This window comes from Mytilus trossulus, chromosome 9 (assembly GCF_036588685.1).
Source record: "Mytilus trossulus isolate FHL-02 chromosome 9, PNRI_Mtr1.1.1.hap1, whole genome shotgun sequence".
Classification (NCBI taxonomy): Eukaryota; Metazoa; Mollusca; class Bivalvia; order Mytilida; family Mytilidae; genus Mytilus; species Mytilus trossulus.
In genome coordinates, this window is record NC_086381.1 from 3,626,388 (window position 1) to 3,687,539 (window position 61,152).

The following is a 61,152-nucleotide window of genomic DNA, read 5'->3' on the forward strand; positions in this document are numbered from 1 at the left end:
TTGTTAATGTTAAACAACGCATTGATGATCGTGACGTTACAATCATCCAGTCGGATCAAGCATTTTTTGGCAAATACCATGACAGAGAGGATGAACAATGCACATACATTGTACCACGGCTAAAAATGATTGATATTCATTTGATAACAAAAAATTAATGAAAAAATACACTGGCTATAAACCAATCAAAACCGGGGATTCTTACATAAGGTGTAATTATAACAAAAAAGCAATAGCGTAATATACAATTGAGAATGGAAAGGGTAAATGTCTAATAGAGATAACTTTCCGACCAAAGAGCAGAAAACAATGACACCAATGAGTCTTCAATTTAATGTTTATGTTTGTATTGTGTTTATGTGCTTTAATATTTAATGTAGCTGTGTATACATATATATTCTCTTTAACTATGTACCTTGTAGTTAATGAGAAATAAACTTCATTCATTCATGACAATACAGTGAAAAAATACAGAACCTGGAGGCCGGCTTCTGCTAGACCATATATAGTATGCAATATTTTAGCAAAAACAGATGTCACACTAACCTCCGAAACATAGAAGAGAACCAAGATTTATATACAAAACAGACAAGACTAACAAGGACAAGATGTTCCTTCTTTAGACATGTGCAAAAATGCGGCGGGGCTATACATATTTTGAGAGATCTGATCCTTCCCTTATAACAAATGTAGAATAAACTAACATTGCTCGTTGTTAGAATAAATTTCTGCTGCTTGCATAAGCTGTTCAAGGTACGTAATAATAAAATGATAAAACAAATAATAAAAAAAGCAACATTATTTGTCATATGCATAGAGCCTCGGTAGCAATGAATGAAGACATAGTCCAGTTTGTAGGCATACAAGTATTGAAAAAGCTTTAGACATTTATCGAATTGACATATTTGATTTGAGAAAAAACATTATTGTGTTTGATTGGTCTAACATCACATGTTAGTTTGTAAATTGAAGGTTATTTTCATAACCTGTTTTTTTTTAACGTTTTGCATTTTAAATGTACGAAAAACACTTGGGGAAAAAACCCGACTGATTATACAATAGATGAACAATACGTTACTTTTGAACACCCAATGTTGTAGGTTACTATATATATATATATATATATGACACCGTATTCGCTCAATGGGTCCATAAAAAGTAATAAAGATGACATATGGGCAATTAAGGTGTCATTATCAGTCAAATGTCGTGACGTCACATCTTATTTTCATCTAATATAATCCAATCAACGTAGTATAAGTTTTAATACGGACATTCAATAAGGTATAAAAGAAGAAAAATTTAGCAGATTGGGCATAATTTTCAAACAGTGAACATGCAGTCTCTTCTTTGTATTGTGCTTGTTTTGGTTTCTCTCTATTTAGTGCAAGGTATGATTTTCATTTTAGTTAATATAAATCCAGGCTTTAAAGTTCATTCAGATAATTTGTAGAAAAAAACATAATAGAATTTGAAAAGATAAATATGTATTTTTGTAAAAATTTTAATATACTGGGACCACTATGAATAGTAATTCCAGATATATGTGTCGAGTAACTAAAAAATAAACAATGGAACAAAAGAACAATTGGACAATTTGCCTTGACTAGACAAAACTATAACATTAAAATAATAAAATGTATGCACTGATTATGCATTATACGTTTTTAACTGGAATATTAAATTGAAATGTTTTGTTCCATGAGCGCCCGGCAATTGTATTTAAATTGTATTCGATTAAAAAAAACGTGGGTACAACCATAGATATTTTTCTGCACCCAATTTAATTAAAAGTGTGATCTATTAAATGATTTAATCAATGAATGTGCAAACTCAATTTTATGAATTCAAAATTGATAAATATTTTTCATTTACTATTATTTCTGATATTTGTGTTGAAATTAATGAATCAATAAATATGAATACGTTCGAAAAACGAATAATAATTATAATAAAACAATAAAGTCAATGTATGTATGTCTTATAAAGTACGATCAATAACAAGATGTTTTATTGCGAGGAAAAGAAAAGACAAAACACAAATGGTTTATTGTGTTTAAACAGCATGCCAATTGTTTCAAAATATAACACTATATAAAATACTTTGAAATCTTAAAGACATGTATGCCAAAAAAGACAATTATGTTACATTTATTGAGTTTTTCAAAAATATTCATCTTTTTAACGACTTTGTTGGTTATTGCTCTTCTCTTCGATACGGTGAGACTATCGTTAACGAAGTTTCAAATGTACATTCTTACGTAAAAAGCTTCCCGACGTCGTCGTTGTTCCTAACTTGATGATTAAATCTTTCTTTTAAAATTACAGAAATTAAAGATACATGTAAGACGTGTATTATTTCATGCAAATGTTAATATTTTTTGATTTACATTCTTTTCTAAATTTATCTTTTCAGGTCGAACATATGGCTATCAAAAAAAGATAAAAAAGGCTCACGTGGTTAAGGTAAAGGATCCCATTGGATTCCCGACAGATCAAGTACATATACCTAAAGAACCTGTTCTGTTACCAAGTAAGAGACTACCTGACTGTGATGTAGGATGTACTCTACAGATAATACCACCAGAGTGTATACAAGAAACATTTGGATTTGAACATGGCGTCAGGTGTAGAGGCTGTGATGTTGATATATGCAACAGAGGAAGGGGAGATAATTTAGATAGATTGCAGGGCGGTTCCCAGTGGCAAAACGGAGGCAGAACCCAAAATTTAAATAGCAGAATAGGCGGAGGATTCGTTGATAGTTTAGGTGGAGGCAGAAACCAAAATCTAAACAGCCGAATAGGCGGAGGTTTCCTTGATAGTTTAGGTGGAGGTAGAAACCAGAATTCAAACAGCAGAATAGGCGGACAATTCGTTGATAGTTTAGGTGGAGGAAGAAACCAAAATTTAAACAGCAGAATAGGCGGAGAATTCGTTGATAGCTTAGGTAGTGATTTCTTTAACGAAGTACAAAACTCGAATTTAGGTGGTAGATTTAGAAACAGACAGAATACTAATTTTGAAAGTAGAAACAGATTGGATATAAACTCAAATGACAGAAGAAACCGCTTTGAAACAAACAGACAAGTTGGGAGTGGGTGGTGATGATCACGTGGTTACGATTTGAGTATTTTGTAACAAACATTTAGAAATCCAGAGTATTTTGTTGTACAATTTGTAATGAAATGACATATTTGTAAATAATCAATAAACGGGTAACGATCTATTTCTTACTTATTGGTTTTTGTTATGAAAATAATCAGATTGGTAATATTGCCAAGACATTTTTTTCACTATAGACTGAATGACGTTAATATAGCAATTATAGGTCATTATACAACATTCAACAATGAGCAATAACAAGTTTCAAAGTACGAAGATAGTCTAGATGTTTAAAGTCTTTAATTTGAGTACATGAGTACATTCATTTTGTTATGACAATTAGATTAAGTTTAAGCTCAATAGACTTTAACCTAACGTCACACATATACATCCAAATACAGTTTTCTTAAAAGATTTGTAAGTAGTGTTTGGTAGGCAAACTTGACATAAGATTCATTTGTAGGATTTCAAAATGTCCTTTATGAAATAGTGTAAGCTGGACATTTTCTTTTTTTATCATGGTTAATACTGTTCATGGATAATATTTTCTTTAATGTAAAAATAATATGTTGTTTAATTGATAATGAGACAACTCTCCCCAAGAGACCAAAAGACACAAAAATTAACAACTTTAGGTCACCCTTCAAAAACAAGAAAAACCTAAACCGTAAAATTAGCTATAAAATGACAAATGTAAAACAATTCAAAAGATAAAACTAACGGTCTAATGAATGTCCAAAAAATTTACGTTTTTTTTTTAAATAACACATGAACATAGGACAACCACTGAATTTATACAGAATGTGGCGGGATAAAACATGTTAGAGCCTAACCCTCCCGTAACCTGAGACAGTGGTGTAACTTTAAAAACCAGTTGAAAAAGGCTAAACACATCAGATGAATACAAATAGAAATTCTACACAAAGTGGACGTGGTCGGGTACTTGTATATTCCAACAACAAATAGATATGAAGTACAGATCTGAGAGTACTCGCAGTTACTTACAGCTATTGCAAAGCCACTAACAACTAATAAAAAATTAATGCATCTAAGACTAAAGATGTCCTGCATACAATTTACACCATGAAACGATGTTTGCAATGTTTGGTTGCAAACACCTGTTTAGTTATCACACAATTATGTACACAATTTTTACCAATGCATTTTGTCATTGAACAGTAAATGTGTTAACTTTTCGCAATTAACTCAAACGCAAGCATGATTAATCTTTTGAGGAGTTTGGAAAACTTCCTTTGGAGTATATTATTTAGTTACAAATCCTTTGACATATTGTTTTGTTGACAGATGAATAATCAATAAAACAGACAAACTATGAAATCTGTACGGGCATAGACACGGTGGGTATGGTTGTCCTGCGAGAGAACGTACTGTGCTGGTGATTCGGTCCTGACGGGTGCTGGTGATCAATGAAAAAATGTAAACAAAGACGAAAATGATGATTTTTGACGTTTTCACTAATAAAAAATGGAAGAAAACAGTTGAGATTTTTTAATTTTGTTTCTTATGGGTTCATATATAAACCATTGAAAAGTTTACCCTCTAAACTGTTCCAGTAAGCGTAACACTAAAATGCTCATTTTCAGAAAATCTCGAACTGAAAAAATAAAACAAAAATGCTCATAGAGTCCGCTTTCTATATCGCAATCCACACGACAAAACTATTTTGTAAAAAAACATTGCAATTTATAAAAATTTAGCATTTTCTGAATTTACTCATGTCCTGATACTGTGCTGGTGGGTCCTGTCATTGTGTTGGTGGGTCCTGATACGGTGCTGGTGATTTTGGATTAGAAGTTGGTCATATTTGAAACAAGTGTTACAAAATCAATAAAATTTGGCAGCTAATTGTTGTCAATAGGATCTATTACTCCTATTTAGCTCTTGTGCATCCATTTGGCTGTTTAATATGTGTTTTCAAATGATCGTAACTTGTATAACATAATTACATAAAAGGGCAACATCTTTCGTCCAATATCAGAGAACAATATATAGTATCTAAAATAAGAATAGTTTTATTAAGATATTAAATGCCCCTTACATTGATGCCTCAACAATGATCAAAGCCCATGCCGCATAGACATGTTTGTCAGCGCTCCGCATACCCCTCCCCACTTCCACCCAACCAACCCTCCTCATTTCTTCCTTCATTGTTACAGTGGTGTACCAACACAACAATTTATCACATTAAATAATTACACAAAGACACACATTATTGAACAACGAATGCTCGCAGGTACTGAAAGCTAGTTCAATGCCGCATTTTCAACTAATAGATAAACCATGTTCTCATATACAAAAATCTCAATCGTGTCGATTAAAAGTCTCAAAACTTAAGTTCACATTTTAATGTTTGATGAAGCAGAACTTTAAAAGTGTGCAGTGAATCTTGGGCTCACAACAGTTATTGTCATAATTATGTTTACATGAGACTTATAAAGGAATTAAGAAGGTACCAAGAAATGTTTTACAGTTCAATTTAATTATCATGAATGGAAGGTGAATGGAAACTGTGAGGGTCAAAATCTTAAATTGCTTATAAATGTTGCTGGACCCAGTTTCGTTATCTGATCTGAATGTTCTGAAATGTGCAAGGTGGAAAGACATTTTGATTTTTTTTACTCGGAAAGTTTTGCCCTAATTGCTTGAACTTTTGCAATATTAAAGCCGATTTCAATGAGTGTGAAGACAAAGGGAATAGCTTTGGTTATATTGCTTGATGAACAGAAAAGTCATAGTTAGGTTATGTAAACTACCCTACTTTAAGAGTATACTAGTCCGACAAATGACACATCTTTCTGTCTGTAGGACCAGGCTACTTCGAAAGGAGCAAGCTAACCAAAGATATTATGTTTGCCTATATACTCGATGGAATCGGCTGTAACTAAAACCTCGAATACATTTTAACAGACAGTGGTCATGTTTGTTGATGAATATTGTTTTTCCTAGATTCACTCTTGAAAAATCATTTGGTAACATTTGGTCAGGGACGTATATAATTTAAGTCCTTAAATTTGATCAAGTAATTTCAAAAAAGATCTTATTTGTAATTGCGGACGCCAAGACAATATATGAACCTCACACGACCCCTCGACACAGGTGAGCTTATATATGATCTTATAGCGATTCAGGTTGATAACCATTTGAAATTAAGCCAGTTTGTGTGTGTGTGTAGATTTGTATTGTTTTAAACTGTTATGACCTTTTAAAGTTAAATGTAGGTGTTTAATCTAAGAATTTCTTTTTTAAACTCAATTGGTAGTATGAAGCTATTGATTGATTGATTGTTGGTTGCTTAACGTCCAGTGGCAAATATTTCATGCATATTCAGGAGGAGAACAAGTTCACAATAAATACAATAGGTAGGTCTTGTCATAAAAGAGGCCAATAGTCGTGGAATTTTGGACTGCCACTGGAAAATGAGAATGTATTGGATAGGAACAGAAATTTTGCCTTGCAGCAGGCCAACTACGGACCCCTCAAAGAGTTGCTGCAAGGGTTATTAACGTGCAAAGACGTCCCCATTCTGACCGGACGCGACTGCGAACTTGATACATCCCGCACAGCCAAACGGACGCCCCTCTTCAACAAGCGTTTTACTGCCGGTCAGGAGAAGACCAAGTGACCATATTTCTATTTCCCAGTAACCCTTGGGGAATTTTGAAATGCACAATTAACAAAGCAAACGTTAGTTTCAAATACTTTTAAATAGATTTTAAACATAAAAATGTGATTTAAGCTGCTAAAGACATATGATTCAAACGCTCAGAAAGTTCTTTGTTCTATATTTTTTCTCACCATTTTTATGCAAAACGGTAACCTTTTACATTTTTATTTAATGGGTTATTGTTGAAGGTATTACGATGACGTATGGTAATTAACACATACTTCCTTTGTTTTCTTAAGGAAACTTGTCCATTGACAACAAACATACCACATCATCTACTTTATATATATTTTGGTGATCTTGCAAAATGATCGTAATCCCGAAAATCGTAAACATATTTTCCTATCTTAAAAGGGGACAAGAAGGGTTCCATTAACAGGCCAATAAATAAGATTACAGTTAATTTAAAAAAAAAAATAAAAAAAAATTGGGGGGTATTTTTTCTTGCATAATAACAGTAAACGGATTCAAAACAATGTCAATTTCAAGAAAGCAGGCAACAGTTAATTAGTTAATAACAGTACAGGATCAATATCTTGAATATATGCCACTTTTAACTAAAATATAAAGGCACAGAACCAGGACATCGGAGCACAGAACCAGGACCGTTTTTCTAATCACCAGCACCGCGTCAGGACAATTCCGTTAAAAGAACTTGCACGACTTTTGCAATATAATATTGTTGTAATATACTTTGCATGGTACTTGTGACGCATCAGAGAAAAATTAAGCAACAAAACAGTCGTTTTATTGCCGTTCTGATACAATGTAAACAAACCCACCAGCACAGAATCAGGACCCACCAGCACCTGTCAGGACCGAATCACCAGCACAGTACGTTCTCTCGCAGGACAACCATACCCACCGTGATAGAAAACCTAAAATTGACACATATGTTAAAAATAAGATGAAATTATCATCAAAACAAATTAAGTTCTGTATGTTCTTACCTCTTTTTATATGAATTATCTTTGCATGCTACATATTTTACCTGTAATATTCAACCCGACAGGGTATTTTCTAGTTTTCGACAAAAAATCAAAAAGCTTTTAGCACTTTATGTGAAAATTTGGTGAAGTGTTGAAATAAGCTCCCTTTTGATGTTCCTAACTTTATGGGAGTTATACGATGTTATTCGCAAAAAAGGTATTAGTTTCCATTTTTCTTACTCTTAGATCTGTACTTCGTTACTTTTTGCTGTTGGGATATACAAGTACCCGACCACGTCCACTTTGTGTAGAATTTCTATTTGTATTCATCTGATGTGTTTAGCCTTTTTCAACTGGTTTTTGTTCGTTCTTATATGTTGTAATGTTACACCACTGTCTCAGGTTACGGGAGGGTAAGGCTCTAAAACAAATCAAACGTGCTTTCAGCAGTTCCATCAAACTTTGATGACTGATTTACATCATTTCAGTGTTTAGATAGATTATAGATATGTCTGATATGATATTGAAGGGAACTAGTGTTTTACTCTTTGAAAGGGAGAAAAGCATATCATACACTTGTGACGCTTATCTTTATTGTTTTGGGAAATCTTTATTCTTCACGTTATCAAGAGAGATGGACGAGGGAGACATACATTGGTTCATGTGTTCTTTCATTTATTGGTTATCCATACTTTTGAAATATACCACTCACATTTTGTTAAGTCCCCATCCCCGTTTTGGGAATCCTGGATCCGCATTAGTTTCATTTTTGTTGTGTTGATTGTATTAGGCCATACATGTATACACTTTATACTTAATATAATGTCATAGAATACTTTACATAGAACCCTGTAGGCTTACATTGCCTATGTAAACTTTTAGAACTATAGTATGCACATTGAACGACAAAGTTATGTGACGTATAAAAATTTCTGACGTCAGACACTCAAAGTATTCGTAGATAGTAGATGTGTTTGTGTTCTGTTAAACTGTTCCTTTTAAAATTGTTATACGATGATGACTGATTTACCCATGTTTTGACTATTTTGTTTATTGTGTCTGTCTGTTTAACGCATCAATGTAAATAAACGGAATTTAATGAGACTGTCATTATAAAGTGAGAGGGTTAGCGCTATAGAACCAGGTTTAATCTACCATTTTCTACATTTGAAAATGCCTGTACGAAGTCAGGAGTATGACAGTTCTCGTCCATTCGTTTTTTATGCGTTTTGTTATTTGATTTTGCCATGTGATTATGGACTTTCCGAAATTGATTTTCCTCTAAGTTCAGTATTTCTGTGATTTTACTATATACAATGAATTATTTCTTGAAAATATGTTGATAATTCTGTACGATGAGAATATGTAGAATCGATGTTTTTATTAAAAATTCTAAACAATGACATGTGCAAAATTCCTTTAAAGGGAGATCGACAATTATATATTAATGTATGAATGAATGAACAAATGGTTTATCATAGTGCATCATACTCAATCATATTTGAAGTGGGTTGCTACTGAAACTAATTTTCGGACACTTGAGAACACGGTAACTATTCAACAACCAATACACATAAGCCAGGGTAACATTATAATTCTGCATTAAAGAATATCAAAGAAATATACGACAATAATATTTTGAAGACGTCTGGAACGTGACATTCTATATTGATGCTAAAATTAATTACTTTTGTTTTTTTCTCATTTTCACACAATGTTCACATACAGGCGGCTGGCCTGGTGTGTTTAAACCTCTGTAAATGTACTTTTAAAACTGGATGTAACGAACCTTGTTTTTTCGTTAAAATATATTGAAATTAAAGAAATCATAGTTATTCTTATGGACTAAATATATAGGGGATACTTAATGTTTCTTTATTGAGGAATCCTACATGATATAATTATTATAAATTCAATCAAATGATTGTTTATTATGATTTGTTTTTAAAATAAGAAAATAAATATTGGAATCACCGTTAAATCGCGAAATTTTACACCCGTAAAAATAACACGCTTTGCGGTATCTGCTATAACATTATCCAAATTAATCATGATAATCTTGAATATACTAAATGACACTTTATTTCGTATATTTCAAGTTAAACATTCGTTTGCTGTATACTGAATGCATATGTATTAAAGAAATTGTTTTGCAATATTCAACTGTTGAACTATTTCGTTCTTATGTTGTACTGTTATACCACTGCCCCAGGTTAAGGTAGGTTTGGGATCCCGATAACACGACCTTGCCCATTGTTGAAGGTCGTCCGGTGTCATTTTTTTTCTCATTGCCAAGTATACCAGATCTTCATTTTCATATTTATTTCCCCCTGAGTTATCTACAACCAAGAAGCCAGTACTTCGGCACTAACATATATTAGTAAATAAGGAAACGTTGGGATTTAAATTTGCAGTAAATAATTTATAAAATTATTCAAAGTATTGAGGAATATCGATTTTTGATATAATCAGCTCTTCATCGTGCGCCTCAGATTTAAATTTACAATCATTACACCGCGAGCATCACTGAAGACACATAAATATGACGCAGTGAACTTGATATCGTTTACATTATCACTTTTACTGGGTCGATACAACTGTTGGTGTACTATTTGTTCCCCAAGAGTATAACTTTGTACTTTCTGTTCAGAAATGAAAGAAAATATTTTTCACATTTTTGGGAATGTAATGTATCACAAAACGTCTGGCTATCCGTCATAGATTGGATTAAAAATTATGGCATTCTTCTGCCTTTCAGTGCAAAAGAAGTCATTTTAGGTGTGTCTGAAGATTTTGTCAACAGTAAAACAGTTAACAATATTCTGTTGTTATTCAAATATTATATATGCAAATGTAGATGTAAGAACATATAGAAATGTCATTTGTTAGAAGCAGCTTCAATTTAATTTATTTGATTAATTAACAAAATCTTTTTGTAATATTTATATCTATATCTTATTGTATCCATATGACTTAATTGATTTATCAAGTATTACTTTATTTTTAAAATGTGTATCGAATACTGTAGTATGTAATTTCACATGTTTCAACATCAAAAATAAAATAATTACAAAAAAAAAGAGTATCACCAACGGGTTAGCCAGGTCTTCGACATTGATATGAACATAAGGATATTGTTTTAATTAAAATTCATCATTGAAAATATGGATATTCTTTCAAATTAAGCAACATAACAACCGCATGTAAGCGTTGATTCCTTGTATTTGAACGTTTGTATTTAGTTTTAGGAGTACCAATATTTTGCATCTGGAGACGAGCTTCAGCTTGACCCGAAATAATATGTATTCACTCAGCAAAAATAGATGTCTTTATAAACCTGGAACACAAACAAAAAGTTTAAGGTTCATCATAAGGAATTGAAGAATAAGGCCGGGTTTACACCTCAAAAATTACTATGAGTACAGACAAACTGGTACATCCAGGAAAGTTTTAAGGCATGGCAGGAACTAGATATATAAAAGTAATATGAAGTCTACGTTTCAGAAAATTAAAAACTTACCTGCATTTAGATGTGCATTTTTTTCCAGTCTGCAGAAGATAGCAAAATAAACAAACACCCGAGTTTCATTTGATAGTGTCCACCTAGTTACACAGTTTAAACCTGTTAAATCACCTATTGTTTACAGGTGTCTATTATCCATCTATTGTCCATTTAAATCAATACTACTCACAACATTGATTATACGAGGGGAGCTTCTCAATCGTTTTCACTACTTAGTTATTTTTTGCACCTTCTGCAGGAACGAAAAAAAAATGGATAGCAAAATCTAGAAAAGTTTATAATTTTCTGAAACATAAAATGCATTTAAAATTTATATATCCAGTTCCTGCCATCCCTTAAAACTGTTGCAGGTGTATAGGTTAGTCTGTACTCAGAGTAAAATTTGGGGTGTAAATACGGCCATTTTAGCCAAAAGGTTATGATGAACCTTAATTGAAAAACATGCAAAAATAACAAAGACCAGAGGTTCCTGCTTGGATAAGCGTAAAAATGAGGCAAGGTAATACATATTTTGTGAGATCTGAACCCTTCCCTATTCCTCTAGCCAATGTGGGATAAACTAACATGTATTTAAATAATGGATATTAATAATTTGTTTTTTCTTGCTTTTTAACATTCAATAATTCATGAAGCGGATTGTGTAAAATGTGAATAGTCAAAAACTAATTTTATGGTTCCATAAATTCATTTTTTTTATTGCCACTCATTATAAATAAATTTTTAATAAAAAGTAAGGCTCATAGAACTTTTTATATTATCCATATTAATAATTACAACATACACACATGTTGGCGTAAAGAATACACAACTACAGAGTGGGCATTTAGTCATACAAATTGACAACATTAAAAATAAAAGTAATACTTTTAACCAATCAACAGACAGTAAATACACCTGTATTTATTAGACAATAAACCAATTTTAAACGAGTAATGTTACACAAGCAATTTTTTGGGAAATTTGTGTATGTTACTATATTTATTGCACGTCATTCTACACACATCGTTGATACCTAACTATAACACCAATGTCCATAAAATAGTAATAAAGATGTCACAAAGACTATATAAGTGTCATTATCATTCAAATTTGGTGACGTCGCACCTTATAATTTCCATCTAAAATAATCCAATCAACATAGAATAAATTTGAATAAGGACATTTTATAAGGTATAAAAGAAAGAAAATGTAGCAGACTGCACATCAATTTAAAACAGTGAACATGCAGTCTCTCCTTTGTTTCGTGCTTATTTTGGTTTCTCTCTATTTAATTCAAGGTATGATTTTCTTCATTATGAAAATAAATAAAGGTTGTAATGTTCAAACATATAATGTGAAAAAAATTAATATAATATATTTGGAAATACTAGAATTTGATTATAAAATGCAAATTTGTTTTATTGTGATTTGTTATATATACTAGGACTTCTATAGTAGTCTCAACTATATCTGATGAATACATAAATTAAAAATAAGACGAACTATACAGTTCAATAATAAGTACTACTTATGCTTTATACGTGTCAATCTGCAATATCAAAATAAAATGTTTCGTTCAATGAGCACGTCACAATTGTACTTTAATTGTATAAGATAAAAAAGAATTGTGCTACAACCATTGATGTTTTTCGTCGCCCAGTTCATTTGAAAGTATGATCTATTAGATTTTATTGTTGAATGTACAAACTTAATTTTAATGAAATAAATATTAATATAATTAAATAAATTTCTTTTACTTTCTCTCTGATGTTTGTTTTGAAATAAGTAAATGAAACGAATCATTAGATAATGAACTTATATAATTAGAAAAACGAATAATTATAATGAAGAAAATAAGTCAATATCTTCTCGATAACAAGATGTAGAATAGCAAGGATGGGACAAAAACAAAACACAAATATCATTAATTGTTTTTAAACAACATTCCAATTGTTTCATAATATAACACCAAATAAAATGCTTTGAAAATATTAAAGAAATGTATGCTGAAAACGACAATTATGTTACACAATTTGAGTTTTCTCGATACGGTGAGACTATCGTCGACGAATTTTCATATTTACATGTTTATGTAAGAAAGCTTCGCGACGTCGACAATGTTCCTAACTTGATCATTTAATCTATCAGTCCTTTTAAAATTAAAGAAATTAGAGATAAGACGTGTTATACTACATATCATGCAGATGTAAATTTATTTTGACTTACATTCTTTTCTCTATTTATGGTTTCAGGTCGTACATATGGCTATCAAAAAAAGATAAAAAGGGCTCACATGATTAAGGTAAAGGATCCCATCGGATTCCCGACTGATCAATTACATATAACTAGAGAACCAGTTGTGTTACCAAGTAAGAGACTACCTGACTGTGATGTGGGATGTACTCTCCAGATTATATCACCAGAGTGTATACAAGAAACATTTGGATTTGAACATGGCGTCAGGTGTAGAGGCTGTGATGTTGATATTTGCAATAGAGGAAGGGGAGATAATTTAGAAAGGTTGCACGGTAATTCCCAGTGGCAAAACGGAGGCAGAAACCAAAATTTAAACATCAGAATAGGCAAAGGATTCGTTGATAGTTTAAGTGGAAGTAGAAACCAAAATTTAAACAGCAGAATAGGCGGAGGATTCGTTGATAGTTTAGTTGGAGGTAGAAACCAAAATGTAAACAGCAGAATAGGCGGAGAATTCGTTGATGGTTTAGGTAGTGATTTCTTTAACGAAGGACAAAACTCGAATTTAGGTGGTAGATTTAGAAACAGACAGGATACAAATTTTGAAAGAAGAAACAGATTGGATATAAACTCAAATGACAGAAGAAACCGGTTTGAAACAAACAGACAAGTTGGGAGTGGGTGGTTATGATCACGTGGTTACGATTTGAGTATTTTGTAACAAACATTTAGAAATCCAGAGTATTTTGTTGTACAATTTGTGATGAAATGACATATTTTTATATAATCAATAAACGGGTAAAGATCTATTTCTTATTTAGTGGTTACTTTTATAAATACAATCAGATTGGTAAGATTGCCAAGAAAGAATTTTTCACTATAGACTGAATAAGTCTTTTGTAAACGAAACGCGCGTCTGGCGTATATACTAAGTCCTGGTATATATGATGAGTTTATTGGTAAGATTACCAAGAAATGATTTTTCACTATAGACTGAATGACGTAAATATAGCAATTACAGGTCATCATACAGCCTTCAACAATGAGCAAAACCCCTACGCATAACTAGTTTCAAAGTACCAAGATTGCCTTGATGTTTAAAATCTTCAATTTGAGTACATGGGTACATTTATTTTGTTATGACAATTAGATGTTTAAAAGCAATAGACATTAATCCAACGACACACATATATACATCCACATGCTTTCTTTAAAGATTATTTATGTAGTGATTTGTAGGCAAATAAAGGCAACAGTACTGTAGTATACCGCTAGTCGAAACTCTTAAATCGATAGAAAATAACAATTCCGGGTTAAAAACTAAAACTGAGGGGAAAACAATATTAAAGCGTAACACACAAAAAAACGAACTTAGCATTAGGCAAAATCAGATGAAAATAACAAATATAACATCAAAGCTAAATACATGAAAAGCAAATACTCAAACTTGGCATAAGGTTCATTTGTAGGACTTCTAAATGTTCCCCATGAAATAGTGTTCACCGAACATTTTTTCATGATTAATACTGTTGACGGACAATATTTACTTTGATGTAATAAAAAACACGATGTGATATAATTGCCAATGAGACAACTCTCCACAAGAAACAAAAAGACACAGACATTAACAACTATAGGTCACTGTATGACCTTCAAGAATGAGCAAAGCCCATTACGCATAATTAGCTATGAAATGACAAATGAAAAAAAATTCAAATAAGAAATCTAACGTCCTTTTTTGTCCAAAAACTTTACGAAAAAAATATCTAATACATCAACAAACGACGACTTACTTGATCATGACTTGGGACAGGCAAATACATACAGAATATGGCGGAGTTAACCATTTTAGCGGGACCCCCCCTAAACATGTGACAGTTGTGTAACATAACAAATCAAGAATTGACCATACAAATCAATTGAAAAATGCTTTATTCGTCAGATGGATACAAACAGAAGTACTACACGCAGAGTGGACGTTGCCGGGTACATGTATATTTCAACAGCAAAAAGACACTAAGTACAGATCTGAGAGTACTCACAATTACCGACAGCTAGTTCAAAGCCCGGGCGGCGGCATTAACAACTAAATAAATGAAAAATCATGCATCTAAGACTAAATGTGTACTGCACACAATTTTACATACGAAACAATATGTTTAGCTGTAAAATCACTGGATACATTGTTTACCAGTGAATTTCACGAGGGTATCACCAGCCCAGTAGTCAACACTTCGAATTCGGTGTTGACATGAATATCAATAATGTGGTCATTTTTATAAAATTCCTGTATTCAAAACTTTGAACTTTTTGAAAAAAAATAAGGATTTCCTTATCCCATGCATAGATTACCTAAGCCGTATTTGTCACAACTTTTTAGAATTTGGATCCTCAATGCTCTTCAATTTGTACTTGTTTGGATTTATGAATATTTTTGATTTGAGCGTCACTGATGAGTCTTATGTAGACGAAACGCGCGTCTGGCGTACTAAATTATAATCCTGGTACCTTTGATAACTATTATCATTAAATAGTGAATATGTTCAGGGTTCGTTATTATATTATAGTTCGTTTCTGAACTGAACTTATGTATCCCGTCATACTTTGAACCACACAATTTTTTTATTCATTATTATTACTTCTACTGTTAAGTCTGTTTTTTGTTATATCTACTTTACGTGACTCTGCATTTATGTATGACGTCAATCGAACGACAAAATTATTTTAATGTCTACCTGTGCGAATTTCAAACGCGCAATTTTACACCAGTACTGAAAACTTCTATCCTTAACGGGTAGACTTTACATAGATAAATCAAGTCGTATAAGAATAGCAATATGAGTATGTTAAATCTGATGTATGCCTTTTTGTGCTTCTTAGTTACATTTGTTGTTTTTATAGTGATATTAAGATGATAACACAATAGTGACTGCTGCACCCCTATTTTTGACATTTTTACTCTTTGAGTATGTTTGTCTTGTTCATGCATCGTTGACAATGTAATGGAATTTGATGCGACTGTCATACAAGTGAGAGGTTCAGCTAGCTATAATACCAGGTTCAATCCACCATTTTCTACATTAGAAAATGCCTGTACCAAGTCAGGAATATGACAGTTGTTATCCATTAGTTTGATGTGTTTGGACTCTTGATTTTGCCTTTTGATTTTTGATTTTCCTATTTGAATTTTCCTCGGAGTTCAGTATTTTTGTGTTTTTACTTTTTTCTGCGTGTGTTACATTTTAATGTTGTGTTTCTGTTGTGTCGTAGTCCTTCTCTTATATTTGATGCGTTTCCCTCAGTTTTAGTATGTAACCCGGATTTGTTTTCTTCTCAATCGATTGATGAATTTCGAACAGTTTAAGTGACGTGTATCATTGACTCATTCTCCTTACTTTTCTTTTTATACGCTTATTACCGGTATTATGATATACCCTTGTTCGTCCGTTCCTCGTAAATATGTTGGACGATCTCTAAAAACCGTTTTAACCAATATGCACGTAATATTTGTAAGTTTCCAAGTTATGGGACTTTATTCATTCTACAAGGGATACTTTTCAGTTTTCAGACGATTCTTTAAAAATGCTTTGAGTACTTTTTCTGAAAGTTTGATGAAGCGTTGGTGTCTATTCACATAAGCTACCCTTTGAAGCTAAATTTATGGGAGTTATGGGATGTTATTTGTAAAAAGGGTGGGATTGTTCGGTGTTCTGACAATATCTCAAAAGCGCATTGAGCAGTTTATGACTGGTTTATATCTATTAAATTAAACTCTTTTCTGTTTTTTTTTGTATATATATTATATATATTTCTGATATGACATTAAGAAGTTATGGTTTGTTATTCTTTGAAAGAGCAACAGGCGTATCGTGCGCTCTTGACGCTAATCTTTATTCTTCTGGCCACAAGTTCGTTTAGTTTTCTTCAATAGAAGCGGATTAGGGAGGAGTGGCATCCTATGGAAAGTGGTCTCATTGGCAATCATACCACATTTTCTTTTTATATTTTATCTATACCACTCAAATTTTGTTTAACTTCCGCTCCCCTATTTCGGAATCTTAGATCTGCATTAATTCAATATATTTTGGAGGATATTTTATAAGAACAAACTTGTATACACTTTATATAATGCTATAACATATTTAAAAACTTGACAATGCATTATTTCTTGAAATATGTTGATAATTCTATACGATGTGAATATTTAGAATCAAATTCCTTCAAAGGCAGATCGACAGTTGTATTAATGAATATATAAATAAACGAATGGTTTATCGGAAGGTGCATTATATTTGAATTATATTATAATTGAAGTGATTTACCACTAAAACTAATTTCTCGACACTTGACAAAACGTAACAACTTCAACAACCAATACACATAAGCTAGGGTAACATTATAAATCTACATTATGATATCAAAGCAATATACGACAATAATATCTTAAAGTCGTCTGGAACGTGACATTCCATCGTGTTGCTAAAATTAATGCCTTTCTTTTTTCTTCTCGTTCACAGAATTTTCGCATTAAGGCAGCTGGGATGTCTAAGTGTTCGACAGTAGAATTTTCTTCAACATCTGTAAACTACTTTTGGCCGGTCAATGTTCTTTTAAATTGTCTTATAAAATTTAGGTGTCACAAACCTTGTTTTAATTCAAAATACATTGAAATTAAAGAAATCACAGGTATTACTATTGCCCATATGGCAGAAAATTAATATATTTTCTTTATATTGAGAATATTTATGAGAACTGCTTTTTATAAATACTTAGAAAATACAAAACAAATAATTCGGGAACACGGGCATTATTTTATTGAAAAAAATCGAAACAACAAGTTGCCCTTTCAAAATCTAAACAATTATCTGCCAAAATTTCATCCAGATACTTTGTGATCATTTTGAATACACTTAATATATATACTATATATTTTGCATTACAAGTTTTACTCGTAGATGCTTTTGTTGTTTATTGAACGCATTTGATACTCACAATATTTAAAAAAAAAAAAAAAAAAAAGTAGTTTTGCAAAATGACAATAGTTGCCCAAAGAAAGACACCCGATCTTCCTTAACTATTTTTATTTTTATTTTATAATATCTAGCATTACAATTCGATGACAACTTATAGCAGGTTGTTTCTTTTTATCAGATACAAAACATATGTATGATGACAGTAAACATACAAACAATAAAGCTTTAATTAAAGAAAACAAAGAAGAATTACAACTAGATTCTTATAGCAGAAGAAGAAGTAAAAAAAAATCAATAAAAAAAATCAACCCAAACTAACAAGAGAGAAAAATAAAAACACAATACAAAAAGACAAAACTGCTTACATGAATTATTAAATCTTTATAATAAGGTGATATTATATTGTCGTTTTATCATTTGAGAATATCTTGAATTCTTTCAGACATTGATTAGGATATGGAACAAGTATTAAACTTAAACGCTGTTGTTTTCGGTTGAACATGCTAACGGAAACACATTTGATTGCTGAAGTGATTTCGATGTCTGGATAATTATAACATGAGTTTGCCATATACATAAACCGTAGCTGATGTAGCTAAATTTAAAGAACGTATTAATACAAAGACAGACTGCTCCGTGTTTATAGCTGTGCAAAAAAAAATAAGAATAAAGAAAGAAAAAATGTTTATACTAGGTATATTCCACAAAGAAAACCCCACATGAAAAGTTGTGTACACACAAAAACTGAAGATGTGTTTACAATTCACGCAGAGCCAATCGTACAGAGATGAGTACCAAATGGATATTTCCAAACACACTATTTTACCAAAATGATAACTATAACTTTTAGCTTTCTCAGGTTTGTAAAAAAACTTGATAGTTTTATTAAGGTTGCAACGTTTATATTTCCATATATAAATCACAGAGCCAAAAAAATGTATATATCAGCACGTTGACAACATCAATTGCCACATAGGATGACCAATCACACTAAGATTTGAAACTTTAAGTTTCGTTTAGAGGCAAGATCAAAATATTCGAATTCGACAAATCAATGCTAAATAACGTTAAACTTTTTAATTGAACTCCTTGCCCTTACCAAATCAGGAATATGACATTTATTTCAATTCGTGTGATGTGTTTGAGCCTGTAAAATCCAAACTTGATTTTGCTATGAGATGATCACCGATAATCCATAAGTATTAATGTTGAACAGGCGGTCTAGGGACATGCCATTTTGGTTGTTTTGGACCATTCAGGAATCAATATCTTATCAATCCCTCTAAAACTAGACTGTTTCTTTGCTTAAAAATGTTAAATCTAATCACATGGACTGACTGCATAATAATTACTTAAAACATCAAACATATTTATTTTAAAAGTGGCTGGGACAGGAAATCACGTTTTTTTTTATTATTAAAAAACGCACAGATAATTGCATTAGATTAAGAAGGAGACTAAGAACATCGGATGTATTAATGACGGAAAATCTTACAAAAAATAACTGAAGGTAAAAATTGAATAATTTGTATTGATTTAAACTGCAGTACCATAGTTTGAGGTGTTTCACTAGGCCTTCGTGTGTGTGGATGTGTGTGTAAAAACGAAGAGGGACAAGGGGTATAACGTTATAAACAGTTCATTATTTAGATGATAAGATCTAGAGCCATTAACAACGCCCAAGCGACAGCTTATCATGCTATTTTCCAATTTAACGATTTTGATGAACAAAATTTCGTATTGAGTTTTTCTTTGAGTTTGATATTTTTGTATCAAATGTACAATAAATCATAATAGAAGACGATTACACTTTATAACGGTGAATTTGGTATCTTGTATCTGTGATGGAGCGTATGTTCTGTTTTTCTAACGTCACTGTATCTTATACGTCACTCTTTACATATTACTGATACCGTATTCGTTCATCGTTGTCCGTAATCCATAAAAAATGTCATAAAAGTGTTACAATGACAATATAGGTGTCATTGTCTGTCAAATTCAATGACGTAGACTCTAGATTTAGCCATTACAATACAATCACTGCGTATACGTTACGATTAAGAACATTTATTTTGCATGGTATAAAAGATACATGGTTTTGTAAATTGGGTATCAGTTACAATTTACAGTTAACATGAAGTCACTTATTTGTTGCACGTTTCTATTTGTCTCTTTATGCTCAGTTCAAGGTATGATTTTCAACGTCTGTAATGTTAATATTTTATTTTGTGAATATGTAAATTTAAGTCACGTGAAGTGTAGTGTAAAAAAATAGAAAGTTATTTTGAAAAAAATCAAAAATAATCTTTACTTTGGTCTTTTTGATATTAATGTAGAAATAGGATTGAAAAAATGAAAAGAAAAACATTGATAACCTCAAAAAATATAATAATATTTTCCTAATAGACAACATGAATTTCTATGTGTTTTTCTAGTCGTGTACACTATAGTTTTTTTTATTAGAGATTTGGTAAATTGTGTCAAACTTATAAACGGACGCACTGTTGATGCTGCATTTTGGTTTCTTCTTTATCACGTTTTACATTCCATGTCACAGATGAAATATAAATTGTAACTCCAATACTGTAAGCTAAATTTAATCAAATAAAATAACAAAATATTTTTTTTATTTTATAGGTCGCAGCTATGGTTATCACAAAAATACCAAACATACTACCGTGGTTAAACCCAAGGATCATGGGTTTCTGAAAGATCCGATCCATATACCAAACGACCATGGGTTTGTAAAAGAACCAGTTCATATACCAAACGACCATGGGTTTGTAAAAGATCCAGTTCATATACCAAACGACCATGCCGTGTTACCTAGCAACAAACTGCTTCAATGCAATAAACCGTGTACTCTACAGATAATACCGCCACAGTGCGTACAAGAAACAATCGAATTTGAACATGGCGTCAGGTGTAGAGGCTGTGACATAGACATTTGCAGCGGCAGGGGAGATAGTCTAGATAGATGGCAGGGCGGTTCCCAATGGCAAGATGGCAGCTTTCAAAATAGAAACCAGAGAATAGGCGGAGGATTCGTTGATAGTTTGGGTAATGATTTTCTAAACGTACTAGGACAAAATTCTAATTTAGATGGAAGAATTGGAAATAGATTCGATACAAATCTTGATAGAAGAAACAGATTTGATACAAATAATGACAGAAATAACAGGTTTGATACAAATATTGGCAGGAGAACAAATATTGACAGAAATAACAGATTCGACCAAATTTTCAATGAAAGAAGAAGCCGATTAGATACAAACAGACAAGTTGGCAATGGTTGGTTGTGATCATGTGGTAACAAACTCAGTATGATCTAGAGGCAGTATGAACAATTAAAACAAAGAAATCCATTGCATATAACAATGTTTTGTGGAATTATACATTTTTTTATATACGTAATAAAAATTTGAAAGTCTATACTAAAGTTTTTTTTTAGTTCTAGCTGATTTGACTGAATACTTTTTCTTTAAAGGTAAATTAACATGCATGTTTGGTAGTGACATATCGGGAAAAGGTGCATTTTACGACTGATTTTTAGTTATTATTTAAACGTTTTTAACATGAAAACCTTTTTTCCTTGAACCTTTTTTTTTTTTAATGAAATTTGGTTGGATTACGTATGAAGAATATTTGTACCAATTTTCATGAAAATGTAATTGCATAAATTTATAGGCCATTTATATGAATTACAAATTATGTAGCAAATTATGTAGCAAAAACAGCTTGTGTTTATTAATTTTTAAAATAAAGAAAAGTTATGTATTTCTGTCGAAAGGAAAAATACGTCCACAAATCCTAATTTTTGGTAAATATCTGAAATTTCGACCTCGTTTTACTCAAAAAGTAGCACGTGAATGTATATTTTTTATTAAATATTTGATTTAAGCAGGTAAAAAATAGCCTATATAGAAATGTTATTTAAAATTTAAATACGGGATCAAACTGTATTGATGCCCTTAAATCTGAAAGTACGGCACAGATACAGTTCTTAACCATTATAATGTATTCATTCCTATCTTTAGACGTTTTGAATCAATAAGATGTGCCTACTTTTATCTATGCTGATATTCAGACAACATCTGTAAAGTGCAGGGCGCTTACAATGTCGACACAGCCGCTATTTCCTTATAAGAAATATGCGATATTTCACATTTTGTTCATTTATATATGAAAAAAGAGATGCGGTATGATTGCACGTGATATAGATATTAATTCATCAGAGTTAAAACTATGTGATTATACTATGTGATTATACTATGCAACTGTACGACTTTCAATGATGAGAAATCACAATAACGTTTAGTCGGCTATAAAAGGCTTCAACATGAAAAAAAATCATACCAGAATACTTTCGACACAACTTAAAGCAGAACGATTAACGAAAAAAACATATGCTAGACATAAACCCACGACAACCCCTGAACTACAGGTAGACTTGGGACAGGAAAACAAAGAATATGACGGGCTTAGCCACGTTTGTGAGCGCACAACATTTATATAATTTCAGTCGGTTGATTTTATGAATTAGAATGAAATTATTTTCTTCTGAATTGTCTGCCCATATAGGTGGCGTTTAGGTTAAGTGGTTTGTATGATTTGGCGGTTAAATCATTCGGCACGACAGGGTCTACTCGATAGGTCACGTTAATTTTTACATCCATGCTATTTGATATTTTGTATCATGCATTAAGATATCGATTGTTTACAAATGTTTGTGTGTATTGAAATACTAATACATATATAGATATCTAGCGGGAAGGCTATAGTGCAGGCGATTTGGTTGTTATTAAACCAGCCCTCGGCTCTGTCGTGTGGTATTGCACTTTACTATTTTTTGTTATTTATTAGTATGATTATTATCAGTGGTTGTGGTATATGGGTGTTAACGGAAGAAGAAAGTTGATATATTCCAATTTCATGATGCATGATGATTGAAGAACTATGTTGCCGATTGTTTATTTACATTTTTATTCGACACTTCACCGATTTCTTAATAGAGTTACTAGGTCAAAACATACGTCACCAATTATAATTATAATTTAATGTCTTTAGCATTTCTCTTCTAGTAAAAGTGACCCGCTGTTTTCTCGTTGAGAATTTATATACATTTACCATCAAAATATACATTAAATGCTGTAATAGACATAATATATGTAAGATATGAACTCGTTTGCATTTATTTTTATAGGTTTGACCGGGTGTCACCGTTCTTTGATCTTTTAATTTGTTTTAATAAGTTGTTTATGAAAAGTACAAACTACTCAGATTTTTATATACCTCTGTAATAATCTTTTTGGTGTTATTACGTTGGAATCTTTTAGCACGATTTTACAATAAAGAAAAACATATATAAGAATTATTCTTTTGATCTCCCAAAGACTTGTTTATAAGCTCAAGAAGCTAAGTTGGCCGATATTTTTCACTTTTAACTGTAAAAAGTCTGAAACCTTGTCGATCCAAGGTCAGGAACCCTGTAGTTCAAAGTCAGGAACCTTGCCGTTCCCAAGTCAGAAACCCTGTCGTTCAAAGTCAGAAACCTTACCGTTCCCAAGTCAGAAACCCTGTCGTTCAAAGTCAGGAACCCTGTCGTTCAAAGTCAGGAACCTTGCCGTTCCAAAGTCAGATACCCTGTAGTTCCAAGTCAGAAACATTGCCGTTCCAAGTCAGAAACATTGCCGTTCCAAGTCCGAAACCTTTTCGATCCCAAGTCAGGAACCCTGTCGTTCAAAGTGAGGAACCTTGTCTGTCCTAAGTCAGGAACCCTGTCGTTCCAAGTCAGGAACCTTGCCGGTCCCAAGTCAGGAACCTTACCGTTCCATGTCAGAAATATTGCCTATCCCAAATCAGGAACTTTGTCTGTCTCAAGTCAGGAACATTGCCTGTCCAAAATCCGGATTATTGCATGTACCAAGTCAGGAGCCTTGCCGTTCCAAGTCAGGAAAATTGCCGTTCCCAAGTCAGGAACCTTACCGTTCCAAGTCAGTAATCTTGCCTATCTCAAGTCAGGAACTTTGCCTATCCCAAAGCAAGAACCTTGCCTGTTCCAAGTCAGGAACATTGCCTGTCCCAAATCCGGATAATTGCATGTACCAAGTCAGGACCATTGCCTTTCCGAAGTCAGGAACCTTGTCGTTCCTAGTTAGGAACCTTGCCATTCCAAGTCGGGAACCTTGCCAGTTCAAAGTCAGGAGCCTTACCGTTCCAAGTTCAGTAGAAACATTGCCGTTTCAAGTTAGTAATCTTGACTGTCCAAATCCGAAATCTTGCGTGTCCCAAGTCAGGAACTTTGCCGTTCCATATGTTGAAAGGGGTATTGTTTGTTTTACTTCTTTATTTTTAGCTTTCTGTATGCGACTTAAATATTATATTGTTACATTAATAGATTGGGTCTGGAAGAATATTTAGTATTTTGTAAAAACAATGTTTTCATGGGAAAATGTATCGAAATAGTTATGAATTAGATGAGAGATTCATTCAAAATAAATATGTCAAATGACTTAAAATGTTTGAATGAAACAATCTTAGAGTATAACTATCTGCACTTTCTCCCAGAGGGTAATAGCACATTATATTTAGATCACAATTTAAGTTATCTACTACTGCACATAATTTCCCAGCACTTATTTTAATGTTGACACTTCAATAACCAATGAGAGTTAAGTAGGTAGTGGATAACCTTATAGTTCTACTTCATTTTATCAAAGAAATATACGACAATAATATTTTGAAGTCGTCTGGAACGTGACATTCCATCGTGTTGCTGAAATTAATGCCGCCTAAAAAGTCCATTCTTACTATTCTATAGAGTTTGTGCAAACATTTGTTTTGATTATTTTATATACTTCCAATATGATAATGGTCCATATGATAGGTAAGTTATCTATTTATTATTTATATCTTAATGTCCAGTGGCAAATACTTCATTCATATATTAGGATAAGTAAGTTATTAGTTTATTATTTATATCTTAATTTCCAGTATCAATTTTGTTTGCTTGATATTAAATAAATAGTTATTATTTATATCTTAATGTTCAGTGGCCAATATTTCATTCATTTATAAAGATTAAATTAATTTTTTTTACTGTTTAATAAATATTATAGTAATAATTTATATTTTCATGTCCGGTGGCAAATAGTTCGATTATGTATTTAAAAAATCGGATTAGATTAATTTTGTTTGATTAAATCATAAATAGTTGTTAATTGATCCCTTCACACTGTCTTTCAATTTTATTTTTTGATATATTTTCCTTAAAATCTATATTTTCATTATTAATTATTGATCGTTATTATCATTTTAATGAAAAAATAAAGAAACATGTAAACTGCTTTACTATTTTATTCTATTTTGGAAAAAAAATGCCCCCAAAAAATAAAAAAAATGCGACAACTTGTTTTCTAACCCATACTCTATTCTTTGATTTTGGTAGCAAGTTCGAGTTTTTTTCTTGGTAGGCCTAAATATTTACATTATTTCAAATGAAGGAAGAATCCAAAATATATTAAAGATACATAATTGTATGTTCTTTAACGAGACGTTCAGTGTCTCGTCACACAGTTGTTCAAAATAAGCTGGAGGAACATGTTTAACCACTTCAAATCTGATGTGTATTTCCTTAGTCCTGAAATTTAGTGGTAATAGCAGGTTTCTGTCTGACCTATTTCTTTAATTGTTTTTTCGTTTTCCGTTTTTTGATCGTTTTAATATTATGTTTGTGATAATTTTATGATATTTTTTCTCATTGTTGATAGCCTTACAGTTGCCTATATTTGCGCACTGTTACATCATTTGGTCTCTAGTAAATAAACTCATTATAGATATCCGGACAAAATTTAGTATATATGCCAGACGCGCAATTCGTCTACAAAAGACTCATCAGTGACGCTCGAATTAAAAAAAAGTTAAAAAGGCCAAATAAAGTACGCAGTTGAAGAGCATAATAATAGTAATCATTCACTTAGTTTATTTCACATGCCTAAGTAAGTAACATTCATGAACAAAGTGTTCTGCATATTGAACGCTATCTGGCCAATGGTCTTTTTAATCTACAAAGTTGTTATATTACATTTTGTATTCCGATCTGGAATCTAAACTGACAGATTGACTAGTGAAAACTTAACGCTAACCACGAACAGTGTCCTACGAAAGATAACTCTGTCTTTATTTAGCTTTTTAAAAACCAAATTGTAAGGGACGTACAGGTTACAATACACCATTAGATTAACATGGTATTTAGAATAAAGAGTATGGCTAATCCTGATTGGTCGATATGTGCGCCCGTTATTTTCTATCATTAGAGACTTTATGCACTCTGCTTTATACTAAAGGCAAAATAAAAATTATTCCGTAGCCCTAAAGGCACTTAGATGACTTTTCAACGATATAGGAACAAAATTATACGCTAAGAAAAGCAATGCGAACCTACATGTTTGGACCAACAAATACGGTCCCAATTACTTTTCTTTGATTCTAGCAAGATTTCTTTAAATTAATCAATTTTCTAAAGTCTGTATCTCCAAAAAGGCTACCATTGTCGCCCATGTGGAAATTAATTGTTTATTTCAATCTACATGGTAACAAGAGTGCAATTATTCGTAATGCATTTACCATATGGTACCACTGTTGTTTTCTCGACGACTACGCAAACTAGGGAAAACGGGTAGCAGTTCCGTTTACTAGAAATGCCAGTGTTGGATTCAACCAAAAAAAATATATATAGGGTGATGCGGCTCAAATTAACTTCAAATGCTGTTGGAAGATCTTCTATTTTTTCGCTTACTGAAAAGGGCATATCTTTAATTGCTCCGACGTGCAGAAATGGAAGATATTTTCTATTCTTCGTTAAATGTAAATATGATTTTCGGCAATTTTTACACCTAATTGGACAAGCTTTCGATGAAATGTAATTCCAATCCTGTATCATCCAATCCGAAGCCGTATAGGAGCTATTCTGAGTACCATCGTAAAAAGTTTTGTAGAGATCTGAACACATGATACGGGACGGATGGACACGCGCGAGCACATACCTGTACACATGATACTGGACGAATGTACACACGATCGCACAGTTCTGAACACATGATACAAAATACAAAACAGATGGACACACGATCGCACAGACCTGAACACATTATAGTTGACGGATTGACACACGATCGAACAGACCTGTACACATGATACGGCACAGATTGACACACGCTCACACAGACCTGAACACATTATACGAGACGGATGGACACACGGACGGACAGACCTGTACACATGATCCTGGACGGTTTGACACACGCTCGCACATACCTGAACACATTATACGGGACGGATTGACACACGATCGTACAGATAGGAACACATGATACGGGACAGATTGACACACGATCGTACAGACCTGTACACATGAAACTAGACGGATGCACACACGCTCGCATAGACCTGTACACATGAAACTGGACGGATGGACACACGTTCGCTCAGACCTGAACACATGATTCTGGACGAATTGACACACGCTCGCACAGACCTGTACACATGATAGGGGACGGATTGACACAAGCTCGCACAGACCTGTACACATTATACGAGAAGGATGGACACACGCTCGCACAGACCTGAACACATTATACGGAACGAATGGACACATGATCATACAGACCTGTACACATGATTTAAGACGGATTGACACACGCTCGCACAAACCTGAACATATTATACGGGACGGATGGACACACACTTGCACAAACCTAAACGCGTTATACGGGACGGATGGACACATCGACGATAGTACAAACCCGAACACAGGATACGGGACGGATCGACGAACGCTCGCACAGACCTGTACACATGATACTGGACGGATGGACACACGCTCGTACAGACCTGAACACATGATACGGACGGATGGACACGCGCGAGCACATACCTGTACACATGATACTGGACGAATGTACACACGATCGCACAGTTCTGAACACATGATACAAAATACAAAACAGATGGACACACGATCGCACAGACCTGAACACATTATAGTTGACGGATTGACACACGATCGAACAGACCTGTACACATGATACGGCACAGATTGACACACGCTCACACAGACCTGAACACATTATACGAGACGGATGGACACACGGACGGACAGACCTGTACAAATGATCCTGGACGGATTGACACACGATCGTACAGATAGGAACACATGATACGGGACAGATTGACACACGATCGTACAGACCTGTACACATGAAACTAGACGGATGCACACACGCTCGCATAGACCTGTACACATGAAACTGGACGGATGGACACACGTTCGCTCAGACCTGAACACATGATTCTGGACGAATTGACACACGCTCGCACAGACCTGTACACATGATAGGGGACGGATTGACACCAGCTCGCACAGACCTGTACACATTATACGAGAAGGATGGACACACGCTCGCACAGACCTGAACACATTATACGGAACGAATGGACACATGATCATACAGACCTGTACACATGATTTAAGACGGATTGACACACGCTCGCACAAACCTGAACATATTATACGGGACGGATGGACACACACTTGCACAAACCTAAACGCGTTATACGGGACGGATGGACACATAGACGATCGTACAAACCCGAACACAGGATACGGGACGGATCGACGAACGCTCGCACAGACCTGTACACATGATACTGGACGGATGGACACACGCTCGTACAGACCTGAACACATGATACGGACGGATGGACAAACGCACGCACAGACCTGTACTCATGATGTGGGACGAATTGACACTCGATCGTACAGACCTGTATACATGATACTGGACAAATGGACACACGATCGCACAGACCTGTACACATGTTACGGTACGGATGGATACACGCACGCACAAACCTGAACACATTATACTGGACGAATGCACACATGGACGCACAGACCTGTACACATGATACGAGACGGATGAACACACGCATGCACAGACTTGTACATATGATACTGGGCGAATGGAAAAACACACGCACATACCTGAACACATTATACGGAACGGATGGACACACGCTCGCACAGACCCGATGACATGGTTTGGGACGGATAGACACACGAACGCACAGACCGGAAGACATGATTCGGGACGGATGGACACACGAACGCACAGACCTGAACACATTATCTTAATACGAGACGGATGGGCACACGCACGCATAGACTCGAACACATGACAACCCTCTTCTATTGTGCCCAGTGGGCGGGACAAACACCATGAATGCATAATTTTTATTTTAATTTGAGCTAAAGGATACAGGAATTTTACTCTCTATCAGTAATCGTTCCTTTGTTTTATAGACAGACTATATCTGCTATTTATCTGCTTCAATAAAGATTGTCTCTTTGCTTCTTATTATATTTTGCTCTCAAAATTTAATTTCTATTATAATAATTTATTGACTCTATTTTTACAACTAGGTAACCGTAACCTTGAAATAATGAAATACTTCCTCTGGTCAACAACAGTGTGCAGTTTATTATGCTTCCATGCGCTCTCAACTTACAACAACTTCAACACATGTTGCAAAAACAAACTGGTTAGTCCCAGGTTCATGGATATAAAGTCGATGTATTTTGGCGGACCAAATGAAAAGAACGGTGAAGGGGCGTTCCTGAATCGACGCATGCTTTCCATAAATGAAACGTATAAAATTCTTTGGTACAATTCACCGTCATATTTTCTGAAAAAGGCACATATAAGTTTACGAGCCTGTAGATTCAACAATTGCCAATTAACAACTGATTTAGGACAGATGTCGGTAGCAGATGCTGTTATATTCAGACATAATTATCTACCGAATATACTCCCTGTTAAACACACCGACCAGATATGGATATTACATGGACAGGAAACGCCATTCTATATGAGAAAGAACTACTTAAAGAAGGCATGGTTAGGACAATTTAATTGGTCAATAACATACGGTCATACGTCGGATATCTCAATGCCATATGCTAGCATTGCCAAGGAAGTCATTAGAGCGAAGAAAAATTATTCAGATATTTATAGAAAGAAAACAAAGCAGGTAGCATGGATAGTTAGTCATTGTTTTGCCGTATCCGGTAGAGATGAATATGTCCGAGAATTACGAAAGTATATTTCTGTCGACATTTATGGAAAATGTGGTAATTTGACTTGTTCTAGAGATGGCAATGAATGCATGGATAACATTAGTAAAGAATATAAATTCTACCTTTCATTTGAAAACTCTTTATGCAAGGATTATGTTTCAGAAAAAGTGTTTGCACTTTACAATAACAAGTACAGTATCATCCCAATAATCCGAGGTGCTCCGAATATTGACGAATACGTCCCACGGAAAACGTATATTAATGCATTTGACTTTGAGAATCCCGAGATACTTGCAAACTATTTGTTACGCCTTGGTTCCGATGAACAAACATATTCGTCATATTTGCAGGAGAAAGATAAATTCAGACCTTATTATGCTAGTTACTACAGAGCCATGTGCTCTCTATGTGAAAAATTGAATAAGTACAACAAATCAAAGGTACTTGAAAATTCATCATGGTTTACAATACGAAACAATTGTCTGGTACCTCAGAATAGATCACAAATTGTTATAAAGGACAGGGCTCCAGATTACTGGTACTGGGATTAATCCAGATACACAAGTCAAATGAAGTAACTTAACGTTAATGGTGGTAGTACCATATATATAGATGGGTATTACATCCATGGTAGTTCTCTCTACTGTTGAGACATATATTAAACATGGCACCACTTATGATTTAAATGAACGCATATACACTCAAGTTTAAGGAACTAATATAGAAATAATTACAATATACGAATCATTTTAAATTTAGAATACAATAGCTCGTTGAGACAAACCTCATTGTGTTCTACGGAAATAGATAGTTTAGACCTCTCATGTACTAGTCGGTATTGTAGTACTATTATTTTCTACATAACTGATTGTGGGCTACGGAAATAGACAGATTAGATCTCTCATATACCCGACAGTATTGTGGTATTGTGTTCCACAAGGCTGATTGAATGCTACGGAAATAGACAGTTGAGGACGATCGTTTCGTATACTTGTAATATCATTACAGTTTGTGTCGATTTTGAACGATAGGTGTTGTTTAGAGATCAATTAAGACACTAGTAATACTTATGCATGTGAAAAGAAATAAGTGATTTCAGTGCAAATACCTTGTTTTAAGTGAGTTTGTAAGTTTAAAATAAACACTTTTAGAGGTTTACAGAATAAGGAATAAGAAATGTTAATCGCTTCAACCAATGCAAGGGCCGCAAATGGACAACATGAAACTAAAACGATCTAAATAATTTAAACACAGTCCATCGTTTCAAATTTCAAGTTTACATGCACTAACATTATTGTGTAATTGTAATATTCATGTAGAATATAATTGGATAAATAAATTATTACATTAGTAATGTTATATACATGTAATTGTAATACATACAAAGACATATAGAGCTAAAAAGTAAAATCACACAAATACTGAACTCCGAAAAACATTCAAAACGACAAGTCCCAAACCAAATGCCAAAATCAAAAGCCCAAATCCATGAAACGAATGGATATTAACGGTTATATTCCTGACTTGGTATAGGCATTTTGTGATGTAGAAAATTGTTGGTCAAACCAGGTTTAATAGATAGATAAACCTCTCTTATATGACAGTCGCATACAAATCCATTATATATACAACGGTGTGTGAATAAAACAAAAGACATAATAATGTAAAAATGTCAAAATAGGGGTACAGCAGTCAACATGGTGTTATATTCTTAATCACTATAAAACAAACTCATATGTAACAAATACGCACAAAACGGCATATAGACAAAGCACATTGGCAAAAATGAAAGACAATATTAAAAAAAAGAAATACGATGATAGTTGAATACCACAATAACTGGATGTAAAAGTACAGAGCCACATCATTTATAACAAAGAAACACAAAAAGGCAAGTCATTGCTAATCCTACCACATCTTTGTTATACATAGACAAAGCACATAAGAAAAAATTGAAGACAACAATACCACAAGAACGGGATGTATAAGTATAGAGCCACGTCAAATGAAGTAATATTCATGGAGACAAATATATGGATACAATAATACGTTAATAAGATAATAAACAACGTCAGTACCCAGAATCTATACTTCAAGACCATTGTATATTAATTGAAACAAAATATTTATCAACAAGTTTTGGTACATGTATCTTCTGATGACGTTAATCAAACGACGTCCTTCGACATACCCCTGTTTAATTTACTTTATGCCCAGACACTGGTGATGTTTTACAAAGTCTGAGTTGGAGGTACAAGCTCTTCAATACCGAATAAGTTGGGAAATTTTTATCTTAAATGCAAATGTATATCTCAGGTGAAGTTGAAATCGTTTCGTTTGTCAAAGATTCTGATACTGAGATGACTGTGTATGTCAAATTTGAGATATCATAAGTCAACAAATGAGGCGTAAGAAACATGTCTGTTGTTTTCCTAATTTCTAGTTCTAATGGAACCTGATCAGAAAAGTTTGAATTGTTAATGGAAAGAACATCATCCATATATCTGAATGTGAAATTAAAAGATCAGGCTTTTTCATTTTCTTGTTTAAGACAAGTGTCTGAAGAAACGTCGATTCATATGAAAACAAGAAGCGGTCGGTTATTGAATTCGAACAATCAAAACAACAAAATCAAAGTAAAAAGTGTCTTTTTTTTGTTGATAAGCAACACTTTGAACTACTGTATTTGTTGACGAACTTCATATTTTATAGCTGACTATTCGGTATGGGCTTTGCTCATTGTTGAAAGCCGTACGGTGACCTACAGTTTTTAGTTACTTTATCATTTTGGGCTCTTGTGGAGAGTTGTCTCATTGGCAATCATACCACATCTTTTTTATATTCATATATATATTACTCAAAATTTTCAAGTGTACTAAATTCAAATTAACTTTGAATTCTAAGAACCTTTTATTTTCACTTCCCCAATAATAAGGACGTAACATTATAAGTATATTGACAAAACATGAAAAATCAGTGCAAGGACAATTAAGGTGAATGTCACTGAAACAGAAACTTAACAAAAGAAAAAAAACCACTAAAACATATTATGTCTATACAAGATTTCGGACTCTATATACTAGTACATGTATATTAGTCTGTAAAAGTTGTGAAGATACATGTATTGCATATTTTGAATGAATCATAAAGAGTTTAAATCTTTCCTTATCACATATGTTTTATTTGTACTATCTTTTTAGATTTCTTTATTTAAAAGTTGCATACATATTTGATGATGTCCGGTCCGTATGATTATCTATTATAAGATAGAGTTATAGAGTTGTTTTGATAACTTTATTACTTTGTGGGTATTTTACAATTATTTAGCGGTTCGCCTTTTTAATATAAAAATAAGAAGATGTGGTATGTTTGTCAATGACACACCTCAAAATTTATCAAAGGTACCAAGTTTATTATGTATTATATGTTGGCTAAAATATACCAAATATAGCACTAGAGAACACTCTGGTGCATATAGTGTCAACTATTTTCCTCTTATGTTTTATTATAAAACGATGGTTCGGATAAGATAAGTAAAGTAAGATAATTATCTGAATTTTTTAAATCTTTTAATATATAACTTAACAGTAGGTATCCGGTAAACTGATTGTAGATAAATCTCATGTTCCACGAAGATAATGACCTCATGATATGTAAAGCAATCATTCTATTTAAGTGCACAGGAAATTTCAATGCTACGCATACTATTACATTTTGTCGAAAATAAAGAAGTTGAATCGACTGAAGCAAATAATGTGTATTCTAAAGTACTTGATTTACAATGGCGATATTGGTTATAACGAAAAAATCAAATGTCCATTGCTCTATCATGAATATAGAATATAGAAGATATTTTCTACAATTTACCACATAAATAATTGAATGAGTTCATTATCATTTCTTATACAAAAGTCAGAGTCACTAAGGTTTAGAATTATATATAGTTCATGTGTTTTTTTAAAACATTTTCCCTTTAAAATGGCGCAAATGAAAGGTTCTATGTTTGTAGGTGATCTCTGGTTCTTCGCAATTGTAAGCAGATACTGCCCCACATGTTGCATTCGTCGTGTTGCTCATGTTATTACAAACCGGTAAATAGTCTTATTTGGTAGGTCAAATTCGTGAAAAGAGAAATGTTATTATAGTTACGAAATAAGGAACATTTCCGATATCATCTGTGCAACGATAATTTCATAACTGTTAACCAAATCGTGATGGCGTTCGTGAAGTTTAAGAAGGGATGATTTCAACTTCACCATTTAGAACTATTGGTTTAATTGCTTCTATGTGAGCTGCAACCCTCTATCAAGAAAATCATGATAGGAAAAACAAGCCTTATGAAAGCGGTGTAGCAGTACAACATATTAAAACAAACTAATAAAATCACTTGAAAAGAGCTAAGACTCATCAGAACAGTAGATTGATATGGAATGTTCTTTTGTAGAAATGGAAATATACAACATGCACATTAAAACATTGATTTGATCCAAACTTTATTATTTTATGATTTTTATAGTTCGTTCTTAATATATGTTGTACTGTTAAACCACTGTCCCAGGTTAGAGGAGGGTTGGGATCCCGCTAACATGTTTAACCCAGCCACATTATTTATGTTTGTGCCTGTCCCAAGTCAGGAGCCTTTAGGCCGTTAGTTTTCTCGTTTGAATTTTTTTACATTGTCTTATCGGGGCCTTCTATAGCTGACTATATGCGGTATGGGCTTTGCTCATTGTTGAAGGCCGTACGGTGACATATAATTGTTAATGTTTGTGTCATTTTGGTTTATTGTGGATAGTTGTCTCATTGGCAATCATACCACATCTTCTTTTTTATTTTTATACCCTTTATTTAAACACTGAAGTACGTTTGTCACGTTATGTTTGTGCATTACATTTTATCAGTTTCCGTATTTTACATCCGTGATATCTTACGATAAGAGATGCATTTTTCGAAGAACTTGTGATAAAATCTTAGTTTTTGTCACACTATTTTCGTGTCATAAAGGAAACTAAGTTTTTTTTAAAAGATATAATCTATATATTCAAAGTAAGAATAGTAAAATAATAGAGAAATTATGTATTAATGATAAATAATGTTAACTAACAAATTTATACATATATACATAAGGATACCCTGATTTTAAAGGTACTAATATAAAGGGATCTCCACTGAAATCTGTTAACAGCATGTGCAATATTGTTGAATGAAAAAAACCTCAACAATAATATTCATTTCTAAAAATGATTTTTTCAGTTTCCTCAAACAATCATATTTATGATATTTTGAAAAAAAGTTGAAATGTTATAAAATAATTCATCCATCGGCAATAACATAAGTATTAAATATTTTCGTTGATTTAAACAATAAATACCACTGATTTTAATTTAAGTTCAAATATGATGACAATTAGACCTTAAAAAATTAGAGCAGTTTCTGTTGCAATTGTATTGATGTTTAATTAATTGCTCTAAAGTTTGAATAAACCTCGACCCCCATGGCACATATTTTAAATTAATTTAATAAAACAGTAAACAATACACTTTGGACACAGACATATATCTTGTGTAACGGTGATTGTATAATGCAATGTGTTAACATTTAGACTTATAAACTATCCAGTCCAGGGCCAATTACTGAAGAGGCAGTGACAAATGATTTTAACTTTAAAAGTTCATTAAAATCAAAAGTCATACTGAAGTTGTCATTTTTGTCTGATATAATCTTTATCTTCTGAATTGACTGGAAAACAAAATGTTATTACAAAAAGAAATAGATATTGTATAATTGCCTTTGAGACAATTATCCACTGAAGATAAAGTGACTATGATGTAAGCATCCACAAATCACATTAGTTACCACCTTCAACAAGGATCAAAATTAGAACCATATAGTATGCATAATCAAAAATCCATGGCACAAAAAACTGTGAAACAATTCAAATTACAAAAACAAAGTCCTGTTCGTTACTTATTCACTGTTTTACCGTAACATCTTTTTAATGCTATATTTTCTTGTCTCTGGTATTAGCTGTTGGTTTGTAGAAATAAAACACCCTTCAATCGGATTGAACTCTTTTGGGTGCGTATGTATGGGACGCTATGGCAATGAGATGAGTTGCGATTGATTGAAACTTTATTTAACCTAGCACTGTTCAATAATTTTCGCTGCATTAGTATTGTACTGAACTTTATAATTAACTACTATAAGCACCACGGTTTTAATGAATTTTGTGATGAGTAAAATCATTTAAAATAGTCGTTAACTAGTATGTTTTAATTTATTTTCTAATAGTGATTTATGTACATGTACATTAAATTATTCATTTATAACCGAATAATCTCATATATCACTAAGAACCACCACAAGAGAAAACAATAAAAAATTATGGAGTGCAGCTATCTTTTAATAGGTCGTTAATGCAAGGCTCTGGGTTTAAACCACTTGGCTGGGACCTTTTCTTATAATCATAAACCATTGGTCTACTGTCAAGTTGAAGATGTGCACCCATCTTATATATTTGTAACCACCACAAAACAATAACAATTAAGCACCACAGACTGCAGCTATCTTTTCAAAGGTCTTAAAATTAAGCTATAAGGATCTAAACTACTTGTTTTAGGGCCTTATTTGATCATCACAAACCACGCCACTTGGTGCGAAATCATATGGTAATGAAATAAGCACGATAAAAAAAAAGTAACACGGCCTGCAGCCGTCTTCCAATACATCTAATTATCAAGGTTCTTGGTCTAAATCAACCTGTTTATGTCTTATCTGGTTCCTTTGACCCAAGTATACACAAATTTCAGTAGTCCGGACTATAAGACTAAGATGTCCAGTCCTATAATGGTGCCTTTATTGGGGCATATGTTTGAGCACTACTTAAAAATGATCAAGCACCATGGTCTGCCACTATCAAGGTTCTTGGTCTAAATCAACCTGTTTATGTCTTATCTGGTTTCTATGGCCCAAGTATACACCATTTTCAGTGGTCCGGACTATAAGACTAAGATGTCCAGTCCTATAATGGTGCCTTTATTGGGTCATATTTATGAGCACTAACTTAAAAATGATTAAGCACCATGGTCTGTTACTATCAAGGTTCTTGGTCTAAATCAACCTGTTGGGGTCCTATCTGCTTTTTATATGGCTCAAGTATACACCATTTTCAGTGGTCCGGACTTTAAGACTAAGATGTGCAGTCCAATAATGGTGCCTTTATTGGGGCATATTTATGAGCACTACTTAGAAAATGATTAAGCACCATGGTCTGTAACTATCATCAAGTAGGCCAAACATGCAAAGTCCATAGTCTAAATTACTCTGTTGGGGTCTTATCTGCTTTCTATGCCCAATGTGTCCACCAGACTAAGTTGTTCGATCTACAAGGCTAGCATGTTCATTCCTATAATTGCTACTTCCCTCCGTAAAAACAACACGTTGTTGTGGAAATAATTGATAGTTTCAACAGACAGGGAAGTTGATGATGAACTATTGACATAAATTCAAAAAAGACATTTAAAGCTAACAAGTTGTTATTATTGACATGTCTTGTTTGTATACACCAATGTAAGTAGATACTTAATACTAAGTAATGAAACCTTGATCGCTTTGATAAACCACTAGCAGAAATACCACATGTTAAAATAGGCGATAAGATAAAATCGTTTCACAGTGTGCTAGTGTGCTAGTGACCTAATACTATGAGTTTGACTGTCCCTTTGGTATCTTTCGTCCCTCTTCTATATATATTAGGTCAGTAAATTATAGATTGAGTTTACTGACTTAATATATATCGTTTAAGGTTACAATCACACTATTTAACTATAATATATATTCGGCTTAGAAAAAAGGGAAACAAAAATATCGAACTCCAAGGAACATTTAAAATGGTAAGTCTCCTAACAAATGGCAAATTAAAAAAACATCAGACACATCAAACGAATGGAAAATAACTGTCACATTCTTGACGTTGTCTAGACACTTAATTTTGTAGAAAATGGTGGAATAAACCTGAATTTCAAGCCTTAAACCTGTCACATGTAATACAGTCGCACACAACAATGTGTTATCAATTCAGACAGACAGAGTTTGTAGAAATGTCGAAATTTAGGTACAGCAGAAAACATTGTGTTATAATCTTAATCAGTATAAAAACGTAAAACTATGAAAACAAACAAAAACGAAATGGCACATGAAATCTCTATAGAAAATATAAACAAAAAACATGAACGACAATCTTGAACACAACAAAATTACCATCTCACAATAAAACAATGGCGGGATGCATAAATACTGAGTCAAACGAATATCATCAATAATGACCAACACAGTAAAGGTTAAAAATATAAAAAGACAAACAAAAAGAACACTATAACACGCAATTAAGGTGATAAACAACGTAAATACCTGGAATCTAAAATCAATCAACAAGGTCTTGATATCTTACTATGAACATTTAAGAGAAAGGACGAGACTTTCTTTGACATAACCGTTATTCATGATCATCAACTTTGTGTTCGGACATTGGTGACGTTTTTGAATAGCAGCTGTTAGCCCTGGAATATCGAAAGAGTTAGGAAATGTATATAAAGGTGGAGTTGGGATATTGTGTCTATACGGAGAATGTTTTTTAACTTCAATATTAGAATCTTCTCGTTTGTCATCGATTCTAGTACCGAGATGACCACTTATGTCAATTAAAAAAAATGAGAAAGAAAACTGTGTCTTCTGTTTCTGTAATTTATAGTTCTGGAGGATATTTTAGTGGAACCAAATCAGAACATAATAGATTTGTAATGGAAATGACGTCATAAATTATTGTGTATATTGGAATATGAAATTAAATGATCTGCTTTTGACCTTATTATTTTGGAGAAGTGTGAAGGAACTCCTACTTGAGGAGAAGCGAAAAGTTCTTTCCGATAGAAATGTCCTGATTGTGCTCCGAAATGAACTTATTTTATTCATTAGATGAATGAATAATTACAATAACGCTAACAGGGTTACCTCTTGAACGTGGGACAATCTTACGACGACCATATTTCTAATTCTTCGACGTTAAAAAACCCAACAAAATAAGAGGCGTCCAGTGATACTCAGAAATTGATTTTTTTTTATTGAATTATGATAAGAGGAAAAATGATCATTCCTTGTGTTAAACAAAGTCCAAGGCATATACCGAAGTAAATTTCAAAATTAAGGAAAACAAGTTGAAAAGAAAGTCAAATATGAGGTCCTAATAAAATAAATAAACAAATAAGATTTATTTATCTGCGAAGTGTTACAAAATTGTGTCAAGCAGTTTGTAAGCAGTAACGGATTCCAAATGAGATAGAAGGTCGATTAGACGGGCAACTGTATAACTATATATACAAAATGTTCTAACTGCTAGGAAAGACTACAATATAAGTTTTTAAACCTAAGAGTGCAAAATGGTTTGAGGTATTCTTATTTTAGAATTTAAAATAAATATTGTAGAAAATCACAAAAACAGAAAAATAAATTTATTAAATACAAATTAAACTAGGAAAAGTAGAAAGTGTCCAAATAAGATTTTGTACAATTGTTTGTAATTTAGTTGATTCATCCAAGTAAATGTGTCAAAGTGAATTAATTAGATTTAGTCGAAGAATTTAAATCCTAAACATTGTTTGTAAATAATCACATGTTTTTCAGGTTTGTTTATTTGAATATATTAAAATGAAGCATTTAAAAAAGCGTATATAATGTAAGTCCCAAAACAATGACAGTCAGGTTGACAAGAATACTTCCCGCACCTGCAAAGAAAAATAAAAACAAAGTTATGTTAAAAAATCTGTCACTTAGAATTGGTTTATCGTAAAAAAAAAACCCAGTGAGATATTTTATGCATAATTACTTGCTGAACGAAAGTGTATTGCTCTCTCCCTTAGAACTTAAAAAAACCCCACAATAGGTGAAATTAGATTTTGTTTAAATGTGTAAAATATATTCTATAAAACGTAATTGTATGAAGTGAGGATTACAAACCTTTTCTGACATCACATGCGTAACATTGCTTTAAGGACAAAAAAAACCAATGAGTTGTTATGTATTACTGACGAACCATACTTGAGAAGGTTAAGACTGATAGTAGCAGCAGTAATTAAGTTGTAGTTTCAATTACTAGAAAAGTGATAAAACATAGTGACCCGAAATCAATAAGCAGCAACAGTGAACTACATTTTAGTTGTAATCATGATGTACTGATGTGACTCCTATAACGAGGATACATTTATGGACTCTTATACCTCAAGCAGCGACAACAACCTCAATGTAGTACTGAATTAATGATTATTCGAAAGATGATGACCTTAACCTTTTAGCCAAGACGTACTCGGACAAAGATATTACTGTCAATGAAATGTAGAAATATCTTTACATGATATGATGCAACTAATGTATTAACTACCAAAGTAGAGGTCAACAAACTTTGACATGCACTCCTGAAATCTTGAAGAACTAGTTACACAGTTTTATTTAAGAGTAAACTACGATTGATTTAAGTCTTAATCTGTGTTTCTAAAACAGGATCCTGTATCTTAATGTTTTTGCATGGACAATGATGGAACAGTAAATGAATTATTAGTTTTACTTAAGAAAGGTAGTATACCTTCTGAAGAATATAAACTGTATTAAAATTCTAGTGTGATGTATTCATAACAGAAAACGGCAATTAAGCCTGTAGATCAAAACAGCTTTACTAGTTTGGAGTTCATGTTCATTTTGTTTGTAACCTTAATTTGTATTTTTTATGCGATTGATGAGACTTGGACATTGTCTACAAGTGTTGTTTTGAATTAGTATATCGCGCCCATCACACAAACATGCTAAACATAATACACACATATTCAATTTCACCCCGCCACATTATTTATGTATGTGCCTGTCCCAAGTCAGGCGCCTGTAATTCAGAGGTTGTCGTTCGTTTATGTGTTACACATTTGTTTTTCGTTAATTTATTTTTACATAAATAAGGCCGTTAGTTTTCTCGTTAGGATTGTTTTACATTGTCATATCGGGGTCTTTTATAGGTGACTATGCAGTATGGGCTTTGCTCATAGTTGTTAATGTTTGTGTCATTTTCTTCTTTTGTGGATAGCTGTCGCATTGGCAATCATACCACATCTTCTATTTTATATATATTAAATAAGACAACTCAGTTCATCAGAAAAATCTCTTACCTTGCAAGATGATACTGATATACACAAGACAAATACTGAGACCAATGGAGACAGGGTGTACATTCTCAGGGTTTTATCTCTGTACAAGGAAACGAATTGTACAAAATGAAGTATGAAAAAATTAATAAATATAGACAACAACTTAAAGATCGATATAACAAATAAACATGCACGTATAAAATTTATTGAAGAAACAAACCTCGTACTGATAATTGAAAGGATATGAAATATCATAAAAACTATAATTTCTTCTTTTTCTATGACATATAAGAGAAAATTATAATTAAAACATCCAGTGGGTAATTAAAATTAAAGGTTGACGATTAAGAAAAGCTTGCATGATAGTTTTGCATTTCGTTTAATTTAATCAACTATAATGTAAAAACGAAACATCTTTGTTTTAGAAAAATAAATCAAGATCCGTAAATTGTGTCATATTTGCAAACAATAAGAGAGTATTACATGCCTGGTATAACTGAAAGTAGCTGTTGCTGAAAAGCCTTCTCAAATTATAAGCCTGAGATCAGTGATGATTTTTGTTATTTGATCAATTGATATATATATATATATATATACTTATATTGATCCACCTATCTTTTATTTGTGTCCAATCAGGTGTAGTTTTAGTCGATTTTTAATTTGTGTTTCAAAAATAGAAAACTGAATGACTGGTTAATATATTAAAAAAACAACTTAAAAAACAAAATAGAGTACATTGTAAGACACTAATGGAAAAAAACCTTAGAATTTTATAAAACGCTACAGATCTTTCGTCTTGACTTTCTGCGGATGATTTTGACCAGTATGCAGGGGCACACTTTGCCATGAGACTGCCAAGATGTCCAATTGCAAAGACAAATAAATAATAATATAATCCATTTTCTATCAGTCCTTTTTTGCAAGTATTGTAGAAACTCTATATAGTTATCAAAGGTACCAGGCTTATAATTTGATACGACAGACGAGCGTTTCGTCCACATTCAACTCATCAATGACGCTCAGATCAATTAAGTTAGAAAGCAAAACAGTATAACGTTGAAGAGCATTAAGGACCAACAATTCTTTAAAGTTGTGCCAAATACGGTTAAGGTAATCTTTGCCAGGGTTAAGAAAATCCTTAGTATTTCGAATAATTCATTTTTTGGAAATCAGTAAATTTATAAAAATGACCTAGAATTGATATTCTTGTCAACATTAAAGTGCTGACTACTGGTCTGGTGATACACTGAGGAACGGAACGTCCACCAGCACAGGCATCAACCCATGAGTGAAAATAGTAATCTTTTGTACCAGGCTTATACTTTGATACACCAGACGCGCGTTTCGTCCACATCAGACTTATCAGTGACGCGCAGATTAAAATAGTTTGAAAGCCAAACAAGTATAAATTTGGGGGGGGGGGGGGGGGGGGGGGTGAACTTAATTGTCTGTTCCGCAGTATTTTTCATTCATGCTAGTATTATGATCAACTGAGAGTTTAACATATTCGATTAAATTTAAACAATCTTTCCAAACAGTGAGGTGTCCCCTTTAATTCACAATATTGCTCGTATATTTATAACTTTAAAAGTTTTAATTTAAACTGTGTGTATTTGGACAGAATACAGATGACATTCATATTCTTCTAATTGTAGAATATTGTTTGGAAGAATGAAACATCTGTTTTCTACGAAATGCGGATTGTTTTGAAAAAGTCTCGAGTAAAAAAAATGTAACTGGATTAACTATGTATACAACTAACAATTCTTGAGAAGTTGGATTTCATACTATGAAACAAGCTGGGAATCCCTTGTTTAGTCGATTATAAATTATTTGTATGAACATGTTGACAAGCAAATATCAATGAATATTGATATATTTAGTTTGAAAAACACTTGAAAAAAATTGCCGGTTTCCTGTTGCAGAGTTGCCAAGATTTTGAACTATAGATAAAGTAACAGTGTTTGGTACTGACATTTCACCACTTTCCAATACCATTCACACAAGTAATCTCCGGTACAATTTTATTGATCTTTTATATAAATGTTGTTTTAATTTTCCCACACCATTTTCGACATAAGCAAATGCCTGTTCCAAGTCAGGAACATGACAGTAGTTGTCCATTTGTTTGGTGTATTCAGCTTTTGATTTTGCAATTTGATTGTGTACCTTCCCTTCTGAATTTTCGTCGGGTTTTTTGTTTTTTGTGATTTGACTTTTGTCCTTCATAGGTAAAATTGACTATCAACTCCAACCACCTTTTTCAAATATACAAACTGTAATTATCAATAAAACACAGAAATAGGACTCATTTTTATTGTAATTAAATAGCATAATGTAAATATTGAACCTAAATTGCAAAACAGCAAAACGTTAGACCCTTTACGAGTTGGTTGACCGTTATAAAATATTCGTTAAGCAGATGATAGGTTCAAAATCAAAATGATAAAATGATCCCCTTTTCCCTGAATATAACCTACCATATAAGAATCATTACCGGGTTTGAGTTTAGCAACCAACAATCAATCGATATACTTATATATAATCATCGGGGTGTATTTTCAATCTTCGGTATTAATTTATACATTAGATCCATGTTATTCTTTTACAAAAGAAATATCATATCAGACAATAAATTTATGAAATCTACGATTCAAAGATTAGCAAAATATAGTCCTTATGTATCCACAAACACTTGCACTTCGGCATATGTGATTTCCAACTGATTTGTTTCTAGGCCTAATACTAATATATAAATGTATTTGATTTTTTCTTTTGTTAATTTTGTTAATATAAAAAGAAGATCCGATATTATTGCCATTGATACATCTATCCACAAAAGACACAATGACATAGAAATATGCAGTTATTAATCACCGTTCGGCCTTTAATGATGAGCTAAGCCAATGCCCCATTGCCAGCTATAAAAGACCCCGAAATCACAAATATAAAACAATTCAGACGAGAAAACTAATGGCCTAATATATGTACCAAAACATCAACGATAAATAAATAAATAACACAGCGACAACAAGACTACTGAATTACAGACTCCTGATTAGCAGATCCACACAGAATGTGGCAGAGTTTTAGATGTTAGCGCGATCTCAACTCTTCTCTAACCTGATTCAGTGGTGTATAGGAAATAAACGTACTATAAAAATCAGTTGAAAAAGTCTAAACTCATCAGATGGATACAAATAGAAATAGAAAATTGACTGTTAACAAAACTTTGAATTTTTTGAAATACTGAGGCTTTTCTACCTAAGGAATATATTACTTAAGCTGTATTTGGCAAAATGTTAAGAACTTGTGGTCCTCAATGCTCTTCAACTTCGTATTTTATTTGACCTTTTTAACATTTTTCTATTCGAGCGTCACTGATGGGTCTTTTTGTAGACGAAACGCGCGTTGGACGTACATATAAAATTTCAATCCTGGTATCTATGATGAGCATATTTACTCCATCGTTTCGAAGGGGGATATACAGAATATAACTATAGTTTTATTGTTGTGTTGTGAGAAGGACATGAAATTATGAGGGAAAAACATAACATGTTGAAGTGTACTATTGTCATCAATCCACACGTCATCGTCACAGAATTATACAACTTTTCAAACTTTTTTTCTCTGTTTTTACTTTCTATCTTCTTTGTTCACATATGAAAGCTAGTATTATATTGTATAAACTGTTTGTTTTATGTGCATGTCCATTATATTATACTATTATTGTAACTTTATATTGTATTATGGAGAAGACTTCATAAAAATGATTTACTTGTGTCTAATCAATTTTGCTTAAATTCAGCAAATAAAATATGTTTAAACTAAAAATCGGATGATAACACTTCTAACCCTTTTCGTAAAAAAACAAAATAATTGCTCGAGAAATAAATAAATTTTTATTTGATAGAGATCACGGGTTAAATCACTAATCTTGGAGTAAAACACATTCCATTTCGAGCCGAAGTTAATTTCACAAAAATCATTTAAAAAAAGTAAAGTAGGAGGGAGTAAAAACACCACATTTATCTTCTCCGAGAGTATTACAAAACTATTACTGTCTGCAGTTTACGAACTGTAACGGATAGAAATATGTGATGGAAGGTGGACCAGACGGGCAACTCTACATCTTTATATATATAAAACATTTCAACTGCTAAGGAAGAGTACGATAAAAATAGTCTAGACTAGTGCAAACGGGTTTTATGATATTCATATTTCAGAATGTATAATTACCGATGTAAGAAAATCACAAAAACTGTAAAATAAGTTTATTAAATAAATTAAAAAAAAGAAAAATATGCATGTTTCCAAATAAGATTTTGTACATTTTTTCATATTTTAGTCGATCCATCTAAGCAGTGCAAATGTGACAAATAGAATTAGATTCAGGCGAAGAACTCAATCCTAAACAGGTTTTGAAATAGTAACATGTGTCTTATGATGTATAAAAAATGCTGCATCTAAACAAGCATATAAAATGTAAGTCCTAAACCAATGACAAGAAGGTTGACAACAATACTTTCAGCACCTGTAAAGAAAAAAAAATAATGTTAACACATCAGTAACATTTGAATATGTTTATCGTGAAATATAAAAACAAGAATGTGTTCATAGTACACAGATGCCAAACTCGCACTATCATTTTCTATGTTTTGTGGACCGTAAAATTGAGGTAAAAAGTCTAATTTGTCATTAAAATTAGACAGATCATATCATAGACAACAGGTATACTAAGTTTCAAGTTGATTGGACTTTAACTTCATAAAAAACTACCATGACCAAAAACATTAACATGAAACGTGCACTATCATTTTCTGTGTTCAATCGACCGTGAAATAGGTATCAAATTGAAATATGGCATCACATTTAGATATATCATATCATAGGGAACATAAATCGAGTAAGCGAATACAATCTGGGTTACAAACTAAAACAGGAGGAAACATATAATTCACAGGATAGTTTATACTTAATATATTTACCACAACCCTGCTGGGTAAGAGATTTTCTTGCTGTATCAAGAGCAGTCTTAACTGAAGCCACATCGCAGTTTTTTTCCATACACTCTATATTGGTGTTTACTGCACTGTTGTTTTAATAAACAAAACAATGTAATACCAAAGCAAAAAGGTTTAATCTAAAACTTTATTTATATTTTATATATGTACATGATGTAGAACTGTTTTATAAATTTGTGAATAAAATAAATCTCAAGTCAACATTATTATTTTTAACTTAATTTTCTGCCAATAGTTTCTTTCAATTATTTAAGGCATGCACTCTTTCCTCGATTCTGCATTTTCATTCATGTCGATGGTGACAACAACTGTCAAATAGTCATGTTTTAAGTGTGCAAATGACAAAAGAAGATAAATGTAAAGCCAAATCTAACCTGCATAGTTTGCCTTTGTCTCTCCCTGCATCTGTTATTGCCTTTAACGATTCTGTGGTACAGTCACTACATTTATCTGCTTCAGTTCCTGAATAAATATTTATCAAAAGTGTTTTGATAGTTTTTGTAAAGTGTTTTGATAGTTTTTGTAAAGAGGAACCAACGAGAAACGAAAAGAAACCTAAAAAATAAGATTCTTACTCTGGACTGTTATATTTTGCATATCACAATATAATAATCATGAAACGACACAGAAAACCGCAATGATAACATCTTCTACATATTCAAGTGTATTGCTAGATAAGCTGATATCGTGTATCTTGTATCTTGCGAGTCTGGTTGTTAACGTGAAACAAATATTTAGTTGTATCAAGTAACATATAAAGTAATCATGGCTCACACAATTAATGTAATTCTATTTTCAAAACGACGAACACAGTTTTGAATTTAAGAAGTTGATAGGGAAACGTTTAAGATACAGGTCTCTAAAACAGAAATAAACCAAATATCTACTCATTTTTACTATATTTTTTTTTATAATAATCATGATAAATCAACAAGCAGTAAACTGGTGTTAACATGTAATTATATATAGAAAAAAGGGGCGCAAGATACCATAGGGACAGTCAAACTCATAGATCGAAAATAAACTGACAACGCCATGGCAAAAAAATAAAAAGACCAACAGTCCAATAAAAGTACACTTGACACGACATAGTGAAGGTTAGTATGTCAATACAAATATGCTAATTGGGCAATTTTTAAAATACGATTTCATTTACTTTAAAATATTTCAAAGACGCCATGCAAAGTAATGTCAAATGCAAATACACCCAACTCAGTGGGCGAACTATAGCACTTCAAAATACACTAGTGAATTGTCTATGAAATAGAATCCTTTCTGATTTTAGATGTTCATGTGTAATTTATTGATAGCAGAAAACATTTGTCCTGTGAATGCTTCTTTAGGAGTTCGTGCTCGCTGTTTATTTTTTACTTTGATTTGGAATTATTAAATTAGCTATCTTGGTTATGTATCACGCGTTCATCTCATAATTGATAAACATATCACATTATTGGTTAGTATTGTTATTTGGTTTAATAGCTTTTAATTAATATTAATTATTGTAAGCCTATCATTACATAACTTTGGTAAATGCAAGGAATTAATTTCAACTACGTATGTATAAACCCCTCTAGATATATCGTTACCCACATTGTCTTAGCAAAACCCATTATTAAACACGTTCACATATGAAAAAGGTTTGATTTATTTTTGTTTAAAATCAATGTATTTCATTTCAACCCTTTAATCCATTTGTTTTGAACAATTAAATATGTTTAAACTAACTAATGATTGTCTATGATAGAACAACATAATTTTTTTTAAATACATACAAATCTTTAAAAAATGGTTTAACTCTTTAAAAATACCGAAGATTGAATTTATCTTGATTTCGGATATATAATAATTTACCGCCAGAAAAAGAATTTTATCATCAACATATGAGACAACAAAGAAATATCTTACCTTGCATGATAATACTGATATACACAACGCAAATACTGAGACCAATGACAGACAGGGTGTTCATTCTCTTGGTTTAAACTAAAAACATTTATAAAATGAAACATAAAAAGATGAAAAAACAAAATTCTAAAGACTGCACACAATTCAATCAAATATAATAACTATAACAATTATCGATAAAAATCGAATTATTTATTATACAACACCTCATTGATAAGTCTAAATCGAAAAAGGAAACACAAACTTTATTGCAGAACAAAGATCGGTACTCTAAAATAGACGAAAGGTTAGAAAATTATAAACGCATTTTTTGCATAAGAGAAATCATATTTTAACATAAACAGATCTATTACTTTTATGATTTTCCTTTTAACAACCAATTAGTAAAAAAAAAAAAAAAATGAATACGATTATGATCAGGAACTAGCAGAATTTTTTGCGTTTGTTAATTAAAAATGTTCCATACACAAGTAAACCATTCTGTTTAAGAAAAAAACAGAAACCCACAAATAGCCACTTTACTTTCGAATATTTAATAAAATATTACCTGTTTTATATAACTAAAAACTGATGTTGTTGATTACTTCAAAGCCCTCTGAGGTCACAAACTTATTATGTCGATCTATATATACATGGCCCCTTGTACATTTTACAAATAAACTCCACCCACTTTATACTAGTGTCCAATCAAGTTTCAAGTGGTGTTTCAAACTAAGTGTACAGTGTAACAATACAACAATGTATCATTGGTTAATCTATCTAAATAATACAAAACAAAAGAGAGAAAGATAGCAAGGGGTAATAATAATCTAAAAGTATAACATATTAAAGAACATATGAATGGTAAATTACATAGATCTTTGGCCTCAACTGGATTTTGTTAGTATTCAGGAGTATATTTTTCTTATCGACTGTTTGTTTTTTTCCGCTGCAAAGACAAATGAATAAGACATTTGATTTCTTATAAGTCCTTCTTTACATGTTTTGCATACACGCTGTAACGTGAAAATAATGTACTTTCAACTAGGTTGTGATTCGTTTTTGTTTTTATTTGTAGTATCAAGAAATTGTCGAACTCTTAAAACCTTAAATACATACCCACTATATGTGAAATTGTTTTCATTCATCACATGGTCTCTGTTATTTGAAGCACCTGTAAACTGTCCGTTGAATGTTCCATTAAAACTGCACTTGTAAACGGATACTTGACAGTCTCTGACAAGCATATAACTTATTAGTTTGGAATTATTTTGTTATATGTGAAACAAATTCATGAATTCTGAAATTAAAGATTTGTTCAACAATTGTCCAAAAATAAATCATGTCTTTAAAAACAATGACTTATACTGTACAGAAAACTCAGGATGAGACAATATTTGTATCCTTAATTATTCAATTTCATTCACTTTAAAGGCTTTTCCGTAACACATATATCTTCTGTATAATTTATAATATTTCAATAACTTTAGTTTTGACTGTCAATGTAGTGTCCATATCATTTTATAACAGACAAAAATCTTAAAACACTTATTTTTATTTATAAGACAATAGCAATCAAAATCGAGGAGTAAACAAAGACTCACAGAACCAAAAAATATTTACATCAACAGTTATAAATAATACATAAGAAACCACACGAACTCCACCGGGAGTGAAATCAGGTGCTCTAAAAGGGTAAGCATTTTCTGCACCGCATATGGCACCCGTCGTTTTATTTCTAGGTTCAGTTCGGTAATGATTGAAGGTTATCATGACTGAAAAAGAATATCAGCTATGATTTCTGACACACTTTTGTCTTAATAGAAGGCGATCCAAAATGTATCTGAGTGTTGATCTTCATTTTATTTATTCATAGCCCTGTCTTAGCAACTTTTGAGAATTAATCGTTCAACAAAATCAACGTACTTTAAGCTAGCTCTAGAGTAACGTATCAATTGAGACACATATGCTCCATACGCTGGTGCCGCTGGGATGTTGCTACACAGAAAATGTAAAGTTGACTATAGGAAAATTAAAATCATCGTGTGTGTCAAAAATTTTGTATTTAACCTATATTAATAGTCATTTGGGTAAAAAGGTTTAAATATGAAGCAGATTTATCTGTGTCGGTAGTATCTTTTATTTTAAGTACACTTGGATAAATATCATGTAAGTGCAGAATAATGAATCTATTATTATTAAAAAACAGTACATAATCAATATACCGAAAGATGAAATTAACTTTTGGGCTAATTTCTTTTCTCCTTTTTGTACAAGCCTTTGGATAAATTATACTTCATTGGAATACAGAAACAAATCTGCAAGAAGGGGAGCGCAATTAGTACCCATTGGGATTCCAATAGTCTGTTGGAAGACCAAACCTCCAAATTCAACAAATAGGTTGTCAATTAAGAAGTATGGCAGTGATATCCTCTTCGGTGTATTTTTGCTTGACTCCGTATGATCTTTCACAAAGTAAGCTGAATTCCTACCCAAAACGTTATATTTAAAATGTCTAGCGCCCTTTTTGTTAAAGAAACATAAGCTGACGAGTTCTTTCATTCGAGCTTTATGTTAAGTATGTGGAATAGTGGTATAAAGAGTATCCACATCTGGTTAACAACACTTTTTGAATATGCCGTTTCGGAATATTTCTGTAGTCCTTCTTTAACTGCAGTGAATATGACAGTAATAACTTAAGAAAGGGTTTAAGTGGAACACTTGGCAGGACTTGCAATTGCAAGTTTTAACTCAACAGTGAACATATATTAACCGAACATCTATTAACCGAACACATCTGACATTAAATTGAAACATAAATGTTTTGGAATTGAAGATTATTTACAGCATTGTAAAGAATAAATAAAACCTGAGAGAAAAACGATTACAAGTACTTTATATAAAACTGAAGATATAAAAGCAAATCTTGACAAACCCAAATCGGGGATAGCAATCTTTTAATTTTGAACTGAAGTTCTAATCAGCCATATTAAATTTAAGTTCTGAAAAGCATCAAAACCATTCAATAACTTATGGATTTATAATTTTGAAAGTTCAAACTTAAACTATGTGTATTTTTTAAGAATATACATGACATTCATGTTCTTCCAATTGTAGAAATATCGTTTGAAGTATTATTCATATGTTATCTCGAAATGCGGATTGTTTATAAAATGCTCTCGTGACAACATAAAATGAAACTGGATTAACAATTGAAGCAAGATCATATTGTTGATGAGTTTTATTTTATACAAAGAAGTAAGTGGGGAAACTCTTGCATAGACGATACAACATTGAAAAAGGAAGTTTTTAGCTAAGATACATTTTTCACATAATGTTTCTTTCGAAAGATGTTAATATCCTAACTCATTTAACATATACTTAAGAAAATGCTGACAAACGCATTATTTTATCCCTCTTGTATAACACTTGACAAATTTTCCAGTGTCTTTTTTTTTTTAGGATTTCACGATCAGAATCTCTGTCGTCTACTCAAAATAGTAATGTGTTGTCCATTTCCTTATTTTCATCCTCGTTATCTAGACTGAAGTTATGCACGTGTAGTTTCCGTTAATCTAGAAAATGCAAGATGAAATCAAAGTTTTGTCTTTTGATGTTTAAAATACAGATTCCTTATTATATATAAAATTGTATTTGAAACATTATAGAGCTATTGAAATGCAATATGCTGATCCACAAATAACATGTTGTCATAAATCGTACGGTGCAATTTTTGTAAAATGGGTTTTAAATTATGTTAGCTTACTTGAACGGAAAATTAAGGTCCACATTGTTAAATAACATCCATGCTATGATATCTGTTATTATATACACTGTTGTTACACCTTATCTTAACGATTTCAATTAAAGTTTAGCAAAATTAATCCGTTAATAAAGAGTTAATTTAAAGTATAATCACTGAGAACCTTTTGCATTTAATAGAGTACATTTCAATTCAATTTCACAATTTTTGTAACAATTAAAGCCAGATACAAGACCTAACACTCATATGACGGAGCTATTCAGAGTTCATTCAACCTCTTATAGATACATAAAACTCATGGGGATGTGTTTTATCACTTACATTCAAATACTGGGATATGTTCCTTGAAGCAGTAAAAATGTTCTGTCAAATGCTGAAGCAAAACAAGAGGGAAATTGATCACTTCTTTGAGATCGTCATCTCAAATGTTTTCTTAAGTTTTTTAACCAACCGTACCAGTTACTGAAGATGAATATCAGTTTACATAATCGATATGCTTCAACTTTCTGAGAATATTCGATCACCTTTTATAGATAGCTACTTTGATTTTCAACAGACTCTTGGACATTGTAATGGAACATGGGCCGACATGGCAACAGAGAAGACCGTTATAAGACAAGACAAGACAAGACAAGTTTATTAATACATTCAGGTACATATTGAGTGCAACAAGAGCAACAAAATGTAGTATACAAAATATTGAATTGGTCAATAAATATAACAAATAAAAAATATAAATATAAAAGCCTCAAGGGGATCAGGTGGAACTGTAGGCACAACAAATAAAAAATCTGCGCTTGTTAGAAGGACCCTTACTAGACATTTCCAAAAATCCATTATTCGTGTAATGCTAAAAAGGGATAAGAAATTCACAAGAGGAAACAAAACCAACAGCAATAGAAAGAGATAAAGAACATGTTATTGTCATTGTAAACCATCTGAATTATCCATGACTGATCCCTTTGATGCGGATTCCCATCATCCATGTCTTATCAATATATCTTCTAGAATGCATGCGACAAGAAATATATATATAAGATGATTTGCTCACAGCTGTCAAGGAAGGCCTGAACATGTCTTAACATTTTATCCTAGTGCTTTTTTTTAGATCAGTCAAGAACTTTTTATAGCTTAATATCAAAGTCGAAACTATAAAAAAAAATCGGGGGGAAAACTTTTAGATCATACAAATCCATATTTTGTATTTATACGTGCACAGATTTTGGCAAAATGTAGAGATGATGTTACCATAGAACATATGTTGTCGCACCCTGTAGGTCGCAATCCAACATCACCTTTTCAAGATCACAACACCATGAGATAATCACGTATGTCTGATGTTGTGAAGAAACTAGAATCTAAAGTCTCTTGTGCACTTTCCGTACCTTTCTTTCTACCATCACTCACAACTTACATCGGAGATGGTATGACATTGGTTCAATGTATTGATGTTAAGAACGGTTAAACCTCCGATGACCTTGCAGCTGACTATAAATATGTCCCAATAAATTTTTAAAGCGCATACAGTAGCAGACGTTTAATACCGCTACGACGTGAACAACTCTTGTTTTTTCCTCAAGGGAAAAAGATTTCCCTTAGGGAATTTGTTACATAAATATTTCCTTTGAGGAAATTCAATTTCCTTAGAGGAAATTCTATTTCCTTAGAGGAAATTCTATTTCCTTAGAGGAAATTCTATTTCCTTAGAGGAAATTCTGTTTCCTTTGAGGAAATTCTATTTCCTTTGAGGAAATTCTTTTTCCTTTGAGGAAATTTGCGGCTTCAAATTTTCCATTGAGGAAATTTGCTGCTCCAAATTTTCCTTTGAGGAAATACTTTTTCCTGTGAGGAAATTTGTAGCTCGAAATAAACCTTGGAGGAAATACTTTTTCCTGTGAGTAAATTGTTGACAAACACTTTTCCTTGAGGAAAAATTCAAGACAACAAATTTCCTCTTAGGAAATCATTGTTCTTCAAATTTCCTGTAAGGAAATTTCTGAACATCAAATTTCCCTTAAGGAAATATTTTCCCTTATTTTTAATCGTTAAACATTTCTTCACTATACCATGTATACACACAGTATGAATATAATTTTTACAAAACTAATTAATTGATACAAATGATATTTAAAACTTTAATAAATGTTTGACTCAACATTTTAATGACATTGAAAATTAATACAGTCTGACTGTTTAGGTCTAGGTATTGTTCATACTTTTTATATAACTTTAACTTTGATAAATGTTTGATTTATAAAAAAAAAATTGTAGCAAAGGATTTTGTTTTCTTTGTAATTGATTCAATGCAATACATCAATAACCAACCAATTTGTATGTCATACCATTTGTAGTGTTCTAAAGATTTTGTTTATATTTGCAGATTAAATAATAAAATAAACACTTTTCTTGTTATTTTAAATTAAAATTTTCTTCTGTTTCAGCTTGTGTACAGTTATTCAATCCACTACGTAAGAATTCAGTGAATACATTATTCCATTCACTAATCATTTTCCTTCAATTCTAAGAGAAAACATTATTGCTAATTGTTCTTCAATGATCTTCTTCCGAATATTTGATATGAGGGAGCGATGTAAATGAGTGGATAAAACTAATGTTCCTTTTTTCAACAACAAAATAGTATTTTTTTGCATTTCTCCTTTCTTTCGACTAATATATATAGGTTTAAAATATGTTGTTGCTTTTATACAATAGTGTTTTTGTGTATCTATGATAGAACTCCATTTTGTTTATTGCCATTATCATGTGATTATGATGAAATTCCCTATTTTGTTTTTGCTGGAAAGCACACATTCCAGTTCAAATTAATCCAATTGCGCACTATGTAGATAAATTTCAACCTTCAGTTTCCTCTTCAGTAATGACCTATTGATCATGAAAACCAAGATGTTTGATCACCTATAAATACACAAAATAAACAAATAAAATGTTATAAATGGAGAGAGAAACAGCAATAATAGTTTATTTTGTAATGTTTATTAACATTTTAAATATATTTCCTTTCTTAGTTTGTGAATGCTTTTGTCTATAGTTCTTATTTTAGTTGATTTTGTGCATTTATCAATCTTTCAAGTCGATGCAGTTTGTTCTCTTTATATACATGTTGAGCTGTTAAACCACTGTCTTAAGTTAGGGTATGGTTGGGTGCTCATAAACCTGTTTTTTTTTCATGCATTAGATCTTATGGATTTTTAAATTAAGCTGTCAGTTACTGTGAGTACTTAACTTTGTGTCTTTTCAATTCAGGAAAATGTATAAATTTCTTGCTTACTGTAAACCAACTTATTTTCACGAACGATTTATTTTCACAAGCAATTTATTTTTACATTTAGAAATATAATGCGCATATAAGTCGTCGCGAATGTTTTTCATATGTATCTTTCCTTATTAAAATACATTAGGTAAACTTGAAAATCGCGAAAAATAAATAGCTGCAATGTAGACTAGAAAGTATAAAACGCAAAATAAAGTATTCGCGAAAAAATAGTTGGTTTACAGTAGTCCAGTCTGTGTTTGCAGGAAATTTACATCATTGGTTGTCTGGTGGAGAGTTGTCTTATTGGCAATCATGCCACATCTTATTTTTATATAACCTTGACATATTCCCATTGTGCCTGTCCGAAGTTCTGAGCCTGTAGTTTTTGTTAGTTTAGTCTGACACCAAAATTTAGTGGTTGTTGTTTCATACTGGTCATATTTAGTTTTTGTAATTTATTTTGTTATAAACTAGGCAATTAGTTTTACAATTTGGATGGTTTCAATTTTTCATCTGAGGGTCTTTTATAGCTGCCAACTTTGACTATAGGGTATGGATTTTCTCATTATTGAAGGTCGTCACAGGCCTACAATTGCTTTCTCAAAGCCATGATCAATAGTCTTCATATATTTAATATACAACATCTTTTAATTTTATTAGTAATCATGATAATCTTCTTTCAAGTTCAATAACTTTTTAAAAGATAAAAGTGGCCTAACAATTTAGGTTTAGTTGGCTTCTGCAAATTTTAAATTGCCTATCATTTCCGCTGTTTATAATTTCTCTGTATCTTCTATAGTTCTTGTCCTATACATAAAAGAGTAAAAGTTATTATTGAATGACATCTTGCATCAATATTTTTTTTACTGTTTAATGTACATGATGTATATTAATGTGTGTTTCATAAAAATCTGAACCATGAGTACTTGATAAGCTTGTTGTCCTTATAGCTGGTCTTTATGCTTTAAATGAATTTTAATGATCAACTAAAAAAACTATGAGCACTGCGCAAATAAGAACCCCCCATCCCCTCCAAAAAAAAAGGACATGCACACACAGTGGTATTCATTGACATAAAACATGAAGATAATTAGGCTCCATTTAGAGATATCTCAAGTGACTATAAGTTTAAGGCTGTGATTTTTTTTAACAAATACATTTCTAAAACCTTCCAAAGTTTGAAAATAGACAGATTTAAAAAAAAATCTCCAACAACTTAAGTTCATTAACTCTGCATCTTATGAAAAATATACATGATAATTAGGGGATGATACTCCAGCTTGCATATTATTCAAAGTTTTAAAGGAACATAACTGAAGAACGGTGAAAGTTTTACTACCAAAATTTGAAATTGATCTGATTTTGTGGTAAAAAGTATTGTTTAAATAAAATTTGGTTGATGTAAACTTAAGTTAGAGGCCGGAAACGAAAAATTTATCACTTTTCCATTTTTAAAGAACATAACTCTAGAATAGTAAAAGAGACACTACCAAAATTCAAACTTCATCTGTATTTTGCGGTGATAAGCATTGTGTTTAAGTTTCATAACATTTGGTTGAGACAAACTAAAGTTTAGAGAACGGGAAACCAAAAAAAACCAGCATTTTTTCCCCATTTGTAAAGGGGCATAACTCTAGTACAGTAACAGTTTACACTGACATCACCAACATTCAAACTTGATTTGAGTATTGTGATAACAAGCTTATGTAAAAGTTTAATCAAATTTGGTTGAGGCAAACTAAAGTACTGTAAGAGAACAAAACCCAACTTTGGGACAGAAAGACAGACGATCAAGTGTTAAACTTAATGCCCCCTCCACTATAGGTCATGAAAATGAAAAGGGAATTTATGTCAAGATATAAAAACAATTCACCAAAGTTTCATAAAAATTGGTGAAAGCATTTTTGAGACTATCCAAATCCCAATAGTACAATGACATAAATCAGATTTTTTTTAAATTGAAAGGAAAATTATCTTGATTATGTTATACAAAAATAATTCACCAAGTTTCATGAAAATTGCTCAAAGCATTATTAATAGTATACTGGAAAAATCCCCCCTTTTATGAATAAAATCCCTAACTTCAAATTGCAAACTTTTAAATCTTTCAAAATTAAAAAAGAGCTCAATTATATCAATAGATAATTCACCAAAGTATTATGAAAATTTTATGATTAATGTATTCTAATTCCAAGACTATCTAAGACATGGTTTATTTGAATTAAAAAAGTTGGAATAAAGTACCTGCTAGAATTCAGGAGAATTAGAACAAATCAGGAGATTAGACTGTTGGTTTTCCCGTTTGAATGGTTTTACACTAGTAATTTTGGGGCTCTTTATAGCTTGTTGTTCGGTGTGAGCCAAGGCTCTGTGTTGAAGGCCGTACATTGACTTATAATGGTTTACTTGTATAAATTGTTATTTGGATGGAGAGTTGTCTCATTGGCAACCACACCACATCTTCCTATATCTATCATTTAGATTATCAGACAATTGACTGTAATAAAGGAATTTTCTTTTTCTTATTTAGCTATTTGTTATCTCTGTCCTTAATATCTACTGAACTAAGCCAATTTTTTCACATATTTTACAATAATTGTACACAGAAGCTGAAACAAAATACAAGTAACTTAACATGAAAAGTGTTAATTTTATTTAATATGCAAATATGAGCACAATATTTATAACACCACAACTGGTATGATATTCATAGCGTTTTGCTTATTATTGTTGTGTCTTAAACATGTCAAACAGTCAGCCTTTTGTTTTTGTATGTTTAATACTCACCATGAAAATTTGTAATAAAGTTTAAATTATCTTTTGTATCAATAATTCAGTCTAGACTTTGAAGTACACGCACGACTATTTCAGTAGTTTTTAGAGTTTCGGTAATATTGACAAAGTTAAAGCCCTTTGTTGGGCATCAAAGTTAATTTCAAAGCTTTATGATTAGAAAAATCCCTTTAAAACCATTCCATCATGATAATATAGAAATACTGTTTGTACTGTTATGAAATTTTCATAGAGGAAAAATAGGGGAAAACATTTCCTTAAGGGAAATTTGATGTTCAGAAATTTCCTCAGAGGAAATTTGAAGAACAATGATTTCCTTAGAGGAAATTTGTTGTCTTGAATTTCCCTGAAGGAAAAGTGTTTGTGAAAAATTTCCTCACAGGAAAAGTATTTCCTCCAAGGAAAGTATGAAGTTGCAAATTTCCTCACAGAAAAAAGTATTTTCTCAAAGGAAAATTTGAAGCCGCAAATTTCCTCAAAGGAAAATTTGAAGCCGCAAATTTCCTCAAAGGAAAAAATTATGCAGCAAATTCCCTAAGGGAAATCTTTTTCCTTTGAGGAAAAATCAATTTCCCTTGAGGAAAAATCTTTTTCCTTTAGGGAAATTTATTTTCCTCTGAGGAAATTGTTGAAAAAAGGGGCATAACTTTACAACAGTGGTGTTAGAGCCAACATTTTTTAGGACAAATATCAGGAAACCAATACCAACCAAGTAATCAACTTCATTTTGACTTAACTCTAAAAATTAAGGTGACAACTTTTGCACTCAGCGGAATTGCAAACTTGTCCCGGAGACTGTTTTTGACACAAAGTTTAGAGAAATGTGAAAGAGCGGAAGAACAATCATACGGACCTCTAAAACAAATATCATTGTTCTGTGTGTTCACTACTATAAATATATGACACATAGAAGCGAGTTATGGGTGCAGATGGGGAGCATTAGCAGTGTAAAGAATGGGCGAAGACTTTCAAACAAGTTGTAAACTATTGACTACTGTATCTGCACTTACCGGATACTACACAACTTCGTCTCTGTTTGGAGTAGGTAAACAAACTGTCGACAAGACTTTGAAGTACACGCACGACTATTTCAGTAGTTTTTAGAGTTTCGGTAATATTGACAAAGTTAAAGCCCTTTGTTGGGCATCAAAGTTAATTTCAAAGCTTTATGATTAGAAAAATCTCTTTAAAACCATTCCATCATGATAATTTTTAATGTGTGTAAAGATTGCCACTAGTAAACATGTACGATTAGATAGGTTGCCTCCCCGTGAGGCGGCACAGAAAAAGCATGTTTTACGTACTTCGTTTCAAAATTAAAATTTGGACCGCAATACACATTGCTGAACCCCCTATTCCGTCTATTATACAATACTGTTGGCGAGAGTTAAACGATTCATTACATCCGTGAATTTTAAGAGAGGGATGAAAGATACTAGAGGGACAATCAAACTCATAAATCGAAAATAAACTGACAACGTCATGGCAAAAAATGAAAAAGACAAACAGACAAACAATAGTACACAGAACACAATATAGAAAAATAAACAATAAACAACACAAACCCCACCAAAAACTAGGGGTGATCTCAGGTGCTCCGGAAGAGTAAGCAGATCCTGTTCCACATTAGGCACCCGTCGTATTGCTTATGTGATAACAAATCCGGTAAATAGTCTAATTCAGTAGGTCACATTCATGAAAGAGAAAGGAAGGGGATTGTAGTTACGACGCAAGCAACAAATTCGATAGCATTTGTGAAACGATTATTCCACAACGGTCAACCAACTCGTGATGGCGTCCGTAAAAAAATTACGAAGTGATGATTTCAAATTCACCATTTGGAATTCTTGATTAAAGAGCTTTCCATGTTTTAAAGGGCATATGTCAACAGAATGTTTGCAGGTGTTTTCATTGAAAGGAAAATCTCCATGTAAAAAAGTCAAGTGTTTGTTCACAATAAGACCTTACATGTGCAAAGCATGGCTCCTGTAAAGAGTCAGAATTATGAAGAAATTTCAACTCATGTTCCTTGACAGATGACTAATTCAGAAGATTCTCCGCATAATTGTGTTGTGTGGATCTCTTTGATTGGATTTCTGAATTGTAACTGTTTTCGAGGTATTGAAGGCTTTTTAGTTTTAATGAATTACATGAATGAGCTTATGTAAAATACTCCTGCATGACGGTAGGATTCAGAAAAAATAATAATATTTATCCATTATTGCTGAGGTATCAGGCGGCAAGGTAACTACTGTATCTTTAACAGGATATGTGTATAATAGATCAAGTGTTCGAAAAACTCCAATTTCCAGAATAAATCGTCTCCTACTTTTATTTTTTTATTTTCGAGATAACTCTTTTGTAATTGATTTCAAACAATGTCTGTATCTGAAATTTAACCTAAATTGATGTTTATATCTTCAAAATTTAAAAGTATGGAAGAGGAAAAAAAATAAAAACAACATTTAATCTTTTACTATATTCTATGCAAAACTATTTCTTTTTGACGTCATCAATATTTCAAAAGTACTAATTTTTCCGATTCCAATGAAATATAATATAGCCCTATAGTATGTTTGTCGATTAAATTTTCAAATCATAGTATTTTATTAGAAATAATATAAGGAGATGTGTATAATTTGCAACAGATGGTGCAAACTATACTCTAGTTAATACTGAAAATTAAATCTTTTTAAAGAGATTGA

The 61,152-nt window shown here is 32.2% G+C and overlaps 5 protein-coding genes across 7 annotated transcripts; 4 read left to right on the plus strand and 1 right to left on the minus strand.

Annotated features, from left to right (window-relative positions):
• The first annotated feature begins 1,260 nt into the window (after positions 1-1,260).
• On the plus strand, positions 1,261-3,229 carry LOC134684984 (uncharacterized). The gene is made up of 2 exons (XM_063544310.1): positions 1,261-1,391; positions 2,417-3,229. Exons 1-2 carry the CDS (start codon positions 1,337-1,339, stop codon positions 3,106-3,108), a joined length of 747 nt encoding a protein of 248 aa, XP_063400380.1. The 5' UTR covers positions 1,261-1,336; the 3' UTR covers positions 3,109-3,229.
• A 9,211-nt stretch (positions 3,230-12,440) lies between these two features.
• LOC134684985 (uncharacterized) lies at positions 12,441-14,226 on the plus strand. The gene is made up of 2 exons (XM_063544311.1): positions 12,441-12,519; positions 13,474-14,226. Exons 1-2 carry the CDS (start codon positions 12,465-12,467, stop codon positions 14,106-14,108), a joined length of 690 nt encoding a protein of 229 aa, XP_063400381.1. The 5' UTR covers positions 12,441-12,464; the 3' UTR covers positions 14,109-14,226.
• A 6,235-nt stretch (positions 14,227-20,461) lies between these two features.
• LOC134684986 (uncharacterized) lies at positions 20,462-21,822 on the plus strand. 3 transcript variants are annotated; one of them, XM_063544314.1, is made up of 3 exons: positions 20,462-20,579; positions 21,028-21,571; positions 21,620-21,822. In XM_063544314.1, the coding sequence occupies exons 1-3, from the start codon at positions 20,525-20,527 to the stop codon at positions 21,690-21,692; spliced, it is 672 nt and encodes a 223-aa protein (XP_063400384.1). In that variant the 5' UTR covers positions 20,462-20,524; the 3' UTR covers positions 21,693-21,822. The 3 variants fall into 3 exon arrangements, with proteins under 3 accessions (XP_063400384.1, XP_063400383.1, XP_063400382.1); XM_063544313.1 differs by having other exon boundaries at positions 21,028-21,110; positions 21,150-21,822; XM_063544312.1 differs by having other exon boundaries at positions 21,028-21,822.
• Positions 21,823-25,189: 3,367 nt separating this feature from the next.
• LOC134683502 (glycoprotein 3-alpha-L-fucosyltransferase A-like) lies at positions 25,190-31,840 on the plus strand. Its single transcript, XM_063542813.1, has 2 exons — positions 25,190-25,276; positions 29,873-31,840. Exons 1-2 carry the CDS (start codon positions 25,255-25,257, stop codon positions 31,075-31,077), a joined length of 1,227 nt encoding a protein of 408 aa, XP_063398883.1. The 5' UTR covers positions 25,190-25,254; the 3' UTR covers positions 31,078-31,840.
• A 14,128-nt stretch (positions 31,841-45,968) lies between these two features.
• LOC134684988 (uncharacterized) lies at positions 45,969-49,315 on the minus strand. The gene is made up of 5 exons (XM_063544315.1): positions 49,186-49,315; positions 48,639-48,716; positions 47,108-47,195; positions 46,698-46,801; positions 45,969-46,243 (listed from the first exon to the last, which is right to left on the minus strand). The coding sequence occupies exons 2-5, from the start codon at positions 48,700-48,702 to the stop codon at positions 46,176-46,178; spliced, it is 324 nt and encodes a 107-aa protein (XP_063400385.1). The 5' UTR covers positions 48,703-48,716; positions 49,186-49,315; the 3' UTR covers positions 45,969-46,175.
• Between the last annotated feature and the right edge of the window lie 11,837 nt (positions 49,316-61,152).

What these genes read in the sequence shown, in the direction of transcription:
- LOC134684986 (XM_063544312.1), top strand. Translation starts at nt 20,525, where the DNA reads ATGAAGTCACTTATTTGTTGCACGTTTCTATTTGTCTCTTTATGCTCA. An exon ending in CTCTTTATGCTCAGTTCAAG is followed by an intron (nt 20,580 to 21,027) that starts GTATGATTTTCA and finishes TTTATTTTATAG; the next exon opens with GTCGCAGCTATGGTTATCAC.
- LOC134684985 (XM_063544311.1), top strand. Translation starts at nt 12,465, where the DNA reads ATGCAGTCTCTCCTTTGTTTCGTGCTTATTTTGGTTTCTCTCTATTTA. An exon ending in TTCTCTCTATTTAATTCAAG is followed by an intron (nt 12,520 to 13,473) that starts GTATGATTTTCT and finishes TTATGGTTTCAG; the next exon opens with GTCGTACATATGGCTATCAA.
- LOC134684988 (XM_063544315.1), bottom strand. Translation starts at nt 48,702, where the DNA reads ATGAACACCCTGTCTGTCATTGGTCTCAGTATTTGCGTTGTGTATATC. An exon ending in GACAAAGGCAAACTATGCAG is followed by an intron (nt 46,802 to 47,107) that starts GTTAGATTTGGC and finishes TTAAAACAACAG; the next exon opens with TGCAGTAAACACCAATATAG. An exon ending in TCTTACCCAGCAGGGTTGTG is followed by an intron (nt 46,244 to 46,697) that starts GTAAATATATTA and finishes TTTTCTTTACAG; the next exon opens with GTGCTGAAAGTATTGTTGTC.
- LOC134683502 (XM_063542813.1), top strand. Translation starts at nt 25,255, where the DNA reads ATGATAATGGTCCATATGATAG. An exon ending in GATAATGGTCCATATGATAG is followed by an intron (nt 25,277 to 29,872) that starts GTAAGTTATCTA and finishes TTTTACAACTAG; the next exon opens with GTAACCGTAACCTTGAAATA.
- LOC134684984 (XM_063544310.1), top strand. Translation starts at nt 1,337, where the DNA reads ATGCAGTCTCTTCTTTGTATTGTGCTTGTTTTGGTTTCTCTCTATTTA. An exon ending in TTCTCTCTATTTAGTGCAAG is followed by an intron (nt 1,392 to 2,416) that starts GTATGATTTTCA and finishes TTATCTTTTCAG; the next exon opens with GTCGAACATATGGCTATCAA.